Below are 72,089 nucleotides of genomic sequence, written 5' to 3'. Positions count from 1 at the left end.
TCGAATTCACCAACAAATTCACCCTTCCCTCATATTTTAGGAGCACAAAAAAAACCTCTGTGGATTATAAAGAAAAGGTATGTTGCTAAACTCCTCCATATGGAAAAAATGGCACTCACTGACATTCACAGGCACTTGCTGAACTTTTCTAGATACGAAACAGTGGATGTGAGCACACTGAGGCAGTGATGGTGTGCTTTGGCAGTGATGACAGCAACTGTGGGTCACCTCCACTGAGTCAGATAATTATGAGCTCGACATGCAGGTTCATGTTCATTGCTGAATAAAATGCACAGCTAATGGTGGCAAACCTGTTGAAAGCCAGTGTTTTGAAGCTGAAAATTTGCTCTGTCAAATAATATTTATGTGTTCTTTGTTGCTGTTGTAGTTTCCATGGAAATAAACAAGAACTATTATTTTCAGAGCAACGTACACATACATGGCTCTAGACTTCTCTCAGTGTGGCCCAGGCATACCAAGAGGTTGGATACCCATGCTGTAGATGCTGAAGAATTACTGTCACTTTCACAATTATTTGCAACATAATTAAACTTCAAACAAACAAACAAACAAAAAACAGCAACATCAAAAAACAAGAACAATCAAACTTTTTTTCTGTGTCTGGGAATTTTCATGGATTGATCTGGTTTGTACATTTTCAATTAAGCACCTTCTTATCAGGTGTGGAAACAACTTCTGAAATCAAAACTGAAAGCATCAGTATTGAGATTTCAACATTACAGAAATCAGATTTGTAACCTAGTGAAATTAGATTTTGCAAGCTAATGAAATTATTTCACTAGCCTGTTATATTCCCTACATTAAGAGGTATTTAAAAGATGAATTTTCCACTTGGCAGAATATGGCAATATTCTCTCAAAACCCTTTCGTTTCTTCTTAAATACAGTGTATATGGAAGAACAGCCCTAATGCAGTGATTCATTTTGTGGAACACTGTTTATGGACTTCTTGAATTAATGTAGCTTTAACACTGTGGTTTACTTGCCATTAGGCAAAATATTGGGATGGAAGTTGAGTGGCAGCTTTATGTTGTACGGACACCTTGGGGCTGAAAACTGTGAGCACTACAGAGACATTTCCAGTTCAGAGATCTGACAGACCAGTTGTTGACAGCTTGAAGTGTTTGGGGGAATATCTCTTCTCTAGGATTAGAAGTTGTCTGACCTCATTTTACTCTGTCACTCTAATAAAAGGGTGGAAGGGAGGATGATCCTACATAAATTTGTGCCTACTTTGGTATCACTCCCTCCTGATGTAGCATCCTAAAACATAAGGCCAACATAACCCCAGCAATGCCTTATCCTTTTTTGCATTCCTCTCACTTTTCTTACTGCCTTGTGTTCAGGAGTTGTTCTTCAAAGTACATTAGAGGTATGTAAGGACACAGGGCTTCAGCTTTCCATTCAGCACGTTGCTTCCCATGGTGTGTATATTACAACTGCAGCTCACTCTTCCTCTCACACAGAAAATCCCAATAACAAATCAACTTAGTTGAAAATCAAAGTTAATTGAAAATGAAAATTAGTTGTAAGTGTGGTGGTACTTGCACCTCAGTGCATCTTTGGGTGCTGGAAATAAATTTAACTGAGAGAGGTATGATGGAAGAATAAAAAAAAAAAAAAAAGATTTTTCAAGAAGACTTTTAACAAAGAAGAGGGAGGTAGCTTATGGTCCCATCTTTTACACTGTAAATCAACTTGCTTTCCTACCTTGTTCAGTCTCATGTACAAGATAGTGTTGTAAGGAAGCAAACACTTGGGAATGCTGTAGCAAACTCAGCTATGATTACTGCAATCCAGTAGGGAGTCAGTCAGACAGTTTCTGTTAGCAACTGTTACGTAGCTTAAAGAAAAAACAATAGCACATTTTTCCCTCCTTCTCTCTGCCTCCCTCAAAATCCTCCAGAAAACCTAAGTTCCGAAGGGCTCCAAGCAAATAAGAAGAAAACCTGTGAAACTGTTATTTTAGATTGTCAGTGTTTTAGAAAATATTTTCTTCTGTAGAAGCAATATACCTTCCAGTTTAAATGCAGCCTATGGCTGTAAAATTGAACATCAGTCTTCCAAGCAAGACTCACTAGGAGGGCTGATAGCTGGCTGCTGTTGGTCTGTGTTAACAGAAAGTTTTGCCACTTTATTATCTCAGTTGGACTGGTAACTCTTTAATCAGGGAAAATCTAAAAGCATTGCTCCGAATGTCAACGTGAAATTCTCCTGTGCTTGGAAGAGAAGCTTAAGTACCTCAACTGCCTGTTAAGGTGAGTGTTTTATTTTAGTATGCTAGTGCAAGGTAATTAATCACCAAATCCCATAATTCATTCATGAACTTCCTTTAAGAGAAGGAAGGGGAACAAACATTCATGCACTATGTGTTCATGGAAGGACCAACAAGCCCAACCATGACCTCTTCCAGCATACTGAATTTCAGTGAATGGGAAGAGGAACCTCCCGAAGTCACTGTGTTACAAGAAACCAGTTTCTGCTCCCATTTAATCTGATGGCAAGTCTTCCACTCCAGGTTTTGCGAACAAGTTTAGAAATACCTGGGAAACTTCCCTGACTGGTGTGAGTCCATATGCTGAGCAGTTTCCTTTCCCCATGCACACCATTTCATGAAATGAGACTTGGAATCAATTCACTGGCCTATGCAGTTTCCAAATATAGAGCTGCTTTAAAATATGGTTTGTACATCTGCCAAAAGTTCAGCTCACTGATTCAAACATCACGCTTTGCTTTGAAGTATTAGCAGTGTCAGGTAGTTGTATGGTTGCAATCAGTGACAGAACACTTAGAACTATGCCAAATGCATGCTCTAGGTTCATTGCTTGTCAGACTGCATCATCCAAAGAGAAAATTTCAGTGCCAAAGTGACCTTATGCAGATTTCTACGTTCTGTTGCAGGCAGTACTTTTACATATCTTGGAAGCAGGAAAGTTAGCACATGATCTTTCTGTAGGTACTCTTCTGTGATACCTGAGGTTGGCCTGCCTTTCATCTTTGTCCTTTGATTCTTGGTCCCAGCAAAATGTACACAGGCAGACATTAACACTGACAGGTCCCCCTAATGAGCAACAGCAAAATGCATAGCATGTTAGAGGGATTCTGACCCAGCAGTGCAATCAATTTGTCTCATTCTTTGCAGGTTTGCTGCTCTTTACACAAGAAAGCCGCTGGATCACAGTTCAGTGATGTAAGTGCAAGAGTTTCTACAGGGACCATATGTGTTGATGTTGTATTCTACCTTGTGGCTGTGTAATACAGGGATTTAATCTGCAAACCTCAATGCCAGGTGTGAGTTTCATTACCCAAACAGATGTTCCCAGGCACTTCAAGATTTCAGCTCTTGACTAGTTTCTAGTGAAAATTCATTCCATCTCCATAACAAACTTTTTATTCTTCATATATAATCTAGGAAAAAAACAAACAAACAAAAAACCTGTTTGAACTACTCAGCTTTTAACACTTCTTTTAGAAAGAGCATGCTCAGCTACTTAGACTGTTAGTAAATGTTGCTTGATTGCCAGGAAACCACTTATTGCATTAAAATGCTCTATAAAGTCTGCAGGCTGTTTTTAGTGTCTAATCTGCAATTTTTTTTCACTCAATCTCTTTGTTAGCATACCCGCCAGGCACTGAACTTGTCCATTGTCAAAAAGCTTAACTGCATCTTGGATGAGTGATTCTCTGTGGAAAAAAATAAAAGGAGAAGAAGAAGTAGAAGACAACAGCACAGGACTTTAAAATCTCTCAGAAGACATTCGACTCTGAAAGGCTTCTGTGTTGTTAAATTCAGTAAACCTGTGTCTGCTGAGCCTCTTGGCATAAGAAAATATGAGTGTTCATTTAATGAACTTGAGAGCACACTGATCGTTAAATACATGCTTGGAAGAAAAGCCAGCACCTACATAAGCAGGAACTGAGTAAGGCCTTTAGAAAGAAAACTGACACACTCCAAACAGGTGAAGATTTAACATCTGATGAATAAATCCTTCAAGGTTTCACCTATGCAGCAGTAACATTCTTCCCAAGAAATATAGTGGCTCGTGCACATGAAGCAGAAGCATTCTGATGAAAGGGATTTTTTCTGCCTCATTATCAACCTCTTATTTCAAGTTAGCTCAGCTGTAGTGTATGTGAGGCAATCTTTTGCAGAGACCAAGGCATTCAAGAGAAAACACCTTAAGCAGGTCAGAGACTTAACAGCAAAAAGGCCTGCTGTGTCTCCTGCTCTGTTCCCAGATGTCATGACACAGCTTTACATCTAATCATTACTTGCTCTAGCATGTCAGGCCACTGGTGCATGCTGCAGCAAAACAAAGCCTAGAATTACAGGAAATGTAGTCTTGTTTATGTTGATTGCTTGTGGATGGTTGTTTATAAGTATTGGTCTTCCAAAACAGAGATGCATGATTTCTGGGGAATAAAACAAGTCCTAGTAAAGAAATGTTGAAAACAAACCACACTGTTTAGGCATGAACAGGATTATTAAAAGCATTTCTGAACACAGTTTAAGTTCAAACTTTTGAAATTAAATCCTAGTATTTCCTGCTTACTTTTCTGTCTCTGGCCTTCTTACCTCATTTTCTTCAAATGGATCCTTCTGAAGTAATTACTGATCTGGAAATGATTCTTGCTTTATATTGCATTTGCAAAGCGCATCCTTCTGGGTTTAATATATTAAGAAATTTATTTCTGCAAGAAAGAAGCAAATAAAGAGGAGAGGACTGATTCAATTCTGTGCTCAGTTTCTTAGCAGGGCTCAAGGCCTTGGTCCTATGTTTTCTTTTCAATACAACTTTATCATAATGTTCCCAAAGGTTTAGGCATGCAGCCACAGTTTTAGCCCACAGAAGCCAGCTTTGCTTCAGGCATTGGTTCTTTTAAAATGTCACAAGGACAGCCTAGGTATAAAACATAGGTTCTAAGAACTAAACAAGTGTTCTGGTGCATGAATATTAACAGAGATTTCACGACTGAACCTTACTTTATATAAGACAGCAGCATGTCCTTGACACATTATCAGAGTACCAGACAAGGGCTTCAATGCCTACACTTCTCTTCAAGAGCAGAAACACTGCAGTTTTCAGATTTGATGTGCAGTGCTAGGTTTGTTTCTGCAAGGAGATGACAGGGGGGCTAGAAGATGCACGCAGGAATCAGCCCAAACCCTGGTGTAACAGTGCTGACATCAGCAAGGAGACTAACTGAGGGGTGATAGCAATGACAAGTTGGTCCACGTTCTCTGTGTGCAAGGCAGAGGCATGAAATGCTGTCAGAACTCATCACCAGACACTGCCAAAGCTGACAGCACCCTCAAGGGGTCCTAGCCCAGCACTCAGCCACAAGGCTCTTTCTTACCATGAAAAGGAACCCTTCTTCTCTACTAGAGAAAGTGTGCTCTAAAATCCTTCACAGAAATGTGACCTGTGCACTTACAGGTTTTCAAAGGAAATCTGGTCAAAACCCCCAGAAAATTACAAAAACAATTTGCCCACCTGACATATTTGGTCAAATTTTGAAATGCCTACTTTGTTCAATGCTTTTGCTTAATTACTTCTGTTCTTCTTGTCAGTGATCGCATTCAGAACTTCTGTTTGGACTGCAGGGAGACACTGTTTATCTGCGTCATGTTCTTGCAGTGAAGGTTGTTCTGTATTCAGAGAGCAATAAGAGGAAGGGCTAGCAGTACCTTCTTCCTCCTCCTTCCTTCTCTGTAGAAAAGTTTATCACAGCTGGAGACATAAATCAGTCATCTAAGATTTTTCTTTTTTTTTTTTTTTTTTTTTGGTATGGCAGACAAATGGAAAGCAATCTTCCTGATATAAAAAAGTGGCTACCTAAAACTCTCTGAGCTAGTGTGTTCTGATTCCCAGTTGCAAATCAGAATGGTGTATTTAAAAAATCCCTGATGAAGTGACAGCCAGACACTTACCACATCCCACGCTGTGTTTGTTCAAGGCTTTGCTGGCCGTATGCTGCTGTTCAGCCTTGTACCCATGTATACTCTGTAGATAAAAGAGGCAACATGTGAAACCACGATGTCATCTCTACATTTAAGGTTGTGTGAGATATCAAGTATCACAGCTGACTTTAGTCCATGGAGAACTGGGTCCCAATACAATTATTTTAGTGGCAGTAGAATGGTGGGTTTGAGGTAGAAGATAAGCTATTGGATTACTCAGCAGCTTCATGCCTTGGAATATATGTAAGTATACATATGGGGTGGAAATGCATACAACACAGGATTAAATTAATTGCTACAAGCTCTGATGTTTTCATTTCCACTAACATCTACTGTGCAGTCAAATTCATTGCACACCTGCTATGATTCTCAACATGTTCAGGAAACCTTATTGTTCTGGACTATCCTAGTCAGCCATAACAACAATTCTATCAAATATGTGATCAAAGGAGATATGCAGACATTTGAATAGTGGTTAAAGCAAGTATCTTTCCAAGATCAAGTGCATTACAAATGTCGTGGCTTACTTCATCTCCCAGTCTCCAGAGAGATTTCTCAAAACTGCCTGGTAACATTTAAGAACAGTGAGTAGGCATTACATAAAAGTAATACCCTTTCCTCCTCCTGCTGAGAAGCTGATTATGGATAAACCAGCTACCACTGAGGTCAGGACATTCTATTACAGAACACAAGTGACTTTGTTGACTACAGTTCCATAAGAGATCAGCGGTTAATGCAAATGTCTGAGGCACTGCCTCCTTTCAGCTTTCCCTCCCCACTACCCTTCTCCTTCAGGGACTGTACAGTACTCACTTCTTCAAGTTAAGTACTGTTGTATAGCTGACCAAATAATTGCCAGGGAGAAAGCAGGGCCTTATAAGGTCTCCATCATTGCAGCAAGGTTTGGGGAAGACTTTAAGCTTACCAACTTTTGCTACGCCCTTTCTGTGTCCAATCCACAAGAACAGAATTCTTACAATTTCTGCAGAATTTTGCTCACACTTGTTTTTGCTGTCAGACGAATGACCATGAATGAACCGTCCTTTGACTCTTGCTACAGGAGGGTAGCCAGAGGACAGTTCAGTAGGAGCAATCCTCAGTTAAGCCTAGAGCAGGGGAATTCAGAGTTCAGAGCACAAGATTCTATTTTAAAAGCAAGTTAAGTGCTGCAGGACAAAAAAAAGGAATTTGTATGTGGCACAGTATCCTGCTCTTATCTTAGAAACAGAACAAAAACAAATAAAACACTTCTGCTTTGCAGCAAAGCAAGCAAGCTTCTCTCAAGCTGTGAACATGTATAATGCAACAGACAGCTCTGAAAACCCTTGGCTAAACTGTTTTAGCATGACAAGCAATAATGAGAAGAAGGCAGAAGACCTGCAACAAACAATTTCAGAGCATTTTTTTCTGGATTCTGAGCAAAGGGAGTATCTGAAAAACTGTGCCTGATGTTTCTACAAATAAAGCTCATGTGATCTACAGTTCAGGGCTCATTGGGGGCACCAGAATATCTTCTACAGAAAAAAAAAAAATCCTTACTTAACACAACTTATAAAACACCATGTACAGAATGACATCCCAGAAATTACCTGTGAACATAGCATTCTCCTGTTGGTTGTGGAGACAGGCAAGACACTGAATCTGTTTTTCTTCAGACAGCAGTCTTGCCAGGCCAACACCATATAAGCACCACACTTTTCATAGTACTTTACACCTTTGCAGAAGTTCTCACTAAGGGATGAAGGGCAAGGGTGCTATTCTTCATGTGCACATTAAGGGCTGGAGGAGAATTTCCTCCTAATACCACTAGCTTTTATCTCTGCATAAAGACTTATAGTTGGCTAGATGATACACAAACACTTTGCACATTGAGTAACATCTTAATTGAGTATGAACAGACAATACATGTTTTCAGAAGTAGGCAGCACTACCAGGAGATGAAATGACCTGGTATTTGGTCATGGAAACAGATGAGACTACCCCGGACAGAACCTAATGCTAAATCCCTTAACCTCAGTCAGAGACCCAGATCATGCTTTACTCTTGCCTGATCACTGAGTCACATTGGTCTGTGCGGCAGTCTGTATTCAGCTATTCTTCTGGCCTGAATATAAAATACGGAATTTGTAGTATTTAAGAACAATTTTGAGGTTGTATTAAGGGATGTGATTTAGTTAGAAAGTATTGGTGGTAGATGAACAGTTGAAATGGATGGTCTTGGAGATCTTTTTCAACCTTGGTGATTCTATGATTCTGTGATTCTGCAGACCAGAAAACCACACAGAGCAAATCCTTCTGTAGATGAGATGTGATATAGTGATTTCCCTCCTGCTTCCAAAAAGAAAACATAGGTAAAGGTGAGAGGGAGCAAAATCATCTGCAGACTTTCAAAGCTAGTGCTGATGCTGCATTCTTTTGCATTCTCAACATTATCCTGTCAGAATGTGGGAAAAGCATGTGGGTACCTGCTTTTCCACACACTGTCTGCTCTACTGCATCAATGACATAGGACTGTGAACCTATAGGTCAGGCCAGCACATTCATACAACATTTTGCCCATGCAAGGGCCATTGTCAGTGCTGGAAGAAGAAAAAAAAAATAAAATAAAAGACTGGTAAGATGCACAATGAATGCAAGGTAAGTGTGGGAGAGCAGGAGGTAAAGGTGGCAACAAAAGACACATCTAGGAAACCTTTCTCAGATAACATGCAGTTTCTTGGAATGACTGTTATTCTGCTCCTCTTTACCTACTGCAGCAGACACCTGAGAACTGGAGTAATAGCCATTATACTCCACACATTATTTCTTAGCAAAGGTCATTACAGCAAAGATTGCTCCTGGCCCAACTGCAGAAAAACATTATTCTTTGCCCTGCAAAAAGTGCAGTTATTGCTTTCTACAAGACAAGGCAGCACCTCTGTTCCCTAAGAGACCATACGTGGACTTAGAGAACTGACTAGTGCTTGCAATGTAATTATTTCCCCACACAAAATGAAAACAAACTATCCTGAGTGTGCAGCCACTTTGAAACTAGGGAGTAAAGTATGCTGATGAAAAGCTGTTTTGTCTTTAAAGTACAATCCAGTCCTATTGGTAACAAAATTTTTCAAATTAATAGTCATTTTTTTTTGCATAATGTACAAACCTGATGAACTAGAGAAAGTGGGTGGGTTTTTTTTGTTTGCTTGTTTGTTTTTTAACAAAGATAATCTGCAGGTTTCTCTCCAAGAGTTCCAGGGAAGAAGAAGAATTCCGAAGGTTCCACATCCAGAAACATACAGCTTTTTCAGATTTTTTGGAAAGCAAACTGCCAAGTTTTCCAGTAATCCAGCTGGTCCGTGGCCAGGAAGACCAGTGTTCTTCGCTGACCTCTGGCAAAGGCAAACTCTATGTATTTACATGCAGAATTGTGCACTGAACAGGCAAAATCAAGGCCTTGCATGTAAGAAATAGTGTTGCACTGTTGCGTGAGCCTAATAGCAAATCTCAGCATTAGATCATATAGGTTGGCAAGGGATTTTTACCTTAAGATAGTTATGAAGCAAATGTGATTTTACTCTCTTACATCCCCTACCTCATGCTTAGTGTGACAACTGTGTCAGAGTGGCCTGCCAGCAGGCAGGCATCAAACCATCTGCATCAAGATGTCAGACCAGGACTCCTTGCAGTGTTATGGAGGATGGTTGGACACTCACTGTTGTCCTCCTCCTGTGCACTGGATTCTTCTGAGCTTGTAAACTGTCTGCCAGTTTGTGATCTGTTCTTCTGCAATACTTCCTCTCCAGCCTGCTTCATCTCTGTGGGTCATCAGAATTTTCTCATTGTCCCTCTTATTTATTCTGGTGTCTTTTGGCTTCTATTCCATCTTCTGCCTTCTATCTTTGAATGTCTTGAGTCTTCATTATTCTAGCATAGGAGTAGGATCTTAATTATTTTAGAGTTTTCCTCACTCCTCACACTATATGCTATAAGAAGCTGGATGTGCTGGTGCTGGAGTCTGGGTGCCATGATAATCTAGATGTCATCAACCAACACAAGCTACTTTTGTAGCCTTTCTCCTCCTCTTTGCTCCTTCTGGTGCTCTAACTGCCACACACAGACATTCATGCCACTATGCTACTGTTCATTCCTTTTATAATTCTCTACACAACTTTGTCTTGGTAATGCTACCAACCTTAAAGAGTCTTATGGATATCTGGGTAGGAAGGGAAAGCCTTTAACTTTCTTACAGATTTTGAAAGCTTACTTTTAGCACTCTTCAAAATCCTTAATCTTCACTGTAAGATGTACATAAATAAAGATGGCAATCAGTTTACGTTCTGTCTCAATTAACTATAAATGCCTAGGGAAACCAGCTGATCAGTAGTGGGTGACATGGCACTAGCACAAAGTACAACTGATTTTTAGCAGGTATGTCGCAGTGCTTTGGACATACTGAGCTTTTGCCAGGAGGCAAAGACCTCCCTGGTGTGAGGTTGGACAAACCACACAGACCCAGTGGTTTTATTTCAAGGTACTACCATAAGTGTTTAGATTAGATTAGTAAATACTGGCATATTATTATTACAACTTCTGTGCAACCACAGCTTGCCATCCTCCACACTATTTTTAATTTAAGTTCAGAAGTAGCTTATGGTGTTACTCCTTTTCCTTTCCTTGTTTGTTTTGTTGTTGTTGTTGTTGTTTTGGTGCTGTTTCTCAGTACACATTCCAGATAGGATGTTTGAAATGTTCTCTTTTACTAACCACTTTTAATTGATTCTAGTATCTGAGTGTTAGAAACAAATAAAAAGACAACTCATCTATGTGATCCCAAGTGCAAATTCATTTCTGACCTTAAGAAGCAGCCTTCAAAGCATCAAGGCAGTGTTTATTTTCTCCACATTTGAGCCTGGAATTCTACCAAGGGGTGGTTCTCTGCAGTAGTCATTTTACTCTCAAGTCAATTGAGTGATAAGGAACAGGCTGAAAGTACCTGATAATCTCTCTGGCTACTGAAAACTCATCATCAAGAACAACTTTTCATCACTGCCAACAGAGGCTGGAGGCAGACAACAGGATATCCAGGTTATGCCAGGTCCAGTCCCTCCAGTCATCAGCTCTCATTACACACAAGTTATAGCCACTAGTATTCTACTCACTAGAGATGGATGCCCACCTAAACCTTGCTGTTTTTGTAGAGCCTCAGGTGTGGGGGGGTGAGGGAGGGCTGCAAGGAACAGAGAAAGGAGCAGCAAATAAAAGCAGTGACAGAAAAATCCATTTTGGGTTTTATTTGTTTGTCAGATACGTAGCATATTAGGATTTCCAGTATTTTTTCTGTGTTTCTTAATCTTTACCACACTCAAACATTCTTCTCCATTTGAAAAATTTCAGTGTCATTTTCCATTGCAGTGCTCAACTGTGATTTTACTCTTGAAGCCCAGAAAAATGAAGTGGTATAATTTTGACCATGCGTTGAGTTGGATGCAAAGTAGGTGTAAATCATTCCAAGGTACTGGTGCAAAGGCTTGCAAAATGCAAGGCTTGCAAATATTTGTGGGACCTCCCTGTCTGCACTGATTCACACGGTCATCCAAAGATAAAAATCTGCTCTGCAGAGTGAAAGTGCTCAGGGAAGGTCTCAATACACAAAATAACTGAAAATAATTGTTTTGGTTTTTTGTGTTTTTTTTTTAATCCTTTCAAAGTATTGCCAGAGAAAAATTCAGAAGTGTCAGAATCACAGTACTTAGGGTGTAAGCAATAATTGGGTACTCGAAGCAGGAATATCTTCTGCGATACTGTCGAATAACTCTACTTGAACTTGAATTATGTTTATAGCTCCATGTAGTTAGCTCCACGCACTTAGTTCAGTGCAGCAACAGAATAACATTGCCTTACTGCAGCCAAAAATAAACGCTGAGAATCTGTTGAACAAACTTGGTTTGTTCCACTCAGAATTGTTTTTGAAAGCTCAGACTTTGATTAGCATTCACATGTAAGAGACTCTACGTGATTTTTCTACAGGCCGTTCATCCTTATTAAATCTTACAGGAGTAATCTTCTGAAAGTTCAGCTTGTACCTGCACAAGTAAACACATACATAAATGAAGGCTAAGAAACAGTGTTCAGTATTCCTCATCCTCTCTTTGGCATCTGGAAGAATATCCAATCTGACCACTACAATTAAATGATGGATGACATGAAAGGAACTCTCTGAGTTCCCCTGCACACATACAGCATATTCAAAGTGTCATTATATGTATGCCATGGGGATACTGTGTACTTTATTTAGAGATGTAATAACTGTTTCTTCACATACTTTGAAAGGTACACACGTTCCTCTTAACATGAGTAATAACTTTGCAAATTTATTATCCAGAAGTAGCCGTGCAGACAAGTCTGACTTTTCATATAGCTTCTCTTGATGCAGCCCAGCATACAGTTGGCCTTCTGGGCAGCAAGCACACACTGCTGGCTCATGTTGAGTCCTTCATCAACCAACACCCCCAAAATCTCCTCAGAGCTGCTCTCAAACCATTCTCTGCCTAGCCTGTGAGTGTGCTTAGTCAGTCAGAGCAGTTAGAGAATCCTGCATAGGAATAGCGTATTACATTCTAATGCGTTTATATGTTACTAGACTCCACAGTACAGAAATATGTGTTGCCAGTTTTATGTACTTGAGTGTTTATTTCTCTCACAAAGTGATCTATCACTGCTGTTGGCATGGAGCAGATTCTTCCATCCATTTGCCACACGTAGACAAGACTATTGAAAAGAAAGAAAAATAAGAATTGCTTTTTCAGTGATACTTTTCACCACTGCCTGCTCTGCCAGTGTCTCTGGACACCTATAAACAGAGAGAACCAGACTCAGTCAGTTCATAGCTCTCATTTACAGAACCTGAGAAGATGCTTATTCTATAGGAGTTCCCAGTGGTGTATTTTATGGTTCACATTCCTTTCATCTAATATCAACCCTTTTTCTAAATAAACAAATAAACCAGTACTTATTTGACATAATTGATCTCCCTCAATGAAAATGCCAACAGGGAGGACAGTATGCTTTGTCTGACTCCAGTTCAACCTTCTAAATTGTGCCAGAAATACATCCACGACCTAGAACATTTTTAGAGATCGGAACTCAAAAAAATTGAGTGACAGCACTTACAGAATATCCTTCCCTCATAAGATTCTCACAGGTAACATAGCTTTAATAGCAAAAGATCTGGAAACAACATTTCAGATGACAAAAATCATATCCTATGTAGCTCAGTGCTAGGTTATATTCACATCTACCACCTAAACATTGGAGTTCAATAGCTTCACTGCATGTTGATGAAGCACTGTACTTACACCTGCCTTCAGGTGTACACAGAATAGTAACATAGCTCAGTGTAGGCACAACACACAGGTATTATTTCTATTCCTTCTTTATCTCAAATGTTCATCCCTAGGCCATTTTCAGTTTTGTATTTATATATATGACTAATGCCTCTGTTACTGCTAAGGTGGACAGCTTTTTTAAAGAAAGAATATAGAGAAGAGGTAATTATGTATTTTGTAATTACAGAATAATAGAATCACAGAATCACTCAGGTTGGAGAAGACCTTAAGCTCACACAGTTTGCTATTTCACAACCACAAAATCTCATGAAATATCCTCTAGAATGCCTTAGAGCACCTTAGAACTGAGACAGTACAGGGCATTAGATGTAAAAGTCTAATGTGATCTTATTATCCAATAATTTTAGCACTGATTTATATAATTCACTTAATGGTTATTTTATAGTAAACGTAAAAGGAAACTGGATCTCCTCATTATACCTGGCCTTCCCGATGATTTAATAAGCATACCCTTTCTATTAATTTACAGGAACATTCATTGCCTTGATATTTAACATACACAATTGCAAAATTTGGTACACATATCAATTTCTTAGGAAGTGAATCATCCTTATCTTGCTACAGAAATTATGTTATTATTAAGAGAAGCCCTGGCCAAAGGGTAAACTCTGTACAAGCAGACACTGGTAACTCAATCTTCCTGGAAACCCTGCTCTCCTTGGAACACATGCTTGCATCAGAACTCAGCTTGGGCAGAAATTCTGCCCAATGACTAAAGTATAGCAGTATGCAATGGCTCAACACAAGGTTCACACAACACTTACCTTCAAAGCAGGGCACAAGAAGAGCCCTAGTCTTGTTCAGTGCCCTTCTGCGGAGCAGACATTATCAGCACTGAATGGAGAAGAAAACTGATAGTCTAAATACCACATTTGATAATCTGCCTTCTCTTTTCCCCTTCCTACTACATTCCCAGTGCTTTCCCTTTAAAATCTGTCTCCTTGTGTCAAACTATTCTGACATCATTAAAAGCTGTTTTCTCACAGTAGACTTTATATTATATTGAACAATTACGTCTTAGCAAAAACAAAACACATGTTTATTCACTTAACTCCTCAGTAATAAATTTTATCTTGTATTTGTAGACCAAAAGTCCTGATCTGATCAATTCTTTATCCTTTGAATAGTCCACTCTTCAAATTCATATTTCTCCAATTTAGAGATAAGGATGTGGTATTGGAGCATGACGAAGACCTTGCAAAATAAGTTCTACTGAAGCCATAGTTTCAAACCTGTTTTGGTTAGTATTCCACTACTTATGAGTCTGACAAGACATTCTGAAAATCACTGTCCTAGTCAAACACCAACCCATAAATGCGATAGTATAACAAACTTTGTATATTAAAAAAAAAAAAAAAAGTGTATTTGACCATCTGAAGAATATATTGGTTCTCAGTCACCTGTTACAATTTTCTCTTCAGTACAAAGCACCCTTTACTTTCGCAGGTTTTCCCAGAATGCAGTTTTAGACATAAGAAATGCTCGTGTCTTGTATATAAATTCAACAGTCTGTTCCCTCCTTTGATGTTGTCTTCAATGGCTTATCAGTTTCTGGAGGGCCAGTCTGCAATGTCAGTTTTCAAAGGGTTAGTCAATTAATCACTTATTACCATTAAAACCAATTAACAAACACCCTACTGTCCGCCTACTTTCTAGGATGGAATTTCATGAGTTGTAACAGAACTCATTTTTATTTTGATCTTTAAATATTTAGAAATTATAAAGTGCTCTACATGGAAAAAGATTTGGAAATGAGTACTGCCAAATGGATTGGAAATTGATAAATGAAATACAAACTCCAGATAATTACCTGAATCAGTGAATTTGTCTCCTGAGAACTTAAAGAGACAGATGTTGTAAGAAGCTTATCAGATCCAGAATCTGGCATAACATTTGCATTATTGGCTGGAAAAGAAATGATAGGATGTACACAGCTAATACCGGTATTCATCACATCTATCACTTCAGTGAGGGCAGATGAAATGGAGGAAGACTGAAGAGAAGAAACTAAAGCAGAAAGTACGATATCTTGTTTGAAAACAAACAAAAACAAGTAAGCTAATAACCTCTTTCTATGTAGGAAGTAGCCCAGAATCTTTTACAGCAATTCCCTGAGGATGACCACAGTGCCTTAAGCATGGATTTATCAGAGAAAGAAAGGAAGAAAGTCTGACTAACTTAAAGATATACTAACTCTAACTACAGTGTTTCCTTAGGGCACAGAGCACCAGTCCTGATACTGGCTCACAGTTGCATCTTCCAGTTGCCAGGAGAGAGCGCTATCAGGTTTAGTCTGGTACAGTTGAGGGATAAAATACTCCTAAAAATTCCACTAGTAACTGTGCCAGTTGACACGCCATGAAAAAACTGAATGCTTTGGGAAAAGATCCTAAGTAGGTGACATTTCAGAAGGCAAATGGTATCCTGGGCTCCATCAGGAGAGGGGTGGCCAGCAGGGATAGGGAGGTGATTGTCCCTCTCTACTCTGCCCTTGTGTAACCTGTGACACCTTGTGGGGCCCCATCTGGAGTACTGTGTCCAGGTATGGAGCCCTCAGAACAAGAAAGATAGAGAGCTGTTGGAAAGGGTCCAGAGGAGGGCCATGAAGATGATCAGGGGGCTGGAGCACCTCCCCTATGAGGACAGGCTGAGGGAGTTGGGCTTGTTCAGCCTGGAGAAGAGAAGGCTGCGGGGTGACCTCATTGCAGCCTTTCAATACCTGAAGGGAACCTATAATCAGGAGGGGAATAAGCTCTTTGAAAGGGCCAACAATAGCAGAACAAGGGGAAATGGATTTAAGTTGAAAGAGGGAAAATTTAGGTTGGATGTCAGGGGGAAGTTCTTTCCTAGGAGAGTGGCAAGGTCCTGGAACAGGCTGCCCAGGAAGGTTGTGGATGCTCTGTCCCTGGAGGTGTTCAAGGCCAGGTTGGATGGGGCCCTGGGCAACCTGATCTAGTAAACATGGAAGTCTGGTGGCCATGCCAAGCAGGGATGTTGGAGCTTCATGATCCTTGAGGTCCCTTCCAACCCGGGTTATTCTGTGATTTTGTGATTATGTGATTCTGTGACATCTGTCATTCGATTGCTGTGCAGGCCATTGATAGTAGAGATGGACCAAGTAAAGATGGACAGGATTTCAAATAACCCTGAGTTCCATGTCATGATTGCTGTCTGTGCAACTCCACTCTGAGTGTGCACCACCACTCAGTACTGTTTCATTCTGGTCATGCACTGAACAGGATGTGAGGTATCTTGCTCATGGTCCCAGATGGAAGGATGTAGGATTGGTGCAGAGGTACTGAGGAGTCCAGTAGAGTAGTTTGGATCTGGTTGACTCAGTGACTCAGGTGTTCAAAGGGGTAGTGAAATTTAGAGAGCAACAAAGCATCTTTAGAACCGCTGACCTCCACTTTGTGGATGAGATGAGATAGCCTGGGGAAAAAATAAAATAAAATAAAAAAAATAAAATAATAAAGTAGGAAGAGAAGGAAGAAGGACACAGGACACAAAAGGAAACAGTTCTGCACAGTCTTGGCTAATTTAGCTGAACATAGTATCCATTTTTAATCCACATGATAGCTAGCTATTCTTGATCTCTTACATCTCACTAGGGTTCCTTCACTTAAGGAGATATGCTCCTTTGGACCTAATAGAAAAAAAAAGTAATTTTGTTTTTTGTTTTTGTTTTTCGTTCTAGGAAGGCCCACTTACATACCTGTAAGTCTTCAAGTACCTCAAAAGCCCTCAAGACCAATCCAACAGGAGGAAATAAAACAACATTCAAGGTTTACAATAAACCTTTTCCACAAGAATGGATAGAAACATCAGATGTGGAAGCAGCTTTCAGTGCATTATTAATACAAACCACCTGGCAGTGTTTGTTTCTGTGAGATAAGTCTGATCTGTGAACACAAGAGAAGGAAGACAGCTGGTCAGACTGGTCACAGGAATGCCTGCTGAGCCCAATAAAAAGCCAATATTTTTACACAGAGAACCGTGAAATATTGACATAAAACAAAATGAACGAAATGTGACCAATGGTAAATGTTTGAAAAAGTGCATTCTGTTACAAATCTCAAAGAACAATTGCAATGCAAACTACAGTAGAAGTTCAGCAACAGTGCAGACTAATTGAATTATTAATTCATTATTTATTTATTTATTTATTTTTGTCTACTCAATGAGAATCACTAAAAAAATAATGATGAAAAACTTCTGTCAGACCTCACTGTAGCATTTGATGTATGTGTGCCACACAATGACTCTGGAAATATATCAGTTTAGGCTATAAATTAAGATCATTAACCCTTCACCCTGGGTGAGGACTCCCATTTACTCTGTTGAAGTTGTTATTTGAACACAATAATTTATCCTTCCCTGAAGCTGGAGAAAACTGCTACAAACTAATAATATGTTACACCATAATGGGAACTTATACCACGATGTAACAAGTTTGGATTTAATACCTTATTTTCATACCCTCGGTCTGAGAGTAGCTTTCCTGAAAAGAAATTCATGTGTGAACTGTTTAAAACAGTGTCCTGCTTAACCAGATGACACTGATGTCTGTGTATGCAGAGAGAAGAAAGTGAGAGGAAAAGAAGTGGATCACAGAGTCTGGAAGTAGGAGTGGATACAGATCTTCCTCCCCCCTCACAGAGAGGCCCTGCACTGTCTTGAGCTCTGCTATCTTTGGCAGAAGACATTGTTTGTCCCAGCACAGGTACTGCTGGTGCCGTGATAGTGCAATCTGCCTGTCTCACCAGGTCAGGGTGAACTGCAGCTCCACTATCTCCAAGGTCTGAGGAGATCTGTGGTCTGCCTCTGCCTGAAACAGCTTCGGGAATTCAGAGAATTAGAGAGGGAGAAAATTGCCCTAAATACTCACTCTTCTAGGATTTGTTCGGTATTTTCATTTCCCTTACAGAAAGGGGATAATCTAGGTCAGTTTATTCTATGCTGAATGTTTTGGGGGTTTTTTGTATTTTTTTTGTTTGTTTTGTTTTTTGTTTGTTTGTTTGTTTGTTTGGCTTCATACAGCTCATATCCCTGGTCATTCAACTGTCCTTCGGTAGTCATTTAGTTAATGGATCTGGTATTCATCTTCTCCTTCCTCCTTCCCTGTGCTAGATTGCTGGGAAAAACTATCAGCTCAGTACACCACCCTACTCACACAGATCTTCTGCAAGCAACATTTACATAATCACCAAATGACCTATTCATCCCTGAGGGACCTCATGCTTTCTTTAATCAAGTCTGCAGTTCCTCTGTCATGTCTTCTTTGTTAAGCAGACCAGACTTATCTCAAAATGTCAAGAGCCACCATGACCAATTAATTATTCTATTTTATCAGTCTTATAAGAATGACTTCAAAATCATTGAAGAGTCTACTTTGAAACCATATCGTCAACCATGAAATAAAAAAATTAGTGCACAAAAGAGAAGAAATAAGAAAACTTACTCAATACAGAAAGTTCACTCAGGCCAAGAAATGTTGTCTAGTAGCCTATCATCAGCTTTACGTACATTATAAGATTTTTTGGTCCCAAATAATCCTGCTTTGTTAATTGTGGTTTGCTGTGTTCCACCTTGCTGAGCATAGATTTGAACTTACATTTGATACTGAGAACACAGAGCATCATCGCTGAGAACAACTGACAGAGCTTCTTTTTCTCTGAGAGGAGCTACCATTTTCTCTATCTTTGCAAATCTTTCCCATTCCCACATGATTTATTTATTTATTTATCTATTCCCTCACCCCTTTCAGGTTCAGGGAGCATGCCATGTGCTTCAATCATCAGTCCAAAAATCCCTTTATAATCCCTGTGTATTGAGAGCTATCAGATTCCAAATTGGATAAAAATAACGAGTGCATTTGTGCATTTCTCTTTTTCAAACCACTGTAACTAGCTAACTCGCTGGCTACGTGCAAAACCCGGGTCCATTCAGCTATACTTGAGGAAGGAATTCCATGAGCTGTAATGGTGAAGATGCCCTTTTATGCATGTCTGCCTTGAGGAATGAGTAAATGCAAAGACTGATACAGAGTAGAATTTCAGCTATGTTTAATAATGTTTCTAAAACATTTCAGACCAGAGGGTGTCTCACAAAATAAGGTTTTCTCACAAAATTACACAGATTTCCCCTTAAGTGGTTTTCACTGGAGTCCACTGAACCCACGCTGTGGCTGATACATGTTCATTTGAAAGTATCCTGAGCCATTCAATAAGATCAAAATAAATGCCACAGCCTTTAACAAACATAACAGTATTTGCAATTAGTGTGCTATTTCATACTTCTCAGATTATTTTGTATTGATGACCTCAATTGATGGGGAGAAGGAAGGCTACGTTAGATACTCCGAAGTGAACATAACTCATCTTAGAAAATAAAGCAAGTGATACTCAAACATTGTCAAAAACTAAAAGATTGTTCTTTTGTCTTTCCAGCTCCTTCACAGTGAAATTATTTTCTTTTTTATATGCAATAAGTATCTGGAAATATGCATTTTCTTCCATACAGAAAAATCTCATGTAGTCTTTGTGGAAAGATATTAACTAAAATAAACCTTTGCATCTGAACATAACTGCAAAGGGAATGCACTTTGTCCAGTTTCCTCCCCTTCTTCTCCTGTCATTGTCCACTGCTGTTTTTTCATATTTGCAAAATGCAAAAGCCTATTCTTAGATTCCCAAGAGATTTTCATGCTGGAAAATCACACTGCACACCGAGGACATTTCCACTGCCTTACAGATACCTGCAGTAGGAATCATCTGTATACTAAACAAAACACTACCCTTTTTCCATGCATGCTGGCACTGTAGAAAACAATATACTATGTTAAATTATCAGAGTTGCGTAGTATGTTTAGTTCACATACTGCAGCCAGAGGAAGCTGAACAAATGTCACTCTCCCTGCAAGTATAGACAAAAAACATTGACTGGACTGTTAAATATTTGAGAAAGAACTGAAAGCATTTAATTTAAACTTAATTCCCCCTGCTATACCAATTTGCCGTGTGAAGTGATGAAAATATTTTCTTTAAATAATTAACAACCCATTTTTTGTTGTTGTTGTTTAGTTTTTTAACAGAACTAACTTAATTTCCATGATTAAGCCTGTATGTACCATACCCTGCTCTATCCAGCTGCTCCAGCCTGTTGTTGATTAGAAATGAGGTAAGCCATCTCTAGCCCTATGCTCCTGAACAACACAGGAAAAAGGAGAGCAGTATATGCTGCTGTTCCCATTCACAGAACTTTGATGTGGAGTGAAAATGGTGCCTCACATAGCAGAGGAAATGTCTGTCCAGTAAATAATTGTATGCTGAGAAAACAAAATATTATGATAGGGCCTGTTAGCCCTACATGTGGTGGGAGTTGCAGAATGTCAGTGGTCTGAACATACACAGGACTGCTGGGACTGCCACGCTGACCAATGAGAGCAGCAATGGGGAACCTGAAAGGTAAGTGGTGAATGATGAGAGCTTAAGGAATGAGATGTTCCAGAGGAATGGGGAGGGGGACCACATACCCTTGATGGTGTGGAAAACTACCATATCTCTTGCCATGCTGGAATATTTCAAGCTGTGCTGGGAATAGATACATGCATCCCCTGGAACAGATGTGACAGGAAGATGCCAGGCCTCAGGAGCATTAGTAGCCTTAGTTCTCCTTTGCTGCAGGGAGCATCATTTTGCTGCTGGCTGTGACTACCTTCTCAGTTCCACGCAGATGACCAACAGCTTGCCTGGGAACATAACTCAGATTTTGAGCAGAGTAACTGTCATGTAGGCAGATACTGCCCTTGTATGCAAAGACCTAAATACTAGTCCCAGAGGGAGCACAGCCAGGATTGCTTCAGGCCTCTCAATAATGGAGCTCAACAGGATCTATTGCTGCTGCCAGCAAATACTAAAGTGTGTTCATCACCAGTAATCTCCCGCAAGATTTCAGTATGCCTCCGAGGCTGATCTCAAGAGGAGCCAGTATGGCTGAGGTACTGCTGATTAGTGGGTAGAAATCCTTTGAAGAACTATACAAATGACAGACCTTATCCTCCATACAGCATCTTTCAAAGTACATCAAGTTAAGCCCTCAGGCTGCTTATATTAAGTCTGGAAGAAGGCCTTTTATCACCTCCAGCCAAGCAAGAGTCAACCCTTCTCCCCAGATAAGCAATGGTCACAATGACACTGGCATGAGAACTTTTGAGCTGCATTACTTTAATTCATTGTATCTGAGGCTCAACACAGACTGTACCAAACTATTCTGCTTCTTAGGATGTAAGAAGTAAATGAAGATCTTGCTCAGTTTTATCTGCTGAACTCCAGTCACCTTCGGAATACGATCTACAGCTTTTCTTCTTGTATTTCTCACAGTGAGAACATGTGAACCAAACAATTTATAAAGAGCAAGCATACCACAAAAGGTATTTTTCAGCCCACTATCTGCCTAGACAATTTCTCAAGGCAATGCAGCCCTAAACAGGCAGTGGACAAATGAAAACAAAAGATAGCCAACAGGGGACCCTGGTCTGAACGAAACACTACAGAAATGTGGTTAAATGTGGAGTCTCATAGCTTTCAGGAAATATTAAGAAACTCATTAAAAATGTTCCCTATCCTGTCAGTGCTGGGGATATTTTGTGTATAAATGAGGAGCATCTTTTCATCAGAGATTTCACAGCCTTTTCCAGAGTTTGGGAGAGTTTGTTCACCCAGTGCAAAAGCCACCTCTGTGCATAGAAGTGGAATTATTTTGCTCAAGTAAGAAGGATTTGTTGAGACTGTTCAGCCTGGAGGAGACTCAGGAATGTCTTATCAATGCCTGTGAACATCTGAAGAGTGAACACAAAGAGGATGGAGCCGTAACATTTTCAGTGTTGTACAGAGCCTGAACAAGAGTCACTGGTCACAAACCGAAACACAGGTTGTTCCCTCTGGTCAGCAGAAAACACTTTGTTACTGCACAAATAGTAGAAAGAGCACTGACACAGGCTGCCCAGATGATGTCAGATCACCTTGGCAGTCTTCAAACATCACACAAATGTGGTCCTGGTCAGCCTGCTCTTGGCAGCCCTGCTTGAATATGTGTTGGACCAGATGAGTTTAGAGAAGAAAATCTCATGTTCTGAGGTTCCAGAGCACATTTTTACAAGCAGGAATGTAGCAGGCTGAATTGCAGTGACAGATTTTCTACCAGATTACTCAGTCCAACATTTCTGTGACTTGCAAGGGAAGGGCACATAGCATCTGGCAGGACTAGCTCATGTCTGGCCATTGACCCCAAACTGTAGATTTACAGGTTTCATTGGAATGAGCTCCAGGATCTCCATTAGCTGTGCAGATTACCTTATAATGGAGTCAAAACTTTGTCCAAAAAAATCATCTTCTTTGGCTAATATGTCTTCAGGACAGATACCTTCTGAGAGGGCAGGCTTTGTTTACCATTACCACACATCATCTATTCACAAAGAATTATGCACAGCAGTTCTTGATTTGGGAGACTTCAAGCAAGTAACAAACACTGCCTGTTTACTGCCTGTGAATATTTTACTTTTCATTTGCAACCTGAGAACCAGCTTTTTGGTATTTTCTCAAGATTAAGACTGTCTGTACCTCTGATTGTCCTAAAAGAGTGAGAAAAGTCCATCATGCCCTTGGCCATAAATGCAAATAGATCACCTGCAAAGTACTCCTCTCCTCCTCACTCTCTTGTCTGCAAGCTTCAGATGCTACATTATGATGTCACAGGCTGAGAATATCATCTTAAATGTGTAAGGTTTTTGAGTAGAGAAGCAATCTCTTCCTTGCCAGGTTCCAAAACCCATTTTGTTTTCAAATCTCATTTTTTTTTCCTGAGAAAAAAAAATTCAAATGCATCATTTACTGTGTGATTTCCTCATTCTTATAAATGATGTCACGCTACAGGAGCTTATGGCAGCACTTCCAAGAATAAAGTGTGTACTACCTTACTACTTTTCTTTCTTAGTACTTTCTTCTGTTGACTTTAAAAATCTGATGTATGTGGGTAAGCTGTGGCCATTTTCAGGTTTTCCTTGTCTTTCTACCCATTTAAAACATTTTAAATGTCTGCACTGTGAATGTCCTTTGAATATTTAAGAACCAAACCAAAAATGCTCTGCAACAGTCAGCAGCAGATACTACTAAATAAAGATGCTTGTTCCATATCATGATGATGCAGAATAAGCAGAAAAACTTACCCTGGTACTCAGATTCTTACTTGGTGTATGCAGGGGACTTCAGCAGATGTCCTGAACCAAGGGACACATTGCCCTGCGACCAAAGTGACTGGAGTTGCTCTGTTAATTGTGATTGAAAGATAGGGATTAGAGACAATTAGGTTTGTGTGATGTTTTAAACTGCTAGAGTTTTATGAAAATGTAATTGTACTGCAAATGTTCACATTTGGCTAGAAAAAATGCTGTAGATACTAGTTGGTCTACCAAATGCTTTGGAGTTTAATATCAATTATTAATATCAACCATCTTTCAGTTTAATTAAACAGGAAGCAGACTTTCAGGTACGGTTCCTGCATAGCCACAAATACTTGACATTTTAGCTGCCTACCAAATAAATTTAGCCAAATTAGAAGCAAGACAGATCCTCCTAGGCCTGAGTTACTGCCCCTCTGCATATATATTCAAAACTCTGTGTGCTGCTATCTCATTCCCAAAGGGTATAAAGAATATTTACAGCTAAGTACTGCTATCACTTATGCATTTAGCAAGCAACTTAATGGATTACAGTTCAGAGAGAATGAACAGCACTATTCCCTGAACAGCTTACATCTGACCAGCTATCACACATTAGAGCCCATGCCACTGGGTGTGCTCTGTTTTTATTACTCTAGCATAGAGATTACAAAGCATTATCTATGCTATATCTAGCACCGATAAACTTTCACAGCACTGTAACAGCACCTTCATTCAGCTGCAAGGAGATTTTCTTCAGAACACAGTAAACAGCCCCTCTATTTCTTTTACAGAAATAAAGAGCTTAATAATAGCAAAAACCATTCATACATCTCTGCTTATTTTGACTCTGTCTATATTCTTTTATCTCATACTACTGAAATCAGAAAGGATTTTTTCCTTGGAGGATAAATACTCTATATATACTACAATTTTTCTTAGCAACACAGCTGTAGATTGATTACCCAACATCGCACTACTGTTAAGCAAAGATGTCTCACCACAGCCTAGGCTTGAATCCTTGGACTGAAGAAGTCAGGAGCAAATGGTAATCTAAGTGATCTAAACTGGTGGGGTGAAGATCCTGACTGCTTAAAGCACTGAAAACAGCACTTCCTTTTGCAGCTTTAGAAGGAAAATCAAAACTAATGACTGAAGTAGAGCAGTATCTACTATCATTATGAGCCTTGAAGCTTGTTTAACTCCAGATCCACAAGAAATGCTGTCTCCAGTCTGCTGACAGAGAATTAAGCACAAAGACCCTAAAAATGGATGGAGCCAGAAGTGTTAGTTAATTATTCTCAATGGCATTTTCAGCTGCTTTTAGGGTTTATACTGAAGATATCCAGCAAGATAAGCTGTATGGTGTAGGCACTGAACCATGCTCTGGTTTATTAGAAATGCCACTACATGAGGCAAGTGCAAATACTATGACTTGATCAGCACTAATTTGAACCATATGCTTTGGGAATACTCATAGGTCCACTTGTTCCAGAGAGGTACTTAATTACTGAATTAATTTATCCTACCAGTTAGAATTATATTACAAGCAATCTATGTAATGTAAACCGTACAAAATGGAAAATTAATGACTATGTTTTTCCTCACATTAGCTCTAATCATTGCTAGTGACTAATTTAACAGGCTGGCCACCACAAATGAGATTATATATCACTCTAAAAAAGGAATAAACAAACAAAAAGAGACAAGATAAGAAGATACAGGGTACCTTTCCAAAGTTTTTGGATCAATTATTTTTATGCCTGATCCTCATGTACAGTAATTTTTAGCTCTGTAGCTCAGCTGTTCATATGTCTTAGAAGAAAAGCCCCATGCACTGCATCAGCTTCCAGACGCAGCTGTGGTTTCCTGGGCACACACACAAGGTCAGGAGTCACAGTTTATGTTTCCTCCCTGCTTTTAGTTCTTCTCTATCCAGGCTGCTGCTAAGCTTGTCCTTGGCTCTTGGTAGAAGTGAGAGAAACTCTGATGTTGTTTTGGCTTCACTAAGGTTTTCAGCCCTGAATTGCTAGAAAATGCTGCACTCTGGCTAAATTTCCCCAGCTGTTACGTCTTACCCTGACTGCTCCCTAATTTTTGGGAAGCTTTTAGCATTTTCTGCCAGATCAAAACCATCCAAATCTACTCTTCTTCAGAGGTCTGCTGTCCTGCAAATGTTAGTTATTTCCACATAGATGTATCATGAGAGAAATAACAAAAAGAAGCCAGTATTGAGAAATTAACTCATAAGGGTCTGATAAAGAGTCAGGTAAAATGAAGATCAGCAAATGGCTCACAGCCTCCTGTCTGATTATCTGTTTTGTCAGTATCTCAGTATTGCTCCACTTAATTATATATTTTAAACCATTTTTTCCAGAAGTTAATAATTTATAGCTTCTGGTGCTGAAGGGTTGCAGTGCATCATCTGAGAAGATAAACATTTTATAGCAGAATCATTAAGATAAAAGTATTTTTATAATCAGTTCCTGGTCAATGCCCTACAAACACTGCAAATACTGGAACTGAACAACCAGTAGTTGGTTTAAATAACTTAGTACAGTGCAGTGGAACTCAGCAGCCTACAGTTCAAAAATCTGGTGAAAATTTTAATTTAACCTAAGATGTCTATCTTATAATACCATTTTTTTTTAAACATGCTCTGCTCCTCTTTAGCAGCCATTTGGACAGTAGATCCTCACAGCTCATCAGATGTTAAATATTAAAGCAATGGTTGCTCTCTTATCATGGAGACTCCTATCACCCCGCTGTGAGTCCTGGATCTGGTCTGAGAAGCTTGAAATCATGATACTATTTTGTAGTTTACCACACTTACAAATGAAGACTGTATCTTATATGGCCTGACACGTAAGTTGCAGTTTCCAGCTCCTAAAAATAATGTGTGTTGTTAGCATAGGTGCCTTAAAGGTTGCACTTGACTAGTTCTTGTCAGAGTCTCTGATACAAGTCCAGCTACCTATTCTATAAAACAGAAAGGTAGCTTTGAATTTACTGTACTGCCATTCACATCTGTAATAGGTAGTCCTCAAAAAAACAAAAAAAAACCCAAAAAAACCCCCAAAAAAACAACAACAAAAAAAAAACCCAATAAATAAATAAATAAATAAAAACTGCATTTGACCCATCAGGTTAAGACTAACAAAGTTTATCAATCACAGCATATAACACGTCTCAAAATCCTTAAGAAATTATGTGCATAACTAGCTCATATTTTTAATGGAGTTTTGTTTACCTGCTACCTGAAACTTTACCAGGGCACATGGACTAGTAAAAGCATATGGAGATATTTCATCATCCCTGAAAGAGCTGATGGTCAATTCTACTCTATGCAGTCAGATTCTTACAGACATTGTAAGAATTTAAGGATTTTAGAATTAAAACAAGGAAGGAATAAGTAGCCACTAAACAGAAAATGAACTTGGAGAAGAAGGGACACTTGAAAATTGCTAGTTGAAAATATGCAATGACTTGCTCTTCAGTCAAGAGAGGAGGTATTGAAAATGGAGGAGCAGAGAGCAAAAGCACGTCCCAGTAGCATAGGCAGCTCATGTACCTTTCTAACTGATATACTTCTGACTGGTTCTGTTATGCACAATAGAGGATAAAGAATGGGGCAGATATGGGCTTGCTGGGCTTGCTGTATTTTTAAACACATCCTTTTCTTATCCTCCCAGCCAGTGGCAGGTTTCACAATCAGCATAAGCATGAGCAGTGTGGAATGCTCACTAATGTTGCTGAACTGAATGGTTATCCCACCAAAAAAAAAAAAAAAAAAAAAAAGCAAATATAAAAGCTGCATTTTCACAGTACCACCACGTAGCTGCTAATGCCAGCACAAAAGAGATGGCAGGAATGCACAGTCTGGGAGTTAAGACTATTGTGAAATTGCACACTGCTTATGGACAGGACCATTGTATTGTCACACCAGGAACACTGCGTAAACAGAGAGCTGCATGACTGGTTTTTGAGAAGCTGTGATTTGAGTGCCGTTTGCCAAAAGCTGCTTTGTTCTAGAGTAATCTTTCTCCTCACTTCCCATAAAACACATGAAAGTAGCATAAACTGGAAGGAAAGAAGATGGTGTATGTTTCTGTACAGTTCATTAGTGGCTATGTTTGTATCTCCACTGGTAGGACAGGACTCAGAAAATTCATATTACAGTTTTTGAGCACTTTTCCAAATAAGGTACTCTGCTCCATTCATCTGACTGAATAAGAGGGAACTAGTGTTTGAACAACACTTATGTCAGAAGTACAAACACTGACTTAAAGACCAATTTTATTGAGTGGATAATCTACCAAAAAGCTGATTTTGATGCTCCTGCTATGTCTGAACTTATCAAATGGATCACATTGTCAGTACAGAGGCATGAAAAACACTAAGTTTATTGCTGCTTAATAGCTGTGGTGGAGAGGATGAATTTAATTAAATTCAAAAATGAACTATGCAAGTGCTGCTTAACCTAATTCACTGAGAGGTTCCAAAAGTATCAGAAGCCTATAACAAAAAAAAAAGTTGAGAATGCAGAAGCTTACTCACTAAGGGTTGTAGTTTGCAGTAGTCTTTTGATGTGGAAAGTATAAGCAAAACTGCAGTAGCATATATCTTGGAACTTCATTATGATGCATAAATCCATACCTACATATACACAATACATAAATAGATATATATTTACATTTGCAGATATAGATACACATTCATTTATATGAATCTACAATAGAGAAAATCTGTAGTGACTTCTGTAAAGTTATTATCTTAGCCAAAAGCAAGAAATGAGACAGTAGAACTAGGCATTTTTGTTGCAATGCTGCTAAAATAAAATTGAGGGCTGAGGAAGTATTCATGTGATGCCTGCATAATATAGCTGATATACAAGATGGTGAATTTCTCTCCTTTTTTGTCAACTTCACATGACAAAATAGCTTAGATCACCTCAGGTGAAGCAAATCAACAGCCAAATAACTTTGATCTGTCTCAGCATTCCTTATGGAGGCTGAGCAGAAAAATACCCCACAGCTTCTTGCACAGTCCTATTGACTGAAAATCATGGAGAAAGGTGCAGTAATTGATGAGCTAACACCAGAAACAGCCACAAACACCTCCACTTGTGGATAAGCTCTTAAAAAGGAATCCTTTATTAAAGTGTAGGATTTGGATGTCAAGCATAAGGTATAGGACATGTACCATAGTTAAATATTTATTGAAAACTGGTATTCTGGAATCTTAGCAAATCAAGGCTGTGTGACACTTACACCTGGATTTGGAGACGGTGATAGGCTGTGGCAGAAAGCATCTGCTGGGCTCTGCTCCTGGGCAGAGCTTTCTGTCCTTTTGCATTTGCAGCCTCAGGGGAAACAACTGCTAGAAACTGCTTTTAGCACCATGTGAACTCCCAGTGTGAATAAAAATCAGGAGAAAAAAAACAGCCTTTTGGCACTGCATCTTAGACTCCAGTTCCCCATTTAAAAAGTATTAAACACAATATAAACTCAGAAACATACAGGCTGGCACTTGGATGTTTTCTTCTCAGTCTTTGCTGGAAATGTTTTGTTGATGAAAAAACAGGAGTGGTATGTCACAGTCTGTATTAAAAACAAACAAACAAACAACAAAAAAACACACTTCAGTAATTTTAATTTGGATGATTAGAGGTTTTTTTTGCGTTGTTTTGTTTGTTTGGTTGGTTGGTTGGTTTGTTTTGGTTTTTTTTGAGGGGGGGAGGTAGGGGGGAGGTGGGGGGATGTGGGAGGGGAAGACAATGTGATTTAAAGTGGCTATGCTGTTTACAGCCTACCTACCAAATCAGTGTGAAAGACAGCTCCTAGAATCAGGAATTAGGTAGTGGTTTTGGTTTTGTTTTGTTTTCTTTCCTTTTCCAGTAGAAATGTTGTTATCACCTAAAGCAGAATGAGTCTTTTAATAAAAAACAACTCCTTGCTCATTCCACCTATAAAAATTTTCATCCTTACTGTAAAATCTTCTCAGGGAGCTAATTACAAATAGAAATCTCTTTAACTGATGAGCATCTGACCATTAGGGCATTTTCAATTTCTCATGGCATCCCAGATGACACTGTTATAGAAAAGCATAACTGAAAGGAAAGAGAGACTAATTGGAACAATTAATTGAAACAACGTACAGTTAATTTCAATTATGGGAATCCTGACTGCTCTCTTGTTCCTTGTTTTGTGGCATGATGCACTGGGGTGATGTTACAACAGACTTCTCAGCAAATTCTGTGCTGCACTCTCATTTGCTGCTGATTATTACTGTATTTATGATGTGCTCCTTGCTCTCAGTACTAGGTGCTCCATAGAAGCAGAACAGGAGAATTTGTGACTGTAGAGACAAGCATGACATTGCATGCTTGAACTATCCACTCAGCCAGCAAAAACGTCAAGCCACTCACTTGAATGCTTTGCTTTTTAAATGTTCCTTAAGCAATGTAGAAGAACATTTCTTAGTTTGTTTCCAGATAAATATCCAGCTCTGATACTCACCAGACTGTGGGCAACAGATCTAAAATGTGTATTTTACAGGAAGGCTTTTCATGCTCCTTTATAGAGCTTCACAAACACTGAGCCACAAAATCCACCACCTGTTCATTGTAAAATAGGAGCTTATCATTTCTCCAAGAAGAAACTACATACCACTGCTTGTCCACCAACACCACCATATAGGTTGGGTGTGGGTTCATCTTGAAGCAATTGCATTCCCTTGAGCTGAGCTTCTGCTACCCATGGTGATCAGTAAAGTTGTGATCTTGCTGAACACACAGCATCTGCTTCTTTGGGTGAGGCTAGTTTCATGCTGCATCTTTTAAACAGTGAAGAACCTTTTGTACAGGGTGCACTGATGCCATATTGAGGGGCAAAATTTATCCATATTCTATCTTGAAATTCTGTCTGACTCTTGCAAGACATACAGTGGGTTTACACTTCAAGAATTCATCTGGACTGCAGCTGCTTGTGGTAGAAGCTGTGTGATTTTTGATACTAGCAGTCATTTCATGGTGACTCCTAAGTATGCTACAGGGATCTTACATAAACAACCTATTCAGCAAGTCTGCACTCAGTTTGGGACATGACTAATTATAATTTTACATGGTTGAGTGAATCAGGACTGTATCGTTCAAGAAAGGCCTGGCTGTAGAGTTAGATTTACTCACAACATCCACCAATATTTCATCTGGTTTTGTCATGAACTGTACTCCTAGCAACAGGGAAAAAGCATTCATTAAGGACCTCAAATTAATATTTTCTTCTGTGTTGTTTCGTATGTGCTTCTTGTGTAGGTTTTCACAGTTTCCTACTTCTATGTTTTTGCAAGAAATGCAGTATGAAACTCAGTTTTGTAGGCACATAAACCAATCTGCTGGCAGCAAAGTGAGCAACCCTCTGATTATCGGTTGTGTTAACAGTTTGTGGGCCCCTGAGTCACTGTTAAAACAGGATGTATGAAAAAGAAAAATGTGAAGACCTAGTAATTACACTGTCTTAGATGTGTATCAAATCTTTCATCTTTTATTTTGCAAACCAGCAACAGTCATCTATTGAAAAAGCACCATTTCCTTGTTGTTGCATCTTGCACAAATGGGCATCACATTGAGATAATCCTACACCTGTACTGATTATCTGCATGAGCAAAAGCTACCCTAGTGCCGGAGTACTTACACTTGGAGGATGATTTGAACTCTGTACAACTAAGCATGCCAAATACACTCTGAGATCAGTTAGGCAGGTCCTATCTTAAAATATGTTTTTTTTAAGATAATTGTGATGAGTTGAATGGGGCTGGTTTCCAGATGTCCACCAGTTCCTCTCTCAACCCCCATCCATAACAGGAGAGAGGGAAAATTTAAGATGGAAAACCTAATGAGTTGAGATAAATGCAGATAACAAGAAAAGGAAAAGCTGTTCATGGATGCAAAGCAAAAATAGGAATTTATTGGCCAACTTTCTGTCAGCAGGTAGATGTCCAGCCGCTGCGAAGTAGGGCCTCAGTATACACAAGGGTTGCTTGAGAAGAAAAACACCATACCCATGAGTGTCCTTGCAGTGCAGAGGGTAGTTTGAAGACACAGTCTAGGTATTGTGCAAGCACTTCTCAGATGCAAATAGAACTGCCTAACCACAAATACAAAGCGTAGCAAGTTGCCATGAGGAAAGTTAACTCCATCCCAAAAAGACACTATAAGAAATACACCAGGTCATCATGGACAAAAGTTGCAATATGCACTTTTGATGTTTCATAGTCAGTAAAAATGACACAGTTGACATGAAATCAACAGGGCAACAGAGAAGTCCTTAACTTGCTGATGGAAGCTACCTTGGATTTTGAAGGAAACCTGAACCAGAATATTTAACATTTTTCCTGCCTCAAAAACAAATGTATTTTCTGGAGACCGTCCTTACTGAACATCTAGCAGAGGGGCTATGTCATTCGTGGGCTCCAGAGGAGAATAGAAACAGTTCTTCAAAACCACAGTGTACAGAAAGACAACAAATTCTGTGGGCAAACTCGTGATACAATAAACTTGGTCAAATTCCACTTGTCAGATTTAGCAAAAGGAAAAATCACAGAGAATTAAAATATGGGATGCAGGAGACAGAAATATTTCCCGTTTTAATTAAAATGAGGCATTGTATAACAGGTCAAACAGATGGCACAATACATTTTCAAATGCAAGGGAAATTTCCATTTCCTTTTTTCCATGATTACTCCTCCTCATGTTTTCCCAGCCTACTACATTTCTAGGGTTACTGTAGCCAGCTGCAATGGCTGATAGTTGACTTACAGATGAAAAGTTAAGATATCCAGAACTTCCAAATCATTAACAGATGCTGTTGCAAAGGCAACAAAATAGAATCATGAACTTAAAATCGCAAAAAACATACCTTAGCTTACATTTAACTTTTTTCCCCATCCTGTGTTTCATTCAGCATTTTTCTGTCATTTGGAAGAGATAACATAAAACTGAAAACTTTTCTCATGCAAGCAGCAAGACAACATTAGTAAAATCTCATTTATAGGCATAAATGTATTGACTACTTACGGAAAGAGTTTTTTTCTGTGATGTAGTTCTGTTGCTCAATTGGTTACATACAGACAACAGCAGCTGTCTTGAACCTAAAATATTGATTATAGCTGCTAATGATGACTGGAATCAATAACGTGATCTGGCATGTCAACCCATATTTTTCTGTATCTCCAAGGCAAAAATATGTTTTAATGCTGCTCACAGCTTTATAATATTTTATGCTAGGTACTAATTCAGAGTAATGATTTTTCTGTGTAAGGTAACCTAACATTTTTAGACATTAATTACTTGAATTATGGTTGTTTTTTATCAAGCTACCACAGCAGTCACACCTGTATGTGATTATCAGAAATGAGTTGATTGAAAGAATTCTGTAAGACTTACTATAATATCTTCAAATCACATAAAAAGCTTTCATGACTTCTGAGTGTCTTAATCAAATCTGAATGCTCTCACTTAGTGGAGAACATGTCATTGTTTCAACCTAAGTCCATTTTACTTTTTGTGCAGGCTGCATGTACTTCACAGACACATTTATTTGTATGTGAAACATAACCTGTGCTTCTGGTTACGTCACAAAATGGAACAAATTACTATAATGAAAAGCAATAAAGAGCACAAGTAGATACTCCAGAACTGGGCCTTGAGCTCTATATTTTATAGAAGAAACTTCTGCCAGAGTGTGGTATATGGAGTGCCAGACCAATTTCTTGCTCTTCATTCATTCAACATCTTAGCCACTCTAACTAGCTCTAAATTACTGTTCCTTCTCCTCTCATGTGGGTTAGGCACAATTCCTTTATCCCTCTGTGATACACTGCACTGACAACACAAAAGACCTTAATGTAAAAGCTGTACATTTAATTTAAATTTAATTTGACAGAACTTAAATGCATCTTTCGTCACTTTCACTATGCTGTAGTGATACACAGTAAACTTGTCAGTGAGTGTTGGTTACTATGCAACTTCTGTGCTTCTAGGTAAGACATAAATAATAGGAGCTGGTAAAATTTGTCCGCAGAGACAGGCCAATATCCAGAACACAAGGCTAATAAGGACTTTTTGCTGAAATGTAATATAAATATGAACATTACTGTATCAAGAGTCACTGCAGGAACTCAAGTCTATGTGGAAAAGAACAGTACAAAATCTGCTGAAGAATCTGGGGCATCGTGCTGGCACTGCCATGCATAAAATTTCATTATTTTGGAGGGTTTCTACGCAGACCTATGACCCACTTCTGTTCCCACTGAAATCCATGGCAGATTTAATAGGTGCTCTATTTTATTTTCATTTTAATTGGCACTCTATTTATAGAAAAATGTGTAACTTAAAATCATGTGAATTCATCTTGCCTCATCTTTTGCTCCTCAAGGAATATTTCTTACTGAAGGACAAAACTCTGCACCACAGTAGTAATTCTGAAAGTAGCCATACGTGGTGTCTGCTGTCATAGAATGTGTAGCAGACTATCTTACATTGGAGGATAGTCTTTTTTTCCCTAAGTGCCAGGATACCATTAGCACAGTTCATGACTAAGGTTTTGCCTGGATTTTACAGATTGCCCCTCAAAATAAGATAAGTAATCTTATACTTACCTCTTTTTGACTTCTTATCAAGCAGCATTTGTCAAAGTTAAAGGTTATCAGAAAATGCACTGGTGAAGTATGAAATTTGGAAAATGTGGAGCTCCTCCTCATTAGTCAGTCTTCATCCTCTTCTGTAATATCATATGTCAAAGGTAGATTCACAGATACACTCCACTCTTTTATTTTATTAAAGTGAGCTGAGATAAAACTCTTCATGCTAAAATGTTTGGAAAACATCAAGGTCATTTCCACTCAAAGGATTTCATTCCTTGATACCACCATAGCCAATATTCAGTTTTTGCAACAGATTTTTTGTGGCAGTCAGAACCTCAGAACAGGAAAAGTGAAATGAAGGAACAAAAATGCACATCTGCCACATAAAATTAAGTTTAAAAAAAGGTAACAGATAAAGTCAAGATAAATTGTGGTGTTACTCAGCACAGATTTAAGGGACTTCTGTTTGTTCCAGACATAAGGCAGACACGGACTCAAAAGAAGTGAGCTGAGGCACAACACCTGAATTGTGCTGCCCCGTGGGAAGTGTAGAGTGATTTGATGCTGAACCACACAGGCATGCAGGGATGGTGTAAGAGGCAGCTCAGTGGGGACTGTGTAGTACATAGATTGCTCCAAAAGTAATGCCTCCTATTTATCTCTATGGAAACAGATACAACAGATAGAAATAGCACAATAACAATATTTGATGGAGCACATTCTCAGTTACAGAACACTAGTATTCAACAGTCACCACCAGTAAGTATGCATTTTCACCAGCAATGAACAAGTGCTTGCATGCTGCTCTTTTAACAAAATTCACCAGTAAAGGTGACCCACTGTCACTATCACCACTCCTGAAATGTACCACCCACCACCTCACTGTGCTCACATCCCCTGTTTGGTTTCTATAATGCTTCAGCAAGTGTCAGTGAATGTCAGTGGGTGTCATTTTTTCCACATGGAGGAATTCAGTAACACAACTTTGCTTCATTCACACTCCATGTCAGACACCATTTGTCAGACTGCCCCTTGGCTACCATCTGTCACACAGCAGCAACACATAGTGAGTTACTGGTGTGAATGTTCAACCTTTACTGCCATACCACTAACATCTGCTTTGACATCACTGGCCAGCATCATAAAACAAGAGACATTACTTTCAGAGCAGCCCTTGCAAAACTGTTCTGTAGGTGAGGTGTGGCTGCTCACTCTACACTTCACATCACTGGCTTTGCAATACCCTAAATATATGCTAAACTCCCTTTAAGTACTTAAAAACTATCAACCTCCATTTCCATGACCTTTAAAGCTATTTCAATGATCCAGTCCACAAGTAATTTACAAGCTTGCTTAATTAAAGCACTTCCATTTATAAGAAGTTTAGAGTAAACTATTCCTGAGCAGCAACATTCATGGATGCTTATCCATTTCTGGCACCCTGCTAACTTATGGTGGATGCACTCAAGCTACAATAAGCAGATATGAGCTCCCTTTGCCAGCACACCAATGTAATGGGCCTCCAGCCAGCCAGCTCCAAACTGAAAACTTTTGTGACCTTGTTAGGGTGACACTGTGCTCAAGCTAATATGCTGTGCTCAGAGGCAGAGCGATCTGGGCTGGGCTTCACAAATATGCTTTTGAACTGGAGCTGGCTTGTGTCCAGGCAGCTGAATGCACATTCAGAGGGAATTTGTGCATGACTGCAGCCAACCATGTAGACACAGTTCAGTATTGTCAGGCTAAAGGCTATACCTTCTCTCAAAAAGACTTCCAATTCCACATGCATGCACTTCATTTCACATAATTATCCCTTCTGAGCCAATGGAGATCTTTTGCATCATTATACTAATAAACTATTACAGTTATCTCTGGGCATTACTAACCCCTACCAATTCCTATTTAGTAGGATCTATTTGGAGTCTCTTATTGCAGAAACCACCCATTTCACTATGTTTTAAGGAATATTCCTGTAATTACTTTGGTTTTGCAGCTCATATGAAACACTGCTATGTGTGTTCCAGTCTTGTAACTGCCATCACACACAGAGCTAAAGTCTAGTCATGTTTCTTGTTCAAACTTGATATGAATGTCTGTGCACTACAGAAGGTTTGCTCACTAAAGCTTGTCTTCTAAGGCATTGGTAAATACACACATTTTGACCATATTACATAATTAATAGTTGTTTTAGTTGTTTGAAGTTGTTTACTTCAATCACAATTAAAGATGAAAAGAAAAAAACACACAAAAACCTAACATATTTTCTAATTTTGTGATTATAGGTAGTACTCAGTTCTTTTATGCACTTCAGAAGGGCTGCTGCAGCTATTTATCACAGAATATGGAAGCAAGAACTTGTATTATTTGCATAGTTTTATATCTACAGTTGGAACTTGAATTCACTCTTTCCTTCTCACCCTCTCTCTTCTCTATATAAAATTATTGACAAAGCTGAATGTCCTAATGCTCTAGACCTCTAAGGACATGAAAGTCATGCAAATGAAAAGCAGAATAATTGTAGAAAACCAAACAGAAAAGCAAACCCAAGCTCTATACAGAAGAGTAATAGACTGTACAAAGTACAAAGGAGAAAAAGGCAGTTGTTAAATGTTAGAAAGTACTTAGAGCAGCAAAGACAGATCTAAAAATCAATGATGAAGAGGGAATTAAGGTCCACTATTGAGTAACTGGCTAATAATTGAGGTGTGGTACTTCCATGGGAGAGTAGGCACACCATACCATGTATCTTAGGAAGGTATTCTGACAATTTAGGTCTGTCTGGCAAGCATCTGCTTGAAATGTTGGATTTTCCTTGAGCAATGGGAATGTACAGCTAAGATGTCTAATATATCAAAAAGAAATTCAAGGGCTTTTCTGAACATGTCATGAAATAATTCTGTACCTTTACCATATTACATCTACCTACTGTTAAGAGTGGATAACATTAAGATATGATATTAGGACCTATTTAATTTCATACATATTTGGTCTGGAACATTTGATCCTTTGGGATCAAATAAAAACTGCCCATATTTATTTATTTATTTATTTATTTAGTTAGTTAGTTAGTTAGTTAGTTATTGTCATTAAGTTTATTACAACCTCCTCAGTATTCATAACAGCATATTTAAAATTGCATTAGGAATTTTGACACTGGACACTGTGAAAGAAAGGCTTCTGTAACAGGTATCATTATTGATGTGTTTTTAAACAGCTGGAACAATTGCTGGCACAAAAAAAAATGGATTAAAGCATATCAACTGGCACAATGAAATTAGAAACTTTCAAATGATTTAATTAAGCAACTGAAGTTAGTGGGTAAATGTGGTTTGCCTGCAGTCAAGGAGACAGCTCATCTACCCAGAATTCAATAGCAAAAAAGAAGCAATCAATATTTCCCTCTTCCTGGAAAGGAAGAAAGAACCTGCTGTCACACCACATACATAATAGAGATCTGTCTCAAGGACCTGTATTCAGATTTTCATTGCAGTGAGCAAGGAGTGTTATTAAATTGTCTGACTTAGGAATCTATGTTGCTCATTTAAACAACAATTAAACAAGCAAAGAGAACTTGATCTTTGAATCTCCTCTGGGTACCTTTATTCTAACTCGCTTAAATACCTTAGAAAGAATGCCCATAGGAGACATCTTCAACAGGAAAGGAGAGAAATCTGTGAGAACAATGAGGAAGCCTCTACATAAATGGACTGATTCCTACCACTTCCAAGGAGGGTAAGAGCAGATTATGGATAATCTAGTCTACACATGCAAGTGCACCAGTTCCCTACGGGATTTCAGTCATAGGACTGGGAAAAAGACAAACTCAGCCTCAGTTCCCACAGTGTTTGTTCTGTCACAGAAATCCTATCAGGGCATTTGGAAGGCTGCTTAGGCTGTGCCTTCAGGTCCCCCGACCTGTAAAATAGAAGCAACAGCATCCCACCTCCCCTTGTACCTGTGTTGGGAAATACATTAGAGACTGTGAGCTGTTCAGCTTGTGATATAGGCCATGACTGATCACTGCAGTTACACCATTACCCTTAAACTAGGCCGTTATGAATAAATTAAGGATCTTCTATGTCTTCAGTGCTTCAAGCAAGAAAAAGACTGTGAAGGTATTCCTTAATTAAAAAGAAGTTTTTCATCATTGTATGCTTTTAAATCTTTTTAACCTTAAATAAGAACATCAATTAAAAATAAATAAATAAATAAATAAAACATGTCTTGGCTAAGCAGTATCACTAAGAAAGATCCATTCAACCAAAACATTGTATCAGTCAGAAACAGCAATTCAAGTAATTCCTTTACAAACTGTCACATGTTCTTTTTTATTATTATTTATTTGTTTCTATCTATCTATCTATCTATCTATCTATCTATCTATCTATCTATCCATCCATCTATCTATTTATTTATTTTTGCCTTATAAAAACACATTCAGCTATCCAACTGTGCTGGATGTTAATATGTAGGTCTTTGTGAAACCTAAATTAGATTACAATGTTAGTAGGTCGTAATGGATCTATTGTACTTCTACCATGTACATTCCTGTGCAATTCTGCTGCTGATACTAATTCAGCTCCAGGAATCCAGGCTGAAGGAGAGTGCTTTATCTTTATGGCAAGTCATCTAATGAAAGCAAATACAAAGAAGTCATATACTTTAGAAAAGCAGGTGCTCAGATAAGTACTTCCTTCTCCCATTAACACCAAACACAACAATCTCAGGCATCTATATTTTGCCAAAACTAGTCAGAGTGGCCATTCAGACTGAAGGTGTAAGGCTCAACACTGGAACAGAAAAGAAGAGGTACTCTTCTACACAAGAGCAAATTTGTCTGTGAGCTCAGTATTTCCACACTGTACCTGCACATGCAGCATGGAATGTTCAAGTTTCCATGACAAAATTCTTGTTTTCTCAGTGAACTTGCTGGAGACACTATTTGCAAAAGGTGTGAGTAAGGAGGAACAGAAATGTCCATATAATCTATAGAACCAAGACAGTGCAGAGGGGAATTGCAGTCCAGGTCTGGGTATGTTACCAGGTGGATCATCTACTTGAAAATAATCATTGAGATCTTGCAGAAGGACAGAGGTATTTCCTGGTTGATTTTGCTATTGTTCTGTAACCTGCAAGTGAAAAAGAATCATTTCATGTAAAACTGCAAGGGGACCAATTGCAGGAGACAGGCAGGAGCCTGGACAGGACCCAGCCCCTTGACCAGCAGCAGGGCCATTGTGTAGGTGGGCCCCAATGCCTGAGCACACAGGGAAAAAGTGAGCCGCTGGCAGCAATCCTATGCACTGCCCTCTGGTAGCAGATTTCATCACCTACCCATGCCATAACTTGTACGTGCATGGAGCTCAGCCAGCAGTGCACACACTAGGCACCAAGATCACAAGGGACTAGATCCTTTGACTTTCGGTGTGACTTTTTTGCCAGGTCAGACTTAGGTCAACTCTTACGGTAAATTTGCTCATAATCCCAGGGCTGCTTCTGCCTCACAAAGCAGCTGTAAACTGAAGTTTCCAGCTCCCTGCTAAGTGTCCTTGAAAACTGCTCCATACATTAAGATAAGCAAGCTCTGTGGAACATCTGGCTTGTTTAACCAAGAATAAAACTGTGTAATTTAAATCAGCAAAGATGTATCCAGAGCCTCTCATTCCTCTCCAAGTGTAACTAACTAAATGTAGCATACTTAGAATACTGTTAACTTTCTCCCAGTAAAGCTTAATTCCTCTTAAATACTGGGAAGAAAACTGTGGATAAAAAGTCAGTAGTATCTAGTTGTAGGAGAAAGCCTAGAGTATCCATTGTTGGAAGACTTTAAAAACACATTAGGCAAACATCTGTCAAGAATGACATGGGAATATCTCAGCCTTCCCTAAAGGAAGCAGGTGCATAAGATGACTCAGGAGAGGCCCTTCTAACCCAGTTTTTCTGTAAGTTGGCCTTAAACTACTTACCTCCAGCTGCACTTAGCCAGATGCCAGTTTACAGAGGCAAATGCTAGTGCCAGTCTTTGCTCACCCCCAAGTCTGGTAATAGTGTCACTGGACCCATGAATAACCTAGGTGAAGATTTTATGATTTTACATACTGCTATCACCAGTTACTAAAACTGTCATAAAACAATAACAAATACTAAGAGTTAATTGTGTCAGAGTTACAGTTCCCTACTCACTCATAGCACTCGTCTTTAGGTGTCTAAACAGCAGCTGCTCTGTATCTTTACAAATATTTCTTTTAGAAGCACTTCTTTTTGGTTTGGCTGACCCATCTCCGTATCATACAGTACTTATGTATTTTCCCCATACAGATAGCTGAAGCCTGGGAAGAAAGTCTGTTGCTTCATTTATATCCACACCAGCAGCAGAATCACATCAGCTAGCTATACCCAGGCAGCTACCGGGCATGCATTGAGCAAGCTGCTACTCAAGAATCAATTAGGAGCTGTTACTGTCACTGTTACACCAGCAAAGAAAGTGAAAAATAGACACTTTTGCTGAAACAGAGGCCTGGATTTAGACACACTGAATTCTTCAGCAGTCAAAGTGAGCAGCAAGATGTTTCTACTGAATATCTAAATATAGTACATAAGCCCCGGTGTTAAGAACAGACTTAAAAAAAATATTTACTTCATTAAGTAACTGGGTTTCAAATCAAACTAATTGGCAAAAGCATACCAGAAACTGCATAGAGTCTGCTCACATCTACTTTTCTTTAAACTCTGGTTCAGGTAAAACTTAGGTTAGGAGCTTGGTTAGAAAGTGTGATTCACATCAGCACAGGAGAAATTTACCATCACAGCTTTCAGGACCTGGAGCAGGGGTTTGGTCCCAACTGTAGAGATGCTTGAATTTGACAAGGGTGCCTGGGGACATGCTCAAGGCCAGGCTGGATGGGACCTTGAGCAACCTCAGTGAAAGGTGTCCCTGCTGTGTGTATGGGGTGGCTGGAACTGTATGATCCTTGTGGTTTGTTCCAAGCCAAACCAATCTGTTTGGAAAGACTGGAAATCTATTTGCTTACACTAAAGCTGTTTTTTTTTGTTTTTGTTTTTTTTTTAATTTTATTTTTATTTTTAGCCACCAAGGCTTCCACTCTAGGATGTACAGTTCCTGAAGATCACTACTCCAGAACCACCTCTAAGACAATAACCACATTCAGAGTGAAAACAAATAAAACAGTACTGGGGCAGAATCAAGAAGTGAGGCAGAATGAAGTCAGTAAACAACCAGGACAGCTTACCATGGCAAATGCCTTCCTGCTGAACCAGTCCTGTGGGCTGTCCCTCTGGCTACTCTGCACAAGCTCTTCTACTGGGCTGCCTGTTGTAAAGCTTAAAGATACAAGCAGAGCACAGCATGCCAGAAGGAACCAAGAATTCATTTCCAGAAAATTAAATAAGAAACAGCAGATTCCAGCCACCATGAGTCTGCTGATGAAGGTTTAGATCTTGTCCCAACATTAACCCTTGGCTTTTCATCTCCAGATGTGGAGCAGCATGCAGTACCAGTCAGACATGTTCCCATTTCGTTGTAGAAACAGACACATTCCCTAGCTGTTGTTCACACAGACCATTTCTTTGGAACTCTAGACAACTTCTGAGCTAATTCTTGGGTTAATGGCAGGAAACCTCACTGCTGATTACTCCTTCACAGCAGTGCCACAACCACAAAGAACTACTCTAATAAAACTCACAGACTGCATGGAGACCAATGACAAGTGAGAGCCTGGAACTCACACATATTGAAACATACAGAAATGACTACTTAGCTAAAATGCCATAGATAAAATAGCAGAAGTTGTTCTAAGCTAGTTGGAGCTAAAATGTCAGAATAAGACATATCTTCTACTTCATGTCTTTCTTAACTGAAGAGTATTCTTCAGCAACTTGTCAACAGCATCAGTGATGCTTACATGTAAGCAGTACATTTGAATATGACAATAAGGATGATAATGAAAATTTGCTCTCAAAGGGCCGACTAAACAACAGTCAGAGAGAGAGTCTGGGGAAAACAGAGCACACAGAAAACACACCTGATATCAATTTCAATTTCATTAATTTCATGCAATGAGTGTGACCCTTATCTCACTGAAGTCTTTGGCACTCACAGTCCTGGCTGCAGAATGATTCTCAGCATGGCATCTTGTTGGAAGAACATGACTGGCAGCTGTAGAAGGATGCGGGATTTAATGAAGATAATGTAGGGGAAAAAAAAATAAGCTTTCACAAGCTCTTAAAATGACTATAGCAGCTGGAAATCTTGCCTACGTCACCCAGCCTGTCAAGCTTCATTTTGCAGAAATGCCCTCAACCCCAGTAACCCATCTGCAGTGACGCTGCACTGTTCTCTGCTTCACTGTCCAATTACTCTCACTGTTAGAAACACCTTCTTAATGATTTGAGATTTTCCCATTTCAGCTTTAGGCCATTGCACCTTGTCTTCACTTCTTCTGAGAATGTGAATAATTCCCTTATTTCATTTATACTATTATTGCTGCAATTATTTATAGTCTGTTATTGCAAATCTCTCAGGTCCCCTAACTGATATAGCTCTTTGAGCACCTTCTTTTCTACAATATATCTTACTTTAGTGGCATCACCCGTTACTATCTTTGTATCTTCCTCATTTTTAAAAAACAATTTTAACATTATGGGGGCTAGATTTCTTTCACCATTCCAAACACAGCAAGATTACAGCTACATGAACCTGGGAAATCGTGGGTGGGCTTTATGTGAAAGTGACAGATAGATTCAGAAGGCCTTTACAACACTTTTAAAATGGCAATTTACACATTTTAAACATGGAATTTTAAGAGCAAAGCTCCAATTATTTGATATTGCCTTTTCTTCATTCTCATGCTGCAAAACATGGGGACAAGCCATCATTCTTAAAATTAATTTTTAAAAAGTAAAACATGTTTTTATCTATCAAGGTAGTAGTGATTCCCTTCTACACATATAAAGATGAAATTCAAATAATGAAGAATATTTCCCTAAAATATATCAAAGTCTTCAATAATAACAAAAATTAATTAAGACATCCACAAATTTACCAGAATTGATGGTACATTACTTGATAAACGGCATAACCCATACCAATAGGGCTCAGGTTTAGGTTTGTTTTCCATCAAGTTTTTCACCTCAGAAAAGATAAGATCTGATCTGTATGATCATAGCTGAACATGATGGCCTCAAGTTGTACCAGAAGAGGTTTAGACTAGACATAAGAAGGAACTTCTTCTCTCAGAGAGTGGTCAGGCACTGGAATGGCTGCCCAGGGGGGTGGTAGAGTTGCCATCCCTGGCAGTGTACAAGAGGCATCTGGATGAGGAGCTACGAGATATGGTTTAGTGGTTTGCTGGTAATGGGAGGACAGTTGGACTAGATGATATTGTAGGTCCTTTCCAACCTTGTGATTCTATGATTCTATGATGAAAAATATTAGGTTAAAAAGGTTACTTATAACCTGTGATCAGCCATCAGACCAATTTATTTAATATCACCAACAACGTAGCCACAGAAAATAGAAAGTGGATAATAAAATTAAAGACCCGCATATAATAGAAAATCAGCCCCAAATTGAGAGGTAGAAAATGCCTAAAAACCCATCAACTGTCATGCAGGAGTCACCTCTCTCCTTTGATTATTCAGGTAATGGGTAAGTTCCCACCTCTTACACTTCAAATTAAATGCTGAGGTAGGGTAGATACCTACAATAAAGACTATAGAGCTATCAAATGAATCTGAAAAAGGGGCAGAGTCAAGGCATTTCTATCAAGGAGAGTACTTATATCAACATTAAAGGGCTGGGATGAGAGCTTCTTTGGAACTCTACACACCCTTCAACACTGTCTACTTTTCTGTTTTGTCAGTCTTGAGAAAGTTGGATTTGAAGCTGATGATCTGTCATGTGGCACTCCACTGGTGACAGGCACTGCCTATCACCAATAGAGTGCCTGAAAGTTCTGCTAGATTAGAGAAAGGAGGAACGAGAGCAGGGAGAGAAGGATGTTAAGTATGTTAAGTAACTGAAGAATTAGGAAAAGAAAAAAAAAAAAAAAAAAAAAGATCAGAAATGAATTTTGTGTAACAAGTAGAAAATAATTAGGTATCCCAGGAGCAAGACATTCAGGTAAACTTTGACAGAGTTTATAGCAAACTTCACTGTGGAAAGAAGCAAAATATATATACATATATATTCAGGGAATCCTCTGGGAAGGGTTGCAACATGATGCTCAACCACTCTATGGCTTCCTTATGACTTATATAGCATGACACCAGACTAGACTTAACCTTCCCTCCTAGCTTTCTGCCTAATATTATAAACAGATGCTTCCCCTTTTGAAAACATTTACAACAGGGGAACAATTGACCTTACAAGAATAAAACATATTTGTATCTATCCCATCCAGGTATGTCCTAAAATAGCCCAGGCTCAAGAAAGCAGAATTTCAATCAGCAGAATGAGAGCTAGAGTCCATTCAATTCCTATAAAGACTGATTTATATTATATTCTCTAAATAGGCAGAGAAGCAGAATTTCATGGCATCATTTCATTTCATAGCAGCAATTCCCTTGTAAGCAAAATCTAACAATATCTCAACATGTAGAACAATGTTATCTTGTATATAAATTCAAAGACACCAGTGGTGACAAACTTCAGTGTAATTTGAAATTTAAAGGAAGTGCTATTATACTGCATTTCCTCAGTTTGTAAATCTGTCTGCCACTTCTTGCAAAACACCACCTGCATCAGAAAATTTGACCATTTTCCTGTCAAATACTCCACCCCCTCTCAGAGGATGGTATCCAAAAAAAGACTGTGAAACTCAAACACATTGGGAAGAGAAAGGGCTAGTTAACAAAAATGGCAAGAGTTTACAACACCCTGAGGGATGAGAAATGAAATTTGCATTTAAAATATGAGTAGGAAACACACAGTGTGTCAACAGATCATTTTTTGCAGCAACCATGGGACATGGAAGACACAATCCACTGTCACTTTGAATAACTGATGAGCCCATTGTGTCTCACTATCCATGTCCTTAGCTTACTCCTTTTCCACTGCCAAGCAGAACAGTCTATCTGACCAACACAGACAACTCCCTAAGTACAGCTCTCCACTGCTTGCCCTTCTGCAGAGGAACAATTCTCTTTCACGCTTGCTACCATTTGTACAGATAAAGACCTGTTGGGAATTTTTAGTATTCAGACTAATCTTTTCCACGTTATTCTACAAATCTGAATGTCTCCAGAACGCTACAGATTATCTGTTTATGGGTTTGTCTTAAGGGAATATAACATTTCATGTATCTCCAGCTACACCCTAATCACCTCACTACCCAATTAAGAAACCTCCCTGTTAGTATTCAAAATCATTATGGTCCACTGCAAACTCTTCAGTAACATTTCTTTCTATTCCTCATTGTACTTTCCATACTCTATAGGCACAACAAAATCTGAAACATAAATTTATTCTGTTTGTTATTTTTAATATACACCACAATTTTCTATCCTTTCCAAAGAACCCAAGGAACCTTGTCATCCAAACACAGTTTTGGAACACAGATACCAGGTGGGTGTGTACTCCCACAAAATCACTATTACTCATGAGCACACATTAAGAAAATGCAAACAAAATTCCTCTTTATTTTTCACCAGAAAACTTAATATACCTCTTTATATACCTCTATATACCTCTGGATTAATTTCAGTGAACAATTTTATTAATAGAAGTAGGAAAAACTCTCCAGAATATAGCTCAGTTCCTATTTTATATTGTTGGATTTATGATGGACTCCATGATCTTTAAGGTGCTTTCCAACCTGAGTGATTCTATGATTCTATATTGGCCTACTATGTCAGAGGCAGATGTCGATGATATGGCAGCAGAGGTTGAACCTTCCCACCAGCACCTTGTTCCATGTTGTTGCCATGTGACAGATGGCAGCAGAGTCACTCTGACAAAACAGCAACTGACATGGGAGTGTGGATGAGGCAAAGATGCATCTCTGAATCCCTCAACACAGAAAAAATGGCACCAACTGACATTCATTGATGCTTGCTGAGCAGTGAGGTGTTGGGTGGTGCATTTTAGGAGTGGCAGCTGTGGGTCACTTCTGCTGGCGCAGATTGTTACAAGAGCAGCATGCAGGCTCTTGTTCATAGCTGATGAAAACGTACAGCTCATTGTGGTGAGTGTTGAAAAACAGTGATTTGTAGTTGAGAATCTGCTCTATCAAATAGTGTTGTGCTTTTTGTCATAGTGTCAACAGAAATAAATAGGAGGCATGGCTTTCAGAGCAACTTATGTATATAGAAAATAAATTTTGAGGTATCAGCCATTTACCTTATTACTGGAATCCGCATTGCATGTCACGTGAGGGAATGATATTTCTAAAGAATATCTTATTTCCAAAGATAAATATGAAAACTTGAAGTGCTGACATAGTTGCCAATGAGCTCATTGTACAGTGTGGCTGTATTTTGAAGCCACACTCCATCCCACATCCCCTTTCCCCATAGCTGAAATTTTACCATGCCCTAGCCAGGGAAAAAAAAAAAAAAAAAAGAAGAAAAAAAAGATAAAGAAAAAAAAAAAGGAAATTTTGGATTCAACAGGTGACTTTCTTGTACTCCTAATGATAACAAAGTACTGTAAGAAGTTGTATTAAAATCAAGAGCAACATATCAGTTGTCTGCTTCATCTTTATAACTCAGATGATGTTAATGGCAAGGGCAGGGGAACATGCTTGTGATTCTTATATTCTTATTTGTTAGTTATCCGAAGAACAACACAGGAAAGCTGTATTGTAAGTGTGAGGTTTTGTTACTATCACTATATTTTCTCAGGCTGCATGGAAAACACACAACACAGACCTCAGTAGCATTTTGAACAATGATATAAGCTTCCCAATAATTTGCTGAGAAACTTTGCAGCAATAACAAACAAACAAAACAAGCCAATTTGTCCTCAGACACAGGTATGAAATGATGTGGGTCAGAGGGATTCATGCACATACCTATTTTGTATTATTCCCAAAGGATGCATTCTGTCTCTCTTGGGCTGTGAACAGCTCTATTGAGGTCAGTTATATAGATCCTGTCTCTGCATTTCAGAAATGCAGCCATAAGAACAGCTCCTTTAATTACTGTCAGTTCAGGCATACAAGGATTTTAGGAGCAAGTGAAATCTTTGGTAGCAGAACATTCTGAAGACAAAATTTTTGCAAGTGATTCCAAGGCAGGATGCCATCCTGTGATACATAGCTGTTGCTTTCTCTACCCATGAGGCTTTCCTTTTCTTTATTAGATTAAGTTACTGCTGTAGACATATTCTCACTTTGTGTCCTTCACCAAAGGAACTGGAGGCAAAAGTCTGATTTAAGACCTGAGGGTGAACTAGTAATCCCAGTGTGCTTCAGGAACTCGCTTGGAAGAGAGGCTATAAGGTCTTTAAGGCAAAAAGATAACGGAACACCAAACACACTGAGTTCACACAGATTATATGAACTCTAGAAGGCCCTTTCGTGTCTTTTATTTTCTCTTTTGACATTACACTCTATAATAAAAACAGCCAACTATCCCAAAGAATTCAGGCCTATTGTAAATCCAAAGGCATTTTCAGGTGAATTGATGTTACAAAGTTTCTAGGTCCTTATATCTATCAGAATTCCCAAAAGGAAAGTTAATGTGATGCCATTTCCATTTTACTAGGGTCACTTTTCAAGGCAAAGGAAATGCCCGACTGGTTCACTAAGCTTCTTGGCAATCTTTTCCAGCTCTTTTTGCAAAGGGACATCACAAAATATTCATAAATGTTTACCAGTTATAGTGCATGAAACAAAATGAAGATGTGGAGACCTGTTTAAAAGAATGAGCGACTATGAAATTATTATGCATAATATTTAATACCATGTACCACTTGAGTCTTGACAGCTCTTTGCACATATGAACAGATTATTTGCAGAACACTCCACAAAAACAGCAGCTCTTCTCATCCCAAATGATGAAACCTGCAACAAAAAATTCCCTGTCTGACGAAGCCCCACTGAAATTGCCTGCTCAGTACTGCTACTGCTAGAAATAAATTTTCTGAATGCTCCTCTTTGGTCTTTCAGACAGTCTGATCTTAGCCCTGGATAATGCCTAAAAGCTTTTGGAAACATTAGCCCTGTGCTCTGCACATCATAGTGCACAATTAATAACATCATAGCAGATATGTAGTAATGTGAGCAACAGCTGGTGGACATATGCTGGTTAAGTGAGCAAGGGAAGCACTCTCTGAGAAAGCTCTTGGCCACAGGACCTTGCAGAACAGCGAGGGTAATGCCAACTCTCTATCCTGATGCCATCCTGCACTCCCACCTTATCACCCACCTTGTACCTACAGCTGCCTGACCTCCTGATAGCTGAAGAAGTTCCACTCAAACAGATGCAGCAAGGTCTGAAAGAGACTCAGAGCCACACACAAAAACAAAGCAACATTCATGCATTTCCTGAGCACATGATGAAAGGTCTCAGTACTACAAAAGCCATCTCACACTCTCCACAAGCTTCAGCACTCTCACTGAACCCCAGCCTCCTCTGGGTGCTACACCCCTCCATTACCACTAGCACAGTAGGACTGCTTTTCTCACAGGTGTGTGTATTCTCAACAGAAACTCACTGTTTTATTCTGCTTCTCTTATATAGATCTATCTGGGCTTGAATATTCATGCATGGCCAAAACCACACATGACTCACAGAAGGCACCACAAACCCTTCTGCTGCCATGTTGCCTCTGGAAGGCTATGGCTGTGCCAAGGCATAGAACCTCCGTGCAGATGTTTCCTGGCTCTGAGGGCACAGAGATCACCATATAACAAGTGGTTGGCTCCATGCCCCTCCTTAAAGAGGCAGGAATCCTGTAAGGATGCTAAGGAGGGGAGAGACCTCTTCAGTACAAGATCTTCTAGAGACAACACCAGATGTTCAGACTCAAGCACATCCAGCTGCATCTTAACTGAAATGAAACATAAAAAAAACAAACCAAACCAAACCAAAAATAACAGTATTTTACAGTAATTTCTCCTTTGGAAGTCCAAATGGTTAGATGTGGAAAGCAATGGATAATGCAGGTGACACTCCTCTCTCCTCAAGTGAATCTATAGCTCCCATAGACAAATAGGAGAGACTATCAACTACAAGCATATACTAAGTTATGTCTAACTGTGTTCTGCAGTGGAACTGGGGTCTTGCTGTGTGTTGCTGCACTCAGGTAATGAAATATTTCTATAATGGTAACAGGCCATTTGTGAAAATGAAGTTCAGTCTAGAGTATAGCAGACCATGCAACAGTGAGCAACCAACTGAAGGCAATTTGTCATGCAGAAGTTCTGCAAAGAGAACTATGTTTTCAGAGTACCAAGCCATCTTCCTGAGGACTCCACTCAACCCTCTTCTACATAATAGATTTTTCTTGTTTAAAGAAGCATATGTTTGCGAAGACATGGCTGTAGCAGCCAATGCCACATCCAAAGCAGAATGAGAAAGCAGAGTATCTTCCACCCTGCCTGAGGCCACGAGAAAGAAGGGCTGTAGGGAGGCAAACATAAGGAAGTGCTCTCTTCACATTTACCTATGCATCAGAAATACCATTTCCAGGTGGACTCCATTTACATGAAATTAAATCTTGCCCTTTTTAAACAGGTGTCTGTAACATCAAGCATTTGCTCATTTGGATGGCCTGGATGATCATTTGTTACATGCTGACGTGAAATAATCCACTCCGAAGTCATTAATGCAGTGGTGTGATTTGGCTCTAGTGGAATCACGACACAACTGGATACGATTCAAAAAGGGCTCCACTCTGCAAAAAACATAAAAAGAAACATGTTATGACATTTAAGCAGCATGGAACATCAAACAGTGCTTCATTCAAGGAATCACCCCATAACCAAAAGTGATCAATAACACCACACTAATACCAGTTTAATTCAAGGCTTTACTTCCAAGGAACAAAAGCACTCTGCTCCTCAACCATTTTTGGGTGAAGAAGCTCACTGAAGCTTCTGTTGCCACCAAGATATTAAAAGCACAGAACACTCTATTAATGTGAAGTAGCAGGACTACAAAAGTAAATATGGAACAGAATCACAGGGACTCAATTGTAAATTTTATTAGTGCTGTGAACAAAATCACATTTGCTTCTTAAGGATCCATCCTTTCTTTCTTTAATTCACCAAGATAGAACTGCATGTTCTAAAGGCTACACGTGCATAACAAAACCACCAATTCTCCTTCCTAAAATAAAAGGTTAAGCTTGTAATTACACGACCTCAGGCATATCACTTCTTGCAATTACTAACCAACTACAATCCCTGATCTGAGAATGCAGAAGTAGCGATTTTCCTCCTCAAAAAGCAGCACCCGCTTCGTTTAAGCCAACTTCTGCTTCGGGAGGGAGGAAACGCGCACAAGCACGAGGCGAAGGGACAACGAACTCAACAAATGCTCCTTTGGCAACAGCCATCCTTCGGCGTGTGTTCCGGCACGCCTGGCGGTGCTGCCCAGCACGGAGGGCCCAGCAACACCCCCTCCCCGCGGCGGGGTGCGGGATCGGCGCGTGCAGGAACAAAGCCGCTGCAACCCGGCACAGCCCGCTCCCACCGGGGCTGCCCCCACCGCCGGCCACGCGCAGGGGCTGTCACCAGCAGGAGGAAGGCCGGGGAGGAGGGGGGGGTGCCTCATCCCGCGGCACGCACCTCGCCGCCACTCACCGCGCCGATCCGAGCCGCTGTACGGGCGCAACAAGGCGGCCGCAGGTGCCGCGGAGGAGGAAGCGGGGGCGGGCGGCGCTGGTGAGCCAACCGGGGCCCGGCGCGGCGCCGTGAGTCACCACGGCCGCGCAGGGCGGCCGGGCAGCTGGTATAAGAGCGCCGCGGGGACACCCTCCTCCCGTGCCTGTCTCCGGCTCCCTGCTCTCTTCATCGCCTCTCTGACCGCGACGTCTGCACGCCCACCCTCCCCGCCTCTCTCCCTCTCTCTGTCCCTCAGCGCGGCGATGCGGTCGAGCCGGCAGCTCGGAGACCGGAGCGCGGCGGCCGGCGGCGGGTGTGGGGCGCGGCGGTGGGCGCTCTGCCTGCTGCTCGCCCTCGGCTGCCTGCGTACTGCCACCGACGGTGAGTGCGGGGCGTGGGGGGCTGGGGCGCGCACCGCCGGGGCTGCTTCCGCGGCTCCCTGGGATCACTTCTCTCCCTCCAGCCCTTTCGGTTGTTTTTGTGCGTGTTTCTGTGTGTGTGCGCACGTACGCGTGTTGTTCGGTTGGGGTGTGCTTTTTTCCTTTGTGCGGGGAGATCGGGGCTCCGCGGAGTGAAGGCGAAGCGTGGGGCCTCCGGGCTCTGCCTGCTACCGCCAGCCCCGCTGCGAGGCACCGCTTCCACGGGCGGACGGAGCACGCACGGGGCGCTGCGGGTGGGCCCGAGCCCGCGGCCGGCTCGCCCCTCCCCGCCCCAGAGCGGCTCAGCTGGGAGCGCCGCGCTGCCGCCGCTGCTGCGGGAGGTTTGGCGATGCCGGGCGGTGAGGGACGGTCTGCGCGCTGGGCGGCGGGGAGCGCAGCTTCGGGACGGCCCGCAGTGTCCGAGGGGTTGTCAAACTACTCGGCAACTTTGGCTTTGTGGCATCCAGCGGCGCTGGCGTGGCTCGTTTCGGGCCAGCTGTAGCCACCGTGGGGGATCTCCACCTGGCGGCGAGGTTGAGCCTTGCCCGCGCAGGAGCCCTCGCGAAGCGGGCCCGCACAGGTAGCTCAGACGGTGATTGTTGTCGATGTAGATGTGGTTCCCCCTGCAGCAGTGGAACTTGAACGTCAAGCTAGTTGCATGGTCAGTTAAAAATATTTTCCCTTTGACTGGAGGGGGTGATCAATGAATGGAACTTCCCTTTTTCTCCAGGAGCTGAGGTCTGCTAGGTGGGAGGTGGGTAGTTAACATGTGTTGTTGTACCTCATTTGAGCCTGGGAGCTGTGTGCCATAATGTCCTGGCAAACTCTCTGAAGTGTTTTGCTTTGGTTGCATTCTCAACGTTTGCTTATAGAGAGTTAGGCTTTGTAGTCCCAGCGGTGTGCTGCAGTTCAGACATGAGGTTTGCTGAGCAGAACCCAGCCAGGGGGCTGCCTCACAGTCCTCCCAGCAACAATAAGAAAGAAGTATATTTTCAGGCCATGCCTCCATTTCCCGTCCTGTAGGCTGCTCCCATGCATGTCTACAGTAGGCACAGGCCCCATGGTTATGCATCTGTAACACGAAGGTTGGAACTTGCCTGCACTAAAACCACTGGTGCACAGTAGTTAGAAATCATATGAGGAGTCAAGCATTGAAGGTAGCTCTAGTCCTCTGAGTTTCTTCATTCAGTTTGAGGTAGGGGCCTCTCAGAGCAGCTGGCTCTGCTTGTTCCTCTCTGTGGGTTTCCCAATCATTACTGCAAGCTTTTTTTTTCTGGTAGTTGGCGTCATATGACAGCATGCAGTGTCACATGTTTAGCTGGCCTTAGCGAAGTAAACTGATGATCCACTTAAGAAGTGGAGACAAGTGATGATGGCAGAGCTAAGGGGAAAAATTTCCTATGCTTTAACTTGGTTGGTAATGGTGACTGTTCCTTTACCTTGCTTGTAAGTTTGTTGCAGTTCTGAGTGGGTAACCAGGGAAACAGTACAGTGATGTTTCTTACTCTCGGCCTGTGTAGTTACTTGTCTTCTACCTCTTCCACCCAAAACTTATCCTAAAGTGGACAAAAGGTGTAAACATGCTTCTGATGAATGACCAGCACATGCTGAAAAGCTTTTGAATTAATGATTTATATCAATCTAAAAATCACTCGTGGTAGCATCTTGCCTAAATGTCTGCCTGGCACTGCAGAACTGTGCTTAGTGCAGGATGGGACTGTAGGTAGTGATCTGCTGGAGCTTGCTGCATGTGGCCTTCAGAGCTTGAGGGCTATCTTAAAGGAGCAGCAACAGATTATAACCTAGGTTCGTGAGTGTTTGGTGCTAGCAATTCCTTATTTGTTCACTGGCTGTCAAAAGTAGTTGCAAAAGATCAGCTGCAAGAAAAGCAGCACCTTTTTGGAATGCCTCCCTGTAGTTTGTGGAGTTATAGCTTTAACTCCCAGCTCAGCTTCTGTTCCACTTAGCTTTGTGGGTAGTTTCCCTGTTGTATTTGGTCAAAGTGGTGTTACTCTGTAAGCCGCAATATACTGTGCAAGCCTTTACTAAGTTATTCTAGCTTGAAATAGCATAACTAAAGACTGTGGGAGTTATTTTGGTATCTCCTGAGTGGCAGGCTTAGTCTAATAGCTCTAGCGTGCTATTTTGGGAAGGGTTGGCTGTTCCCACTCCGATAGCCTGGATAAGAACATCTCAAAACTAGCTGGAGTCAGTCACTTTGTGTTTTAGCTAGTAATACAGAAATAACTGGAATGCTGTGTGACCAGGCAAGCAGATGTCTACTTCTGTTAGAGGCAATTGGACAGCAGAGTGATGCCAGCAATAGCAAGCTGATAGCTGTGTCCTCTGTACCCACTCAGCTGGCTGAGGTCTCCCCTCTGGCACTACTAGGCAAGCTGCTTTTTTTGACAGCTGTTGACCAAGCAGTGTTAATGTTGAAAAACAGTGCTGCTGGCAACTGCCTGCTGGTACAATCCCTACCCTGAAAAGGAGTGATGGAAGTACAGAGCGCATGTGCTGATGTCTGATTGCTCTGGCACTCCTTAAACAGTTCCCACAAAACAAATTGTTTCAGCTTGATTCTGTCAGTGTTTTACTCAACCAGTAAAACTGCTGAAACTTCAGCAGAACTCAATAAGCTGCTGTTTCAAATCATTTACTTATAGCATGAATTTACATTATACAGTTGTCAAGTAAAACTGCCCTTGTTCTCCTTGCTTATGCTCTGTCCAGTGCTTGCTGTTATCTAGTGCCTGAGAGCTAATGATACAATGTGAAATGGATCCGTTTCAGAAAGTGGAATGGCTTCCCTTTATTTGGAAACAGTCTTGCATATTGTATGTTATACACAGAAGATATAAAATAGCAAGTTGGGTTCCACTAAAATTAGATGCCCTCTCAAAGCTGTGGCAGGCGGAAAAAGGGCACCACCATTACAGGAGATCAAGGAGGAGCAGAAGTTTTGCATCATGCCATGGATGTGTGCAGCCAGAATTCTTGCATATACTCACACACTTGCCTGCAAGCATTAAATGGAACAGCTCTGGCTTCTGTGCTGAAGAGGCACGCTGATGCTTTTAATGATAGTTGTAGCAGGGCTTCAAGACAAAGCATATTCCCTTGAGGGACAGGGACATACCGTTTCAGAATGGAAGATATTCTGGAAAGTGCACTTCAAGCATCATGCACAAAAGAGTACCTGACTGAAGCATATTAATAATCAGACTTAACAGTTTGGAGATGAGAGACTTAATTCCAGAAGGAAGTGATAAATTATTGTGCTCTCTTAGCATTACGCTTGACCTAGCTTTAATAATGAGAAAAAATCTGGATATGTCATCACACTTCCTTTTGCGTCTACTAAGGAATGCCTCTGTGGGGACTGTTAGCAGTCAGGTGGTAGGAACTAACTCTGTCCATTATTGTAATTTTACAGACTTTGGAGCTACTACTGCTGGAGTAATTTACATGATGGAAAAAATGTTGTTCATTACAGAGCAGATATCTAAGCCACTGCTACAAATGTCTTGGGGTTGTAATACATTAGCTTCAGAGTACTGGAATGCCAGTCCAGTTTGAAATTCAGTCATGTTTAAAAGCAGCTTGCTCAAAGTCTGAGTAGTTTTTAGAATGTCATGATAGGCTATAGGCAGCAGGAGCCTGTTCATGAGTATCCCTTTGCCTTGCAAACTTGACCCTGCCTTGAAAATAAAAGCTCAATATTGTGAACACTGAGACTGATTTACTGCTGTCTGCCAGGTAGACTGTTGAACTGCTTAATCTCTGCAGTTGTACAGTGAAAGAAAGCTTCTAGTTCTACTGTCGTGATTCACAAAGATGAAAACAGTAAAATAATACAGAACTTGGCATCAGCATGAAAACATCTGTTTATTGGGTGTGGGATGAAACAAAGGAAGTAGTGCAAGCAGCACAAGGGCTCAGATTCTTCTTTTCATTGAAGGTGCAAAAACAAAATGTGAAGAATCCCAGTTTGCATGTAGTAATGGACGCTGTATTCCTTTGCTCTGGAAATGTGATGGTGATGAAGACTGTTCAGATGGCAGTGATGAAAGTGCTTGCGGTAAGTACTCAAGCAGCAGTAATGTCTCTGCATCTGTACTCAGTAGTTTGCAGTAGGGGTTAACAGCAGGAAGCAGATAGCTGGAAAGATGCTTATTCTGACCAGCACTTTTTACATCTATAATGCAGAGTAGAAGACAAAATGCCTAGAAAAGGCTGGGGGACAATCTGGGTGCTCTGTATCAGTAGGATACAGTTGAATTTCCTAGTTTGTGGGAGTCTTCTGGAACTGAGAGAAAGGCTCATGACTAAAACTTTATTTGCTGCAGTGGAGATTGCCTAGAACAGAACTCTCTTCAGTTTTTGCTTGAAAACACGGTAGAAGCTTGTTGTTATTAGTATGCAACTCATGGCTATTGCAAGGTTAGATGTCCTGTTACGTATGAAAGTGGTTCTGCTGCATTTCATATAAACACTGATTCTAGCTCTGGCTGCCAACTCAATGTTTTTTTTGCAGACGTGGAGGCCAGGACAGATGACTAGACATACTTGGAGACAAGACAGAACAGACTTAATATCCAGCACTGGTGTGGCTGGACTGCTGGTCTGCTTGAGTTACGCAATTGGGTTACATAGTACCAAGCTTCTGTAATGACACCACAAATCAAATGCCTTGATAATGAGCATGAAGTTCAAAATCTTAAAATAGCTGTTAACAGACCTTAATTTAACTTGTGTAAATGAAGTCACATCTCTTCTACCTACCTAGCTACTTTCCTTTAACATTAGCAGTCCATTAGTATCTGCTTATGGGAAGGCAAGTGTTGGTCTGTATGCTGCATAACTCTCTGGGAACTGTTAAGTAGTGTTGTTGTTAGACTGGTGGAAGAAAGCACCAGACATCCAAGAACTGAGGTGGTTGCAGTGGTTTCCTGAGAGCGAGGCAGCTTATCTCTAGTTACCAACAGAAAAACTGAAATCTGGTATAAAAAAAAGAGCCTGTCCTTTTCCTTTCCAGTGAAGAAGACATGTGCTGAATCTGACTTCGTATGTAATAGTGGTCAGTGTGTGCCGAACAGATGGCAGTGTGATGGGGATCCGGACTGTGAAGATGGATCTGATGAGAGTGCTGAGCTGTGCCGTAAGTACACCTTTCCCATCAGTGTGGGCAAGCCAGCAGGTTATAGCCATTTGACTTCTTGCCTGCTTGCCCCCTGGCTCTCCTCCAAAAAAAAAAAAAGTTTCAGTTGTCTTGGAAATGCACCTTTATAAGCGCTAGCTTGGCTTTGTCTACATCAGGTTCTTGACAAGATTTACTGTTTCTTAAAAAGATTAAGAACTGGAAAATCTGCACGTGTACCTGGTTAAAGATAGCAAATATAAGGCTTTTGTTACAGTTTGGGACACTAATCACAGCACTGCAGGCCTGCATCTTGTTCAGAGTGAACACCATCCTCCAAGACAGCTACTTTGCAAGTTGACTGGGGTTAGCCATAGGACCTAAGTGACTGATTTTTGAGCTGGGGAGACAGAAGCAGAAGTACTAATCCCTGATTGTGAGGTTAGTAACCTTGGTCCTATGTACAGTCCTAATCAAGGGATACAGGTCTGTGGGACCTCTGGAGTTTCATTCTTTATCTGTAGGACCTATGCTGAGGAGCAATCACTGTATTTCAGTCTGGAGTTTAACTTCACTTCGTATTCACTCTTGCTTACTACTGTGTGTTGCACAGTCTTCTACAGTTTAACAGTTTGTGATGTTCAATCACAAAAGCTGCTTTGACAGAGATGATTGTAAAAGATGCTTCCAGTTCTTTATTTTTTAATGAATTCTAAAGACTAGAATAACCTCTTCCTTGGATAAGCCATTGATTTCATTGAATGCTGGCATCTAATTCTGACTGTGATCAGAGCAGAAACCTTTCAGACTCAACTTTCAGGGCAACTGCTAAAATCCAAAATCAGTAGCTCTTAAATTTCAGAACTCTTAAATTGAACTTAAACTTTTTTCAATAGATATGAGAACATGCCGGGTAAATGAGATCAGCTGTGGTCCTCAGTCAACACAGTGTATCCCAGTGTCCTGGAAATGTGATGGTGAAAAAGACTGTGACAGTGGAGAAGATGAAGAGAATTGTGGTAAGGGATGAAATGGTGGCTGCATAACTCTATTTGAAATTGACTTGTCTGAAAAGGAGCTGGCTGGACAGTATACCTGGGAAGATAAATTCCTCATATTAGTATTTCCATAAACTGATTTGTATTGCAGCCCACTTGACAAAGCAGACCTGTTCTAAGAGTCTTCTATGCTTTGAAGTTAAGAAGTAAAACAGTATATTCAGCATCTATTTTGGTCTCTGGCTAGTTTTGGCAATAGCTGTAGACTTAGTTACATATCAGACAAACCATCAGAACTTGTTCTTTTCAGTGTTTCTTAACATGTAAATCTAGTTGCTGTCTATATTAAGTTTGTCTCCTAAAGATGTAGCTGGGATTTGTGGACAAGGAGGCAGCTAATCTACTACATAGCTGTGTTCTACAATATTTTGCACTTATTTGAAAGTGTAGACTAGGGAAGCTGGGTTTCAAGTGTTAAAGAGCAAATTCGAGTCAGTCCACAAGTAAAGCAGAAGCTGCCAATTAGAGTACAGTGTTCCTGGCTTGTTCTAATGTTTTTATTGCAAATGAGTTGCCTGAGGTGTCCTCAGATAAATTTGCTGTAAGCAGAGTTACAGGGCTCCCTTCTGCCACAGCTACCTTGCCTGGATGGCTTAATGAGTTACAGATCTTTGAGCTTGTGCTCTGCATGTGTGGGGTAGCATCTTTTCTAACAAGCAAATGATTTAATCTGTTAAGTAAATTTACAGACAGCATTTCTAATGAAGTTGATAGAGCTATCAGCCAAGGTATACTGAGCTGCTAGCTACAGTGCTATAAAACCACTGTTATCTGTATCAGTGTAAGTTCTGTGACTGCTTAATGTCACAGGAACAACTTTTGCAAGATCTCAATCAGCTTATCTTCAGTGGCCAAGGTAAATGGACCACTGCTGTCCTGAGGATCTGTACAAAACACTTCAATTTCAAACTACAGAGCATGCTGACCATCTGGCTGCCAATGTCTTAGACCATACTCCAGAGTTAGCAATTCTCTTACCTTCTGTCTCTGGTTCACAGGTTCTGAGCCTGTTTTCCTAAGGGCTAGCATGCTAAAGCAGAACAAACAGGAGGTTATTTTAGCTCAGTAGCTCAGGACTGATGTTTCTCACTCTTAATGCTTAAGACAAGGAGAATTGTTCATATGTCACGTGTGTATTGTAGGTGATCAATTAGATTATCCTAAAGCCTTCTTTTTGCAGAATGTTGACCTAGTGTCAACTCACATCTGATGGAGCAAAGAAACTGAAAAGCAAAATATGTTCATTCAGAAGTCTTCCTGTGATAACCTGCTAATATTTTTTCACTCCTGTTACTCCAGGCAACGTGACTTGTAGTGCAGCAGAGTTCACATGCACTAGTGGGCAATGTATTTCCAAGAGCTTTGTCTGCAATGGTCAAGATGACTGCAGTGATGGTAGTGATGAGTTGGAGTGTGCACCTCCAACATGTGGTGTTCATGAGTTCCAGTGCAAGAGCTCCACTTGCATCTCTGCCAGCTGGGTGTGTGATGATGATGCTGACTGCCCTGACCACTCTGATGAATCTTTGGAGCAATGTGGCCGACAGCCTTTGCCTCCTGTAAAGTGTTCTACCAGTGAGGTGCAGTGTGGCTCAGGTGAATGTATCCACAAGAAGTGGCGCTGTGATGGAGATCCTGACTGCAAAGATGGAAGTGATGAAATAAACTGCCGTAAGTTAGCTTTATTCCTCTTCTATAGGAGGTGTTCCTTGGCCCCTCTTTTTTTCCTTTTTGCAGACTGCAGGAGTCAAATTGTCTAATGGCTGTCCCCACAGCTTCTCGGACCTGTAGACCAGACCAGTTCAGATGTGAAGATGGGAACTGTATCCATGGGACTAGGCAGTGCAATGGTGTGAGAGACTGTCTAGATGGCACTGATGAAGCAAACTGTAACAGTGGTAAGTGTGCAGATTAACAAGACTGAAGACTTGCATAGTTTCTGAAGCTGGCAGCCTCTTCATAGTCTTCATTATTTCAGTTATTCAGTGTTCTGGACCTGGCAAATTCAAGTGCAGAAGTGGAGAATGCATAGATGTTAACAAAGTGTGTAACCATCAGGGAGACTGCAGTGACTGGAGTGATGAGCCTCTCAAGGAATGTAGTAAGTGAACGAACTCCTTATGTAGTACTGACTACTAAACACTTCCTGAGCTGTCAGTTGTTGGACTGAAATACTTATCTGTATTTACTTAGTAGCAAAAATAAACAAGAGTAACCCAGTTAATAGGGCTGTTGTTATCATAGTCAAACTGACTATTGGGATGACTTTGTGACCTGAAGGCACTTGAGGCCATTAAACTCTGAAGGTCAGAGGAGCCTCAGCTGCTGCTGCCCACTTAGAACACAAGAATATTGATAGCTGGTCAAATGTGGTCTTGAGCATCTGGTACAGCACTCAGTGACTAAGATTTCACGCCTATATATGTATGCTGTTTAAGAAATGACCTGTTCTTCTCTTCCAGACATAAATGAATGTTTAGTCAACAATGGTGGATGCTCTCACATCTGCAGAGATCTTGTTATTGGCTATGAATGTGACTGTCCAGCTGGGTTTGAGCTTGTAGACAAGAGGACGTGTGGAGGCAAGTATCAAATCAGTTAATAGTGAACATATGAGTTGTACTGTAGATGAGAACAAAATGAATTTGTCTTTACAGATATTGATGAATGCCAAAATCCTGGTATCTGTAGCCAAATCTGTATCAACCTGAAAGGGGGATACAAGTGTGAATGTAGCCGTGGCTATCAGATGGATCTTGCTACAGGAGTGTGCAAGGCTGTGGGTAAGTATTGGCATGAGACAATAACCATAAGCCTGGAAGTCATTCACTTTTAAGTGAGACAGTTAGTGACGTACATTTTCATGCTGCTGTAGTTATGACCCCAACTGTGCTCTTAACAGCATAACTTGAATAGGCCTGAACAGTCCTAACATTCTGAATAGTGCTATGACATGCCACTTAAAGCTACCATGTCTACATGACAGGTTTTTTTTTCCCAGGGAGGAGGGTGCTCACCATGAAGGGAGAAAAGAATGGGGTATGATACAGCTAAGATGTTTGTCAGTATCCATTTCCAAGTGTGAAATAGCAGATACTAAATATGACTCCTAAAAAGCTGTCTTAAAGACCATTGGTATGTGACTTGATGTCTAGAAACATAGTTAAATAATTACTTTTTCTGCAGGGAAAGAACCATGTCTGATTTTCACCAACCGACGGGATATCAGGAAGATTGGCCTTGAGAGAAAAGAATACATTCAGCTAGTAGAGCAGCTAAGAAACACAGTTGCTCTAGATGCTGATATTGCTGAGCAAAAGCTTTATTGGGCTGACTTCAGCCAAAAAGCAATTTTCAGGTAAATGGACTTATCCTCTGACTTAGTTCTACCTTAAGCATCCTGTATTTTACCCAAGATTCTTCTGTAGGCTTTTGTGCTGAGAACTAGATTACCGATGACCAAGACTAAGCACAGCAGGTACAATCTCCTGGAGCTAGCATGTGTATACTTGTTGCACTTCTTTGTATCTGTTTCAACTGTGACCTTTTCATAAGGTGCCTGATTTGCAAGTACATCTTCTAGATTGCATGCAGCTCCTTGGCAGGCAGCTTTTGCTGAGGTGTGCAGAGCTGTAGTCTGTTAGGACAAAGAGGGGTAAAAGCAAGTAATTTTTGTTTTCCAGTGCCTCTATTGATACCCGTGATAAAGTTGGAACACACACTAGAATCCTAGACAACATACACAGCCCTGCAGGAATTGCTGTTGACTGGATTTATAAGAACATCTACTGGACTGACTCATCTGCAAAGACCATTTCAGTGGCCAGCCTGAATGGCAAGAAAAGAAAGGTTTTATTTCTTTCTGATCTGAGAGAGCCAGCTTCTATTGCTGTAGACCCTCTCTCTGGGTGAGTGTTTGTCCTAGTTCTCTGGAAAGAACAAATCTACTATCTACTCTGTGTTCTGATAGTCAATTTACACAGCCTTTGTCTAGCTACTTGTTAGCAAATGTAATAATTAAGAGTGATGCTACAGTATCTATAGTGTTATATAACATAAATTCTGCTCCACAGCTTCATGTACTGGTCAGACTGGGGTGAGCCAGCCAAAATTGAAAAAGCAGGAATGAATGGATTTGACAGACAGCAGCTTGTGACAACAGAAATCCAGTGGCCTAATGGCATTGCTCTAGGTATGTTGAGTTTGTCTCTGTGCCACAGGTATTCTGGAGCTTTAGCAGTTTGTTCGCTACAGAAGCCAAGGTCATCGTTCAAATAACTATTTTTAGCTTTTGATACTGGGAAGTTTTTGCATGCCTAGAGACACTACAACAGGCACAGCACTTCAGATGCTGAAATGGTAACTTTCCCTGCGCTGTTGTGTATCCTACCTAAGGCATAGTGCAATTAGGCAGCACTACAGCAGTTTTCTGTATTCCCATGTAATAAGAAACTATATGGTAACACTGCAACAATTCTTGAGCGTGTGGGTGTTGTAGCTTTTGCAGGAAACTCTAGTGGTCTTACACACATAGCCAGTAATTGGTGGTTTGTTTGTTTTTTTTTTTTCTCCCATCCTAGATCTTGTAAAAAGCCGTCTGTATTGGCTAGATTCTAAACTACATATGCTGTCAAGTGTGGATCTGAATGGCCAGGATCGCAGACTTGTGCTGAAGTCTCATATGTTCCTTCCTCATCCTCTTGCTCTAACAATATTTGAGGTAAGAATGGCTTGCTGCAGTACTCGTCAGAACTCTTCTTCCAAGTATGTGGCTAGCAATTATGGTGCTGAAAGAAATACAGAGATTATGGGAGTTAATGACTATTTTCTAGGATCGTGTATTCTGGATTGATGGAGAGAATGAGGCAGTCTATGGTGCCAACAAATTTACTGGAGCTGAATTGGTTACCCTAGTAAACAACCTCAACGATGCACAGGACATCATTGTTTATCATGAACTTGTTCAGCCTTCAGGTGACTACTAGACTTCATAGTTCTATCAACATATACTTGCATGAAGCCTGCTGTGATTGTGTGTTAGCAAATGGTATCTTCCCCCTGTATAACTATCTAATTCATTTTGGTACTTGAAGCTTTTAGTCTAGCACACCCACTGGGTTTGAGAGAGTCTAGTTGCAATTTTTCTTGCTTGGGCAGATTAGATATAACCTGCAGAGATAAACAACTCAACTAGAGCAACTACTGAGCAAAAAATTATGCTGTACCTTTGGAGCATGAAAGCTCATTCCTGTCAATCACTTAAAATGAACCTGTACCAACAGGCAGGAACTGGTGTGAAGAGAACATGGTAAATGGAGGCTGTAGTTACTTGTGCCTGCCTGCTCCTCAGATAAATGAACACTCTCCGAAGTACACTTGTGCATGTCCTGCTGGATATTTCTTACAGGAGGATGGTCTGAGATGTGAAGGTATGATTAAAAAACTTCTTTCAGGATGGATGATGGGAGAATTGGAATCATGATACTAAGCCTGTAAGAGGCAAACATGACAGTACAGACTGACAGCTTTGCATGAGTAAATCTTATGCAACTTCTCTTAGTGAGGGTGGTCTTCTGGCATGCATTGAGCTACCCTCTAAGTCTGCAGATATTGTTCAGAGTTCATGCCTGGCTTCTGTATCATCATCATTTGCAATAAGACCTTGTGCTTCCACAGCTTTCTGCAGACAGCAGGCATATGCACGAAGCCTACCTAGTCCTTTTGTTAGAAACCAGGGGTATAAACTAACATTGCTGTACAGTGATTCAATCCATTATCTTGAAATGGTCATGGGTTAATCTTGCAAGTTTGTGTATTTCCTTTCCAGTTCCAAGCAAACCTGCTGCTGCTTGTACACTGATCTCTGGCTGTGTGGCAGACTTGTGTGTCCAATCTAGCAAGAGTAGGATCTCCAAAGTGTCACTCAATAAATTGCATGTTGATTGACTGCTACAGTCAAAGCAGTGAATGTGAGGACATGGTTCTCCATTGGCTGAAGGTAGTGGCTGCTCTATAGGATGGATGTCAAAGGCTGTATTTGACCTGCAAGCTTTATGGAATCAAATATTCTACAGAGAGCGTGAAATGAGTAGGGTGGCTTATATTTTCAATTACTTCAGATAAAGCTTATGCCTGTTTAAGTGGCTCACGTGGTTCATGCAATCATTTATTTTTTTTTATCAACACTTTCAATGGAAGCTGTACTTAGTAAAATAACTAATGTCAATGTTTCCAATAAAGCTAACAAGCTGCATGACCATTCTGCCATCTGCTAAACATTTGCTGCCATGGCTGTCATAGTTAAGCCATTGCAGAACTTCAGGATTAACTGGGTTCTTGGTCTATAATTAGTTTCAGGTACTGGAACAACTGTGACTTACACTGAGGCTAAAGATACCAGCACAACTGAAAAATCTCCAACTGTTGGACTAGTTCCTGGAGGTACTGGTCCCATTAACTCAGATTACTAAACAAAAGATAAGAGAAATGCAGACTAACCCACTAGCATACTTGAAATCTTCTTTGCATGCAAGTAGAAAAAAAACTACTTCATGTATGTAGTAGAAATACAGCAGCTGGAGTATGCGATAAACATAATTTGTTCTTTTATGACTGCATGGAACCCATAGGTTCCATGAAATGCCAAGAGTGCTCAGAGAAGGGCAGCAAAAAATCTTACTGCTAAGATAAGATGAAGCGTCTTAGCACTGTTCTTGTATAACATTAATAATGTTGGAGCAACTTTTAGGCTTAATGTCTTAGTAAGAAATCTGAATAAATCTGCTACCTTGTGATTAAGAAACCTTACTACCTTATGAATTATTGTGCAGGATTCAACATCAGTAGTGTGATGTCTGAAGTAGCTGCAACAGGAGCATCAGGAGCTTGGGCTGTTCTTCCTGTCTGTGAGTACCATGTGTTGAGATCCTTTTTGGTGGGATAAGCTCTTTTTGTTCATAAGTTTGACTTGATACTACTCTATACTTAAAACGTATGTTTCTCCCTGAAGTATTGCTGGTGATGGCTGCAGTGGCTGGCTACTTCATATGGCGTAACTGGCAGCACAAGAACATGAAAAGCATGAATTTTGATAATCCCGTCTATCTGAAAACTACGGAAGAGGACCTCACAATTGATATCGGCAGACACAGTGGTTCAGTTGGACACACCTACCCTGCAGTAAGTAAACTGATTGATATATGCCTGAGGTTTTGGGCTAGTCCTCAGAGTGGATGTAGCAAAGAGCTGCCAAGTGACTTTCAAGATGAGGCTGGATTGGGCCCTGAGCAACTTGATCTAGCTGTGCATGTCCCTGTTCATTGCAGGGCAGCTGGACTAGATGACCTTTAAAGGCCCCTTCCAACTCCAAGGATTCTATGATTCTGTAAATTGGGAGAGGTTTCTGTTCTGGAATGCAGAGACATACTGACTGCACTGAAACTACTGGGCTGAATCAATTCAGAGCTCATACTTTTAATCAAGATTTATGTCGTAGTCGGCAACTGCTACTGTATGACTGGGATGGAGTAAACCAGTGTTGAGTATGGTTTCTAGTCTGCAGAACTAGAACCTACTTCGGACTGCCCTGTAGTGAAGACTTGCATTGTTGTCCTTTATTGGTAAAACTGTAGTTAACAAACACTTTTTCTTTTTACAGATATCTGTTGTAAGCACAGATGATGATATGCTGTGAGCACTGGATCAGCAATCGCTTTCAGTTTACTTTGTGTTTTACACTTACGGGGATGATAAACATGCTTGTGGCTGAAAGACTTCCTCCATTCTTGGAAGAATGAAGAAACTTTCTCTGTGTATGGAACACTTACATAATTAGCTGTTTTATACAGCTTAACAACCAACTCTGTAAATACCTGTCCACAACAATTCAGCTTTTAGTGGTTACTATTTTATCAGTAACCCTTTAATTGGTCAGTCAGTAACACCAGTGGCCAAATACAAAGCACTTTCCATAGAAAGCCATATTCCAGCCACAACTTGTGCTATTGTGTAACAGCTGTACATATCTGTATATGCCACTTGTAAATATTATTCCTGGAAGATCACTACCAAGCACTTTGAAATACTTAAAATGTAAATTATTGTACACTGTCTTTTTCAATGGTTGGGGCAATGGCAATAGGAGAAAACGGGTTACTATGATTGCCAAAAATTTGTAAGCTAAGTAATTTTGTATGTATGACTGAAACAATCTTGTCTGTTATCTCTTAGAGCTCTACAGGTATGAATGCTCTTTGAGGGAACCACTGTAAATCTGAAATGTGGAGAAGGGGGGGAAATAAAAGAACAAGCACTTAAAGTATCGGTCTCTATTATTCTCCTCCCTCTGAAATGGAACATATCTCCAGAGCTGGGCAGTGGGCTATACTGCGACTGCCAGTCAGAGTGTGAAGTGATGGCTGAAGTTATTTTAGCAGTACCCTTGGACTGTTAAGGAAGTACTGATCTGCCAGCTGACTGAGGAGGGGTCTGGCAATGTCTTCTTTTGTAAGAGTCCAGCTGCACAACTAGAGTAGTTTGGTTTTATGTTGGGTTTTTTGTTTTAGCCACTATCGCTCAACTACACTTCCATGCACAAGAGGTAGTACTGACAGATGCTGTGTGCCAGAGATGGGTATCAAAGCAGTGTCAGTCAGGTAAATGTATATGCCCTGTGCAGCGCAGGCTTGCAGTGATGCAAGTTGTTAGCCTTTATTATTGATGGCAGCTGCAGTGCAGGTAGCATCTTAGTGCCTACACTTGTGTGAAGAAATAGCAGAGATGTAGCTTCATTGTTCTCCGTGGCAGCCTGCTCTGGGACTCTCAGGGCCAAAAAACCCACATTGCTACGTCTGTGAGATTGTGTTCCCTTCCCTTTTGGAGCAACTGCACCATCTGATTTGGAGTAGGAGGGAACTGAGCCATTGTGTGAGTGATGCTGATCCTTGTGCTTTATGACTTCTGGTGCTCTGCCTTCAACAGATGAGGTAGGTGGATCTGTTGAGCTTTTCTGGCTTGTTAGCTTGTACCTTGGGAAATTAAAATGCAAGCTGAGTTAGCAGTTAGCTTTAGATTGTCAGTTTATAGTAGTGGCTCTAGAATTCTGGTCGCCTTTACTGCTGGAGTCTTTCTCCTGGGTGACCACAAGAATGAATAATAAAGTGTTCAACTGTTCTGACTCCTTAGAAGGTGGAATTCATTCCCCTGGTAGCTGTCTAGTGCATCCTGTTTTGAGTGTTTAATTTAGTAGCACCGAATCTATTCCTTGTACACTGGTGCAATAACGAACTGCAATCAAATTACCCTGCAGGTTATGTGGTTCAAGAATTTTGTTCTATGACTAAGTATGGAGTCAAGAAATAAAAAGATATTAGTGTCCATGGTACTACTTTAGTAGTCTCCAAGTTTTGGCTAGGGAAGCCACCTTCTGCTCAGTCATTTTCATAACACTAAATTCATTTTTTGGATCTTGGTCTTGAATTGTCACTCCCATGAACTATGCTATACTTCATTGTCACTGATTCTATTGCAGATGTGATAAAATGGTTAATTTCTCTCCCAAGGTGAAGGAATTATTTCTGCTTGGATTAAGGTTTGAGGCTGACATGGTCTGGAAGAAAGCTAACAAAGAATCACAAAGTTGGAAAGGGCTTATAAGGTCATCTAATCCAACTGGCCTCCCATTACCATTACTACAAGGTACTAAACTGTATCTTGTAGCTTTTCATCCAGACACCTCTTGAACACTGCTAGCAATGGTGACTCCACCACCTCCCTGGGCAGCCATTCCAGTGCCACTCTGAGAGAAAAAATTTTTCCTTATGTCTAATCTAAACCTCCTCTGGCCATTTCCTTGGGTCCTTTTTGTTGTCTGGCAGAAGAGGTTAAGCCCCTCCTCATCTCAGCCTCCCTTCAGGAAGTTGTAGAGTGCAATGAGGTCTCCCCTGAGCCTCCTCCAGACTAAACAATTCCAGCTCCCTGAGCCATTCCTCATAAGACTTCCAGCTCCTGCTGGTCACACTATTTCTAATGCAGGCCAGGATACTGTTGGCCCTCTTGGCCACCTGAGCACACTGTTGGCTCATGCTCAGCTGAGCATCAACCAACACCCTCAGGTCTCTTTACCCTTCACAGTCATCCAGCCACTCATACCCAAGCCTGTAGTGCTGCACGGGATTATTGTTGCCAAAGTTCAGGACCCAGTACTTGGCCTTGTTGAACCTCATCCCATTAACCTCAGCCCAGCGATCCAGCTTATCCAGATCCCTCTGAAGGGCCTCCCTACCCTCAGGCAGATCAACACCACCTCCCAACTTGGTGTCATCTGCAGATTTACTGAGGGTACACTTAATCCCCTTGATTTGTAGAAACAAACTCTATAGCCTGTCAAGATATAAAGCAGGTATGTTTAATAAAGAGATGTGCACACAGCCATGGCACAAGGGGTTAACACTCCAAACTTGCACACCGTAAGGAGAAAAGCATGTTACAACTAATACATAATCAATATTCTCCTCCCCAGCTTGGTTACATATTTATTACATTCCCTGTGACCCCATTCCCTTTGCCGTTGTTTTGGGGTGAAATTCTTCTGTTTTCTTTTGATGTTGTCTATCATTCTTGCAGTTATCGCCCTCACACATTGGCGTCATCTTGGCCGGGGGTATCTAATCCCTCTTCTTGTCAGATGTCTCCGGGCAGTTCCCTCTTATCTTTATTGCCTTCTTCCCTGGTTTTCTTTAGACTAAGTGTCTGTAATTCCCCCTTCCTCTGCCCTTTTTAATGTAAACTATCTGCAGTTACCCTTTGTCTTGGTTTCTGTGAAGTCCCCCTTTCCCTTTCTGTAGCAAAGTGTTACCTTTTCCTTTGTTCTGGGGTTTTTCTCACTCTTCAGCTCCCCCCTTTTCTTTAATCTAGAAGGCTTTTACCTGCTAGATTCTTAATGGGTCTCAAAATAGGCTCCACTCTCTACCTTTTTTCTTAGCTCATGTATCTTCCAGACCTCATACTCCCTTCCAGCACTTTGGTACAGGCACATAAACCATCTTATTACTATACAGGTAAAACTTACTAACAATACTAAGATGGCTATAATGATCCCAACCAGGAAGAACTGCTTTATCCATCCTAGATTTGGTAGCCAGATAGTGCGTGTGTTCCATAACTCCTCTTCCCAACCTGTGTTATCCTGACTTGCCTTATGCAATACCTTTGTCTGTTCCCAGATTTTCCTCAAGTCTGTTTCAGTTCTTAGGTCTTTGGGTATACACAGCAACTCTGATTTATTATTGTTCCTACCCCTCCTTCTTTAGCCATTAATATATCCAGTGCTATCCTATTTTGAGTTACTGCCTTGGATAAGGAGGATACCTCCTTGGATTGCTCGTAATGCATCCGTTGTGGCATTTTCTACTATTTCTAAGGTTACTGAGATTTTCATACAGCAATACCCTCCTTTTCTTGGCAGTTCTGTGAAATCAATTTGCCATTGTTGCCCTAGAAGGCCCTTTCCCATGAGGCCCACTTGTGCCCAGTTCCTGGTAGTGGGATTGTACTTTGTAGTGTTGGTTTGCCCAATGAATTCTCTTATCTTCCCTCATAACCAATTTCCATAAAATACTAAAGAGCATAACAATGTGTCCATCTGGGCGTGCACCAATCTGTCAGGTTGCTCTCTTCCCTTCTAAATCATTAATTGGACTCCTGTCCTCTTCAGAATATTTTACAGGTTTTGACTTGGGTTCAGAGATTTTAAGTTTACCATCTGAAATTGAAGCCTTCTTCAACTGCCTGTTCTGCCACCTGATCTATCATCTTATTTTCTGTTTCCTGTACAGTGTTACATTTCTGATGTCCTTTACAACATATAATAGCCATTGGTAGATTTACATCATGATGTTTTCCTTGTGTGCGAGCAATCCTTGCTCTTTTCAGATGGTACTATGAGTGTGTGGCACCCCAAATACATATTTAGCATCTGTCCATATAATTAAGGTTCTTGTCAAGGCAGTTATTTCAACCTTCTGAGGGGAAGTTCCCACAGCAGACGGTTGTGTTCTGATTACCTGCTCAGTGGCAGTTACTGCATATCCTGTCTTACAGATTCCTTGTCTCACAAAACTGCTGTCAGTAAACCAGGCATCTTCTGCATCTTCTAATGGTTCGTCCTTCAGGTCCGACCAACCGGCTGGAATGTGCAGCTTCAGCTGTTTCAAAGCAGTCATGTAATCTTGGTTCTCCAGGAGTTCCACTAAGGATAGATTCTGGATAAACAATATTAGTTACAATTATTTCTACATCACCATGCTCTACCAGGATGGCCTGGTATTTCAGGAATCTTTGGGGTGAGAGCCAATGTCCCCTTTTTGTCACCAATACAGTAAACCCTGTATGAGATATTACAACTGGTATCCTTTGGCCCAGTGTAGATTTATGGGCTTCTTGAATATTGAGCACCAGGGCAGCCACCACCCTCAGGCACCCTGGCCATCCCTTACTCACTTCAAGCTGTTTGAAGTTTACCATCAGTTCGTAGCTGTGTATCCACAGTCGGCACCCTCCAGTCATTCCTGGGAACGTATGGAGTTCCTTGGCAGTTTGCAGCTCAGGGGTTTGGCAGATGGCTTCTTTCCTGGCAGTCCTTAAGGTTCAAAGTCCAGCTGTAATCTCATATCCCAAATACGTCACCTGCTGCTGAGTAATTTATGCTTTCTGTAAACCAAGAAACTCTACAAACTCTCAGTCTATTGTACACGGTCCTTTTGTTGCTGTGGCATCCACGTCCTGCAGTAAAGTTCCACCCTGGGATGGACGATCCCAGGTCTCAGGCTCATGAGTTGACCAGTTCTCAAAAAAAATCATTATGCTGTTCTCACAACCCTGGGTAACACTGTCCAGGTTAACTGAGTCTCCCTGTATTAGGGCTTTCCTATTCAAAGGCAAAGAACCTTAGGATTCCTTTGGCCAAATCAGGCCAAAGAGACATCCTTCAAATCCAGAAGGTAAACTCCACCTATTCATATCCATTTAACAATTCTACTACTTGCCCTCAACTCTTGTACCAAACTAAAGCACTATCCAAAAATTTGGCAAAATTGGCAAAATTGGAGTTTTGTTCTTGGATTCCCATTCAATTAGTAATTCAAACTCCAAAAAATTATCTATCATTTCTTTTATCCTTCTACAGTCACATATCCTCAAAGGGCACTGCTGTACCCTGACTGGAAGAGCTCTTGCTTTTAACTTCTATGTAGGGCTTCGTTTTTGGCCCTGATGCCCACACCCCTAAATGTGTCTTATCTGAGATTGCACTAACTCCTGTGGGTACAACATTGTTTTTCCCAGTTTGTGTTAAAGCCAGACTTACAATTTTTAATCAGTCAATATTGTTTGACCTTTAGCTCCAGTTTTATTAAATTTCTTTCCAGAGTAACCTGGCAGGTACAAGAATTCCCGTATTCCTACTTGTTTTCTTAGCTTATATTTAATTAATCCCAAAAGTAAGCCTTTTCTTGTTGGTCAGTAGCTTCTACTACTGCTACAAAACCATCTATGGGTAGCAAGAACCTCCTATATCCATCAGAAAATGAACTACTTTATCCTGCTTCCCTAGCTGCAGTTTCATCAGTGTATCTGCTAGGGTAAACTTCCCAAGTTCTCATCATTCAGCTTTGCAATCAGAGGCGGTTCCTTCTCACTCAGCTTGGCAGGATTTCTCTATCAGTGTCCCATTGCAGATCGCCCACTGCTTTCAATCCAGTGGGGCTCTTCCAGTACCCCACCCTCTGCCCCCCCCCATTCTTCCTGGAAGGGGGTCCCTGGGTCCTACAGCCCTACTCTGGCAACACAACAGTAACAGCTGTTATTATTCTCAGTTCCCTGAACATCTCTGTTTCTCAATTGGGTGTTTTGTTTTGTTTGTTTTTTTTCTTCATATTGTACACCTCTCTTCAGACCTGGCATCTCTGTTATTATCTTTGCCTTCCTCAGCCTGTGTCCTTCCCAAACTTTCTCATTTTCCAGACTCTCATCATTACATTTCACCTTCTCTCCAGAGCCGTCCAGTGCTAACACTGGGATTTCAGGTCTTCTAGATCTCTGCACTTCCACTGCCCCATCCTCTCCACCTCCCCCTTCGCTATTTACAGCAGCAGTCTCTGACTGTGGCTCTCTCTCCCACTCTGAGAGTTCTGCTTGCAGGAGAACGGTGTGTGGGGGTTGCTCTCATGCCAGCACAGATAAACTCACTTTCTCTTTAACCCCTTTTTGTTTGTACACTATTCCACTATTTGTACCCTCAGTTCCACTTCCACATAACCTCAATTATACTTCCGTATACCATTAACAACTACACTTTCTTATACCATCAAAACAGTTTGTCCCATTCCCTTCAGAACCAACTAATCAAACAACACAATTCTTCAGTTTCTGTAAACATCCTTAATACCTTATAACTTTC

At 40.6% G+C, this 72,089-nt stretch overlaps 1 protein-coding gene and 2 long non-coding RNA genes across 7 annotated transcripts; 1 reads left to right on the top strand and 2 right to left on the bottom strand.

Moving 5' to 3' along the window:
* Positions 1-47,739: 47,739 nt before the first annotated feature.
* Positions 47,740-50,902, bottom strand: LOC107306096 (uncharacterized). The gene is made up of 3 exons (XR_014940098.1): positions 50,586-50,902; positions 49,856-50,086; positions 47,740-49,240 (listed from the first exon to the last, which is right to left on the bottom strand). It is a non-coding gene; the product is annotated as an uncharacterized LOC107306096 (long non-coding RNA).
* A 113-nt stretch (positions 50,903-51,015) lies between these two features.
* Positions 51,016-65,951, top strand: VLDLR (very low density lipoprotein receptor). Of its 5 annotated transcripts, XM_015848917.3 has the most exons (19): positions 51,027-51,398; positions 55,398-55,517; positions 56,475-56,597; positions 57,473-57,595; positions 58,934-59,305; positions 59,410-59,532; positions 59,613-59,735; positions 60,097-60,216; positions 60,292-60,417; positions 60,821-60,992; positions 61,318-61,542; positions 61,708-61,826; positions 62,215-62,354; positions 62,467-62,608; positions 62,917-63,063; positions 63,986-64,075; positions 64,465-64,539; positions 64,644-64,813; positions 65,292-65,951. In XM_015848917.3, exons 1-19 carry the CDS (start codon positions 51,281-51,283, stop codon positions 65,325-65,327), a joined length of 2,664 nt encoding a protein of 887 aa, XP_015704403.3. In that variant the 5' UTR covers positions 51,027-51,280; the 3' UTR covers positions 65,328-65,951. The 5 variants fall into 5 exon arrangements, with proteins under 5 accessions (XP_085386855.1, XP_085386853.1, XP_085386852.1 ...); XM_085530727.1 differs by lacking the exon at positions 57,473-57,595 and having other exon boundaries at positions 51,019-51,398; XM_085530726.1 differs by lacking the exon at positions 59,613-59,735 and having other exon boundaries at positions 51,019-51,398.
* A 2,072-nt stretch (positions 65,952-68,023) lies between these two features.
* On the bottom strand, positions 68,024-70,271 carry LOC146753967 (uncharacterized). The gene is made up of 2 exons (XR_014940099.1): positions 70,133-70,271; positions 68,024-69,894 (listed from the first exon to the last, which is right to left on the bottom strand). It is a non-coding gene; the product is annotated as an uncharacterized LOC146753967 (long non-coding RNA).
* Between the last annotated feature and the right edge of the window lie 1,818 nt (positions 70,272-72,089).

This window comes from Coturnix japonica, chromosome Z (genome assembly GCF_054131305.1).
Source record: "Coturnix japonica strain WE chromosome Z, WE-NBRP24, whole genome shotgun sequence".
NCBI lineage: Eukaryota > Metazoa > Chordata > Aves > Galliformes > Phasianidae > Coturnix > Coturnix japonica.
The sequence above is the reverse complement of the archived record's forward strand: the minus strand, read 5'-3'. Positions and strand labels throughout refer to the sequence as shown.

Coding starts and splice junctions, on each gene's coding strand:
- VLDLR (XM_015848917.3), top strand. CDS start 51,281: ATGCGGTCGAGCCGGCAGCTCGGAGACCGGAGCGCGGCGGCCGGCGGC. Junction 60,993..61,317: donor AGCCAAAAAGCAATTTTCAG/GTAAATGGACTT, acceptor TTTGTTTTCCAG/TGCCTCTATTGATACCCGTG. Junction 62,355..62,466: donor TTGCTCTAACAATATTTGAG/GTAAGAATGGCT, acceptor ACTATTTTCTAG/GATCGTGTATTCTGGATTGA.